The 72,089-nt window shown below is 43.6% G+C and overlaps 1 non-coding gene across 1 annotated transcript; it reads right to left on the minus strand.

The window, feature by feature from the left end:
• Positions 1-22,241: 22,241 nt before the first annotated feature.
• On the minus strand, positions 22,242-22,404 carry LOC117887837. The gene has a single exon (XR_004648219.1). It is a non-coding gene; the product is annotated as a U1 spliceosomal RNA (small nuclear RNA).
• Positions 22,405-72,089: the final 49,685 nt, after the last annotated feature.

Raw genomic sequence — 72,089 nt, forward strand, 5'->3', positions numbered from 1 at the left:
GTTCATTTATATAGGTCATCAACCCTCGACACCTTCTCAAGGACAACGAAAGAAATCAGTATTCTCCTAGGATTATTTCCTTCCACTGTGTGAGTGTAACATCACTGTGAAGTGCGGGATGCAAGCCCTCTCTTGTGGCTAATGTATGTAGAGACTCACAGCCCACTACTGCTGCCAGCTTGTAGAATTATTCTTTTAGTTCTTTGGATAGGGACCTGGGCTTTTAGATCTGAAGGTCCCAGGTTCAAACCATGTTGATGAGCCATGAGACTGGTCATTACAGGAGGACATCAATTGTCATTGTAAGGTTGCTCGTGAGTGCCAGGCTCCTTATGTTTAGGATGGGAGGAAAGCACTGAAATATTTGTTTTGAGATTCAAACACAAATAAAGGAATATAATGGTATTGCATACAAACAGTGAGATCAAAGGAAGATTAATTTGGGGCATATGAATATTGATTTGGTCCTTTTAAGATGACCAATAATATTCTCCTTCATAGCCCTAAAAATGGATGGCACGTGAAATGCATCTGAATTCATATTAATAAAATAATTATTGTATATTATTAAACTAACAATTGATTATTAAAAATACATTTAGTGAGGTTGGACCACAAAGTAATAGATACTTGCCTCTGGCATAGCTGCTAAACCTCAGTAAACAGTGATTATTAGAAACATGTTTACTGAGGCTTCATGATACCATGTGTATCAGTTACACAGGTCTTAAAACCCAGTCAGTACATTCATAATCCATATTTACTGCGGATTTATAGCACTGCAGTAGATCTACCGGTCTTCAGATATTGTTGCTGAGCCCCAAGAAATGTCATCTCAGTGCTTGTTTGATAGTGAATTACAGTATAATACGTGGGGAAAGGACTGGAACAATCAATCAAAGGCCAGAGAAAAAAAATACACCCAATTTCCTGCTCCCAAATCATGACAATAATATGGCTCCCTAACTGACCAATCACCTAACTCCTTCCATCTTTCTTTGATGGGCTGTTCCAGTGGGTTTGAACTACAGTCCATGAATCATTTGGGGGACATATCCATGTGCGGAACTACTTCAGCCACAGCAGTTCAACCACTGATGCTCAAACAGTGACACCTCCTGCTCGTAGCAACACAGTTCAGGGCTCTCTTAGGGTTTCCAGGGGCCATTTGACCGACTACATTCAAAAAGCCTCTCTCCATCCCAAGGGGGGTCTTTCCTTGTCAGGAGGGTTGTTGCAAATTGACTGTGATCACAACTGCAATGACACTAAAACTGGACGAAAACCAAATACCACCCAGAAGGACAGAACCAAACTGCAGACTGCCTGATTAGATCAGTGCAGGCCACAGCAACGAGAGGAGATTGAGGACTGGTAAATGGAATATCCTTCACCTAGGGAGAGGAAATGAACACAAGATGTAGTGCAAAATGGGAGGATAGGGCAAAGTAACTAAAGAGTTCTCTGTTGGGTCTGGAACTGGAATGTGTCTTCAATTATTATTTTCGCTAAAAGAACTTTGTCCAGATCGTCCGCTGGGGTAAAGCAGTGTAGGTCTATTGAAATCAACAGTGCTACGCTGATTTGCACCAGCTGTGGAGGAAAGGATGCTGGTTCCGTCTTTGCTTAGCATGATCTTGCCAAGATAACTGGACTTTTGAACAAGATTCCTTCCTTCTGACTATTTTTCCTTCTTTCCTGCCTGTTCTGAATATTTGAGTTCAGTGTCCATGGTGTGTACCAGACTAACAATCCCTGAGATTCACAAGCTCTCTGCATCCACAGAGCTGGTTCCTTATTCACTAATGAATGAGAATTCTTTTAGAAATGCTTAGAAGCATAGGCATTTATTCTTGGATTTGTAAAAAAGAAGATTATTATTGAGATCACAATAGTGCCTAGAGGCCCCAGCCAAGATCAGGGCTCCATTGCTCTGGGCGCTGGACAAACACGTAGTAAGTGACAGCACATGCCTTGATGTGCTCACAGCAGCAATCGACAAGGCAAAAGGGGAAGCAGATGCACAGAGAGGGGAAATGACTTCCCCACAGTCACACAGCAGATCAAAGCAGGACTAGAACTTAGGGCTTCTGTCTATTTGCCCATTGGCATCCACTACTAAACCAAGCCATCTCTCATGGAGAACAAGAGGAAGGAAACCTGCACTGATGATTGAAGAACTCCCTTAAGCCTGTCTTCTTTTGTTAAGGCTCATGTATTCCAGTACAGGTGACATTATGACTGCCGGAGCCTGATGGGTGATGCTATAAAATGCATGAAACCATACAAATTTCAACAATTGCTGCTACGTCTGACAGCTCTTTGCTGCCCAGCTAACACAAATTTTCTAAGAGGGCTTGGTAAGGAAATACACCCTACCTGGCCTGGGTGTAGGCAGTACAGCATGACCTGGATTTACCCACATAGAGTCACTAGAACAGTATCTAAAATAGCAGAGCAGAGCGTTGGTGGGTGGCTGGGACAGGTCTAGGGAGAAAGAAATTTTAAAAGCAGACCAAATTGTTCCTATTGGCTCCTGAACATGGATAGCTCTGTTCCCAGGCTGCGCCGCCATCTATCACTGAGCATGGCTGTCTTCATACAGAGCAAAAGCAGGAGCAGCGAGTGTCCTAATATGGCTGTGAGAAGAATCTAGCTCACTTGTTCTCATCACACCGGCATCCCAGGGGGTGTTGATCCTTTACACAAACTGTTGGGTGGCACAAATTGTATTTAAATCCCCCTCTACAGGCAGTGGCAGAGCCAGGTTTCGCAACTGGGGCGTGGGGGCAATGAGTCATTGGTTGTGGGGCAGAGAGCAAGCCTGCCCTACACTCATCTAGCAGTCGTGGCTCCTGTCCTGTGGGGCCAGACCCAACTCCCCATTCCAGGCATTGCCATCTGGCACATGAGGTCAAAGCACCGCTCAGGTTTGGCCAACCCACCCCTCTGTCATGACCAAGCGGCAGCCGGGCCGAATTTGAGCAAATGACATTGCAACATGGTGCATGGGGTCACAGTGCCATGCAACCCCACATGCCATGTCACAACTCTGGGAGTGGGGAGCTGGGCCCAGCTCCGCAGGACAGCAGGCACCGCTGCTGGGTGAGAGCAAGGCGGGCTCACGCTCCAGTCCCGAAAAGGCATCACACAAAGTTCGCTTGGCAGGGAGGGCTATTAGTTTCACCACTGACTATAGGGAAAGATCAAGTAACCTTCTCTCAGAAACTCTGACAGAAAGTGAATCTGAAGGAGCAGAAGAATAGCTGTCCCTTTTTCATCGTCACCATCCCCGCCTCATAAATAATAATAATAATAATTGCCCTGTATTGGGGTGGTAGTGCCACGGGGCCTCGGTCTAGGATCAAGGCTTCACTGTGCTAGAGTCTCTACAAAGATATCATACAAATATGGTTCCTGCCCCAAAACTCTTCCAACCAAGGCTGCAACCCTGGCCCGATTGAAGTCTAGGGCAAAATTCCCATGTTGAGATGACAGCCAATGGGTGGATATAACAAACAGACATGCTGAGAACACAGTAACAAGAAGAGGATTTAGAACAATGGGAACAGCGCACCAGCTGCCTAACCCATTTCTTTTGTTTTCTAAGATCTCCCACATCCCTCATGCTCTTAGACACATGCTTACCTCTGTTCACATGAGGAGTCCCATCTCACCAAGGCACTTAGATGGCACCCCTTTCCGTGGTATATGAGCAACTCAAAACCTTTAATGCATTTATCTTTGTGGCAAGTACAGTTACCATAAAATATAGATGGGGAACTGAGGCATTTGGCCAAGGTTACACAGAAGGCCCGTGGCATAGCTGGGAAATGAACCCAGGTCTCATTGTAAGATTCAGACCAGCACCAGGACTGCTGGATCATCCTTCCCTCACTGGAATTACTTACCTGTGTAATGTTAAGTGCTTGCACTGTATCAGTATCTATGTTAATGCAACACTGACCAGTGGTTTCCCTCTTCTAGTCTCTGCTTCTCCTTCCTCCAATAGTTTGGAGAGAGTGAAGTAGCCTGTACAGCAGGGCTTGAATGGGAGACATTTAATGAGGGAAGTGACTTTTGCTGCTAAACTTCTCCCCACAGGTAAGTGATCAAATGTGACATTTTACACATTGAGTTAATGTTATGTTCTCTTTGCGGTGAGCTGATCAGTACAAATGATTTAACGTGGGTGGACTGTACATATTAAGGAGAATGGAGAGGATAATGGGTAAATGAGAAGGAAACTCTTGGCCCTCCTTTTCCACAGAGCAACAACAAAGGAGTCAAACTGACTTCAAGGACCAAGGTGAGGTGTATAAGGTGGAGTCAGTTACGGGGGTGTAAGGAGACCTAAGTGATCAGCAAAGAGCCTAAGGACAGTCAGGAAGTTTAAGATGGTGTAACTTATGTGCCAATGAGCCGGAAGGAGGGGTCAGATTCATCAGCTTAGACTCCTCTCTGAATCTGAGTCTAAATTTCAACACATTAAACTGCTCAGAAGTCTAGCCTCGGGCACCCAATGTTATACAACCTCTGCCTCTGGATGCCTCTGCTAATGTACCTGCCATCGATTCTTTTTGTCACGTTCTGCCAACAGCCAGTTCTAGGTGCCAACTCAGAATGCAACGGTGTTGTTGGGATATCATCAGCAGGCAGACAGAAGAGTGTGGGAGCTGATGGATGATGAGAAGGCAGGTGGAGGAGAAAGGAACAAAAATAGGTACTAAAAACAAACCCTTAGCTCACTTGAAGGAAGAAGGGAGGGCACCAGACTAGTCAACATAACACTTTTCAGTGTTACGGAGATCAACTAGCTTTGCACTCAGATGATGAGCAAAGCATAAATGCTAGGGCTGGGATTTTCAAAACTGCCTAGGGGAGTTAGATGCCCAAGTCCCGTTAATTTTCATTTGGAACTGGGCCCCTTTTGAAATCTCAGCCTAAACAGACAGACAGACTGACAGGTGTATTCATTTCCCACAGAGGCTCAGGGATGTTTAAAGAGCAAGGTTCTCTGCATGAAATACAAACTTTCAGAACATAAGAATAGCCATACAGGCTCAGACCAATGGCCCATCTAGCCCTGTATCCTGTCTTCCGACAGTGGCCAATGCCAGAAATAAGAAATCTATTCAAAATGAGAATATAGGAAAATGGGAAAAATGATTACCTATTCCAATAAAGACCAGCCCCTGCCATTAGGGGACAAGGTCTGGAATTTAAGCTTAGTGGATCTTTAGCAGGTGCTTGCCAGCTATTACCAATAAGGATGTATAATACACTGGGCATTGTCTTATGCATACAAGCACCACTAGAGGCTACCACATACTGTACTTCATTAACTAAACAAGCCTGCAAGCCAATGAATGTATTAATTTCTAGGAGGAAGTCAGAGGTAGAACTGGAATCTGGGTCCCCGGCAGATGGCAGAGTCTCTTTTATATGTAACACACAGTGTGTTACACACTGCTCCCTAAACTCTCCCTCAACTAAATGAGCTGGGACTTGTCCTTGTGCTCCCCCACACAGGGGGTCACGAAATTAAGCAACTGACATGGCAGCAAATGGGTATTTTTTTCTGTGACTCCTGTCTTGCAGTTACGCTACTGTGTAAAACAACTATAATCATTTATTATTAATAGAAGTAGTTGAAATTTTTCACATGCGTTTTTTTAATATAAAAAGGGCCTTTTTTTCAAAACCAAACTTTTTTGCAAAAAATTGTTCACATGATCAGTTTTCTGATTCTCATGACATTTTCTGGTGTATCACATTTTTTACTAACATTTTTATTGACATATCCACCCTCCATGTTTTCAGAATCATTGATTTTTCCCCCCATTTACTGACAATGGCATTTTCTTACTGAACAAAGTTATTGATAAACAAAAAGCTTTGAAAATTTTTGTAAAATTTGTAATAAATAGTATAGTAGAAAATGTAGCAAAAACCAAAATGGGTCCATGTTGAACTCTGAAAAATGTAAAGTTTCAAAATATCTCACATAAATTTCTTTATTTTCCCCTTATCACTACCACCACTTAATTTAAAAAGTGTAGGTACAGGTACAAAAATAAATTCACAGATTTTGACAAATGTGATCAGATACCATGGAGATGTGTATGATCTTTAAAAGTTAGTTATAGAGCCTCAAAGATATTCAGACACCAAACTCCCATTGATTTCAACTAAAAGCTTTCTGTTGGTTGCCACAGGCTCTAGATCAGGCTTCTTTGCTTCAGTTTCCCATCTGCAAAACAGGGAAGAAGGTATCTCCCTCTACCTCACAGGGTGTTGTGAAGATAAATTCATTGATATATGTGGGGATCTCAGATATTACAGTGAAAAGCAGCATAAAATTATGTAAAATTTTAAAATTAACACAATATCAAGAAATAAGATTTATCCGCTCACCACAATAAAGGATATTTAAAAAAAACCACACAACCATACTGCCACCTGTCTTCCTCAAGCAAATCATTCTTGACTGAGGCAAAAGCCTGAAGAAAGAGACTGCTGCTTTCACAGGATCCCTACCTCCTTCACTCCGTTGACTGGAGGTGGGTGTTACAGGAGTGTTATATAAATGAGAGATATTGATATATATTTAGAGTTAGTTAATAGAGAAGCTTCCGGTAGATGGCACTCAAGAATATGTAGCGTAATTCCTGGTTTTGTAGGCCCAATAAACCTTGCTCTTGTGCATTTCAAATGGTTTCTTGTGTTCAGTAGAGCTGAAAACTTTTTGCACAAAATTTTTATTCTGAAAAAAGTGCAGATTTGACAACACTGAAACTTTTCACGAATGTGTGTCGATTTCACAAAATTGTGTTTCTCTAAAAACGTTTTTTTGAATTCCAAAGGCTTTGAATTGGGCAAGGTTGTCATTTTCCAAACAAAAGATTCAGAATTTTTGGTTTGAAATGACTTGTCATTTCAAAATTTCCTTTAATTTTACTTTAAAAAGTTTTTTGAAAGCTCAGAATCAAAATGAGATGTTTCAGTTTTGCCTAACTGAAACATTTCACTTAACCCAAAACAATTTATTTACCCAAGTTCTTGACTCGATAAAAATTAAAAAAAAAAAAATAAAAATCTGTTTCAGTCCAAGCTGGATCTACTCTTTGTTCGATATTTCAAAATTGACAATGAACCAAGAAAACCATTTTTCACCAAGCTCTAGTATCTCTCGCTTTACTTGAAGCATTTAACACTGGGGCTTGATTGAAACTGATATAAACTTGGGATCTGATCCAAAAGCCAGGCTCCAAATGAGGGAGACCTCCTGCAGAAAGAATAGCATGTGGTCATAAAAAGACCCCATAGTGATGCGTACGCGCAAGGAGGCAGGGTTTCGACTGCTTGAATAATCCTACTTTTGGCATGTCCTCATTTCTGAGTGTTCCAGTTTGCAACCTAAGGGATCTTTTAATGTAGTTTTTTTTTTCCTGTGGAATAGACAAAATATAAAGCTAATGATGATCATAAAAAAAAAATCAAAATCATTTACCTTTCACAGGGCAGCTCGAATAGGACTATTAAAGTGTAATTTGGTACATCATAAACTTTCCTATTAGAACAGAAAATGGAGCTGCTTGCCTGAGTTGCCAATTGGAAATAAAATAGTAGAGGGCTATGATCATTAGCATTGCTCCTTCTATTCAGATTACTTTTCATCAGTGGCATGAACAGGAAGAAGGTTTACATTTAGGTGACTGCCATGTCTCTGGAAGACAGGAGAGATGGGAATAGAAGCCTTGCCCTTTAGCACTGGCATGTGCATATTCATTAAAGGTTTGATCCTGCGCTCATTGAAATGAGCGGCAAGGTTCACACTCACTTCGGCAGTGGCAGGTCAGGGCCTGCGACCACAACTGAACCTCCAGTCCCTCAAATTTCATGCGACCAAAATGATCGGAGAGAGAGAGGTGCTAGAAATACCCGCAACGGAATCTGAACTGCTTGAAAGCTGAGCATTTTTGGCAAATCCCCAAATGATTTTTTTTTTTTAAAGGAAAACTGACTAGTTTCAGTGCAAATTGGCCCATTTTTGAGGAAAACTCAGCACTGTAAATGCCTGAAAACTTTGGCAGTTGCACGTTTGTCAGAAAGATTCCCTCTGCTGCAGTCAGACGCTGAAGGTGGTCCCGCTGCTCTGATACTTCCCTGACCCGCGAGGTATAAGTTAACTCAAAGTCACATACGCACACAATAAAACATACACTGTTATTTGTCTGACAGTAGCCCCTGGAGGCCCTAACTCAAATCAGTGCCTCACTGTGCTGGGCACTGCACAGAGAGATAGTGAGAGACAATCCCTGCTGCAAAGAGCTTACAGGCTAAGGAGACAAAGGGTGGGAGTGTAAACAGTGACAGACAGAGGGGATGTGTGTTGCCCAAGTTTGCACAACAACAGGTGAGTAGAAGAGCAAAAAGAGACATCCAGGTTTCCTGTGGCCCAAGGCAGTGCCCTATCTATGAGGCCACGCTGCCTCTGAAACCCTTACGCTCCTCAAGGCACGTGCATTCACTTCCAGTGAGTTTATGATCATGTTGTCTTTGCTCATGCTGACGCCTCCTGCTCTTTTCATCTTACCATTGGCCCGACCCAGCAAGCGCTTGCTACCAAGCATAGTGATTCTAACCATGATCAGTCACACGGACGTCAGTGAGCTCACTCATCCTAGTAAGCATTGTGCTGTCAGTAAGTGCCTGCAGGATCGGGCCAGTTGATTGTAAATCCTCTGGAGCATGGACACCATCTTTAGCACAGCTATGGCACTAAGTTATTAATCTTAATAATAGTAGCTGAGCCTCTAAACCTAAGGATAACCACAGATATGCAACGCTGAAGTATGTGCTGTGAAAACAAACCACACAAACTAACCCAGGAAAGAGGCTTTTTCCTCTTTAAAGAGAACACAAATTGCCATTTATATTCCTATACCAGCAAAAGCCCTAGTATAGACACAGTTATATCAGCATAGAAGTGCTCTTGTTGGTATAGCTTGTTTCATTTGGCAAACCAGTATAAACTGTACCAACAAAACTCTTTTATATACAAGCAAAGTGCTTTTGCTGATATAAGCTGTGTCTATACTAGGATGGTTTGCCAGGGTAGCTACAATCAGCAAACCTTTTCTAATGCAGATTAGGCCAAAAGTGTCCATGTAACCTTTTGCACCAGTTCAACCAAACGGATTTAAAATCACCCTTTAAGTTAAACTGGTGCAACTTTCTCCTGTAAACAGCAATGTAGGCTGTATCTTTGTGCTGCAGATCCAGTGGAAACAAGGCTGCCTTTGGCACTTGCAGAATTGATCATTGAAGTAGTTTCCATCTAGCTCCACTCGACCCAGACAGTTTTTCTTTTCCTAATGGAAAGTGAGTGAAACTCCTGGTCTTTGCCAAAATTTAATCTCTCTCACATGGGCATCCCTTCCAAAATTCATTCACATGCATTACGAGGAGTGGCATTCTTCAGTTGCATCCAGCAAATAGACATTGAAAGGAATCCACAGGTATGGATCACATCCAGATATGCACTCTGGGTGTCCAAAAAGCAAACGCTGCAATTGCCATAAATGTACTTTAACTTCTTGGAGATTTATTTAAAAACTTCCTTTTGGAATTATTTGGAGAATTCATTAATTGGAATTCTGCTCCCCCATATTCTGGCAGATCCAATTCTCCCTTCAGCATCTCCAGGACCCACTTTCTAGACTCCAGTGTTGGGAACATAACATTTATTTATTTCCCCACATCTGTCAATATAAGGTGACTGTTTTTGTAGGGGAGTCAGCAGTCCTTTCCATGGCTACCTAGTCCAGTCTGGGACTTACAGAAATCCACTAGGCAGCATAGGCTGTGTTTAATTACTAACTCTGATAAGATTATGATGAATGCTATACAACAACACAGATAGGGAGCTAGACAGCCAGAGAGGACTACAGGGTCCTGTCTCTCTAGTAGCCTCATCATTAGCCTTTTTATTCAATAGAGCTGGTTGGGGTTTTCCTTCAAAAATGCAGTTTTGGAAAAAAACTGAAATTTCCACTGGAGATATTTCATTTTGGATAAGTTTGACCTGAATCAAAACATTTTGGTTTGTTGAACTGAACCAAGGCATTTTGTTCTGAGTCAGTTAGATATTAAGCTGTCTCTCTCTAAGGCACTGTGGTACCTTCTGAGAGCTGTAGTTTGGATGCTTCATGCCCCTGTTCACTCTATGAGCTGGGCTCCTTGGTTGGATTACATTTCCCATGATGCACCATGGTCTCCCCTCTGACTGCGCCCCATAGTGCATCATGGGAGTCACATGGCTACAGAGCATTATGGTCCCAATTTGGGACAAAAACCAATGTCAAAACATTGGAATTTCCTGCAGGACAGAAATGTTGGTGTGAGAAGCTGACAAATAAGCCTATGAGCCTGGCATCACTAGCAGAGGAGGCTGAGGGGAAGGGGACAACACGAGAAGGGACCTTGGGCTTGGTTTTCTAGTTTGTCAAGATTGCACTTAGCAGGAAAAGAGGGGCAGTTCATAAGAGATACGGTCACAGCTCCCTGATTCTCTGCTCTCACCTGTGCAAGGGTCAAGCAACCTGGGGGCTGCATTAACTTGCACCAGCTGCCAATGATCCACAAGAGACCATATGGCAGCTGAACCTAGCTGATGTGCATTGTGCTCCAGTCATGCCTCCTCCTCCCTGTCCCTACACACCTCTACATGTCTCCTGCCCTAGGAGCTACTGGGAGAGTGGTGTAGGAGCTGTTTAAATTGGCTGTACAACCACTGACAACTCCCCAGGCTAGAGGAATTTCTAGCTAGGGGGAAGGCCAGTCCACTCTGACTGTGTGCACAACTTAATGGCAATCTCAGCAATTTTAAAGCAGATGAAGTTCCCAAATAGTTGGATACATGACAATCAGATGTGCCAAATCTGTTGCCACAAAAGATACTGAGTCACCAGACCGAGTTTGCATTGAGGTGCCAGTTTGAGGAAGCTGGGGTGTGTATTGTTTTTTTGGTATCTGTTGGAGATGGACACGAAAAGACCTGCAGAGGGGTGGAGTGTGTTACTGATAGCACTGTCAGCAAGATAAAGTCAGCAAGAATTTCAGGACATTTCCTCTAATCATCTTATTTTCATGTTGTGAAGGTTTTGGGTGGCTGGCATGGGGTGTAACCCTTGCTGTCACTAAGCAAAGGTTCTGTTTATGTTAATTTTTATTAAACTGAGTCCTGTATCTTTGTTAGCAGAAGGGGCATTATGCTGGCCCTTCCAATCCAGTCTATTCCTAACCCTCTGACTGAAAGAAGTGACCCTTATTTTCCATCTAACCCCCACTGTGACAGTATATTTTTGTTAGCAGGTAGAAGTGCTTCTAGTCAATATCAGTATCTACATGAGGCAGCTTTTAGCTGTCGTTAGTCCTCTTGTATTATAAAGACTGTTCCTTGGGCTCTTTCCCCCCTCCCCCCCCCCCCCCGTTTGACTTGGATTTGGGCCTTAATAATTAAATGGCAAGTTTTTACAGTCTGAGATTGAATTATAATTCCTGTTTAGAGTAATCAAAAATGATCAGAGTAAATGTTGCTAGCTCTCTCTCTCTATAGATTATATAAGATTTTGGTTCCAGACATTTGGATCCAATTAAATAGAGGATCAAATTAACTAGAGACTGAGCTGAGTGGAAAGCATCTCATTATCTAAAAGATGGAAACATGTGTCAGTTTATAAATGCTAAAAATAAAATAAGAATGTATTGAAATGAAAAGCAGAAGCTCTCAAAACATCAGCCAAATTCAGAATGTGTCCAGCCCGCCGTACTGGAAGCCTGTGAATAAGGTATTTGCAGTTCCATTATGGGAATCTTTGTGAAATAACGACCTTTTAAAAAAAACAGATGTTGCAAAAAAGTAGCAGCATCTTTCCCACTGTGACCCAAGGACCTCTTGAGGCTAGCTGGCAGAGGGCACAGGGGATCCCCTGAGTTCAGCAAAAGAATGTCATGTAAGGTCTCTAATGAAAGCCTGTGTCACACTGGTGATCATAATTTTTAGGCCGCGTAGTTAAAGGCATATCACTCAGGGGATGTCCATACAGCAGGTAAACACCTGCAGGTGCCCCAGCTCAGCTGACTCGGGCTGCGGGGCTGTAAAATTGTGGCATAGATGTGCAGGGGGAGGATCCCAGAGCCCCTGGTCCAGCCCAAACTTGAATGTTTACACAGCAATTTTTAGCCAACTGGGTCAGGCAGTGGCCCCCCTGCAGGTCTTTTATTCTGGTGTAGCGGTACTCTTCAAGGTAGCAGGCCTTGAGATAAACATCTTCAGAAAGGGAGTGGGAGACACTTATCACCCTGGTGGACTGCTGTGCAGTGTATGTTTGATCACCTAGCAAGCATGTCACAATTTTGTTTTATAAGCAGCCATTTATTTCCAATATGCTTACTTTCGCTCATGAATCTCTAAGTGCTGCATGTTAAGCAGAGCAATGAGCCTGAGATGAATGCTGTAAGCTGGCCTATACAATTCCTTTGGGAGTAGCATGTCAGAGTTCTGTGACTGTCCAGGGAAACAGGGACTGGGCGCTCCAAAGGGACACTCTCGGGGGCTGGTGTGTGCCTATCGCTAACCTGTACAGAGCGAGCGGGGCCTGCGGTGGCCTGGCAGGCAGTGCTTGTGTTGCCAGCAGGGCCGGCTCCAGGGTTTTGGCCGCCCCCAGCAGCAAAAAAGACGCAATCGCGATCTCCGGCGGCAATTCAGCGGGAGGTCCTTTGCTCCCAGCAGGAGTGAGGGACCGTCCGCTGAATTGCCGCCGAATACCTGGACTTGCCGCCCCTCGCCGGAGCGGCCGCCCCAAGCACCTGCTTGTCAGGCTGGTGCCTGGAGCCGGCCCTGGTTGCCAGGGGCTGGGGGAGTCAGGGAGCTGACCGCCCAGCAAGCACAGACAAGAGTGGTGAGGTGCCTCTCAACCCTGGGTACCCCAGGAAGCATCGCACCCACCTTTGCAATCAGTGAAATGGGGGGGGGATTAAATTAAAAGAACAGAAGGTTGGTTATTTTCTGGGGGTGAGTAAGAGGGTGTTTGGGACAATGTGGGATCTTGCAGAGACAAGACCATCGGCTGCTTCCAATTACTCCATTGTAAAGCCAAGTGACTCTGTTGACTTCTGGAAGTGACTGGCTCTACAAATGGGTGAGTGAGGATTTGGTGGAGCTCCAGGCCTTCAGTTCACTATCTCAAGGAGAATTCAGTCGGATCAAAGGTCTATGCTCAAGCAACAATCATGCAAAGAATCAAAAGCAGCAGCACCAATGTATCATTTTGTGCTAAGACTAAAATAGCAGGGTGCTATCCCTTAAACATGAGCTCTCTCCTCTCTTTTTCAGACAGTTTCCTCAACAACTCTGCTAACATTCAGCACTAGTCTTATCCCCCCCACCCTCACCCTCCAATGTACAAAATGAAAGTGAGATGTGAGATCTTGCAACCTGTGCTTACCTCCTGTGATGCTAACAGGATTTTCCTTCCTGCTCATCTGGACCTCACAAATTCTCTCCACTCATCTTCTTTTCTTGCCACACTATTTTGTCGAGCAAAGAGTGACAGCTTTTAGTTGACAAAGTGCTGGAAAACAGCTCCTCCCTCCACCAGAATCAAAGGCCCCATGCATAACTCTGCACAATGAATTAGGCTTTAGGCTAGCCCTTTCGAATCTAACCCCATATTTCTTCCCGGTCGTTTCTTTTCTCTCTCAAGTTTTGACAAATGCAAGTGAAAGCTTTCCAGAATAAATAACTTTATCTTTGGAAAACCCTGTGGCATCCCCTGGCAATTTGTTATTTTCCAATTCAATTTATTATTCATTGGCAGTTGACCTGGTTTAATTTTCTGCTATTTGTTTACTGAACAGGAAAACACAGAACACAAAGTCCTATAAAAGTCAGACTGAGTTAATTAAAAGTGGAACTGGGAACTCTTAACTCTGCCTCCAGAGCAGTTTTATCATCAGATCACCTTAAAAATGTCACTTTTTGCAGGAATTTGGACATTTGCAAGCCATTATTAATTTGGTGTGCAGTCCCTGCATTGCTGCCATCAAGAGGTGCTTGACACTATTATATACCATGGTTTGGGGAAAATGATAGTTCTCTAAGAGATTCAGAAAAAAAAGTTTTGAGAGTACTTTTTGCTCAGTTCCAGTGTACCGGCCCAATTTTGGCTCAGGTATCTGCATTCTGCCTCATTAATTCTTAAGTATTCCCAGCTGCTTCAATTGAATATAGTCATCTTCATTTTCTGCCTTAAAAGCACTGTGCAATGTTGCTGTGCTCTCTACTGTGTTTCACCCCAGAGGCAGCTGCATTTCCGCCATAGGGGAAGAGATCTTTGTACATCCCTTACTTATCTCATCTGTTTACAGTGAAGGAGGGAGGATTTTCTTGCAGTCAGTACACAAACACACACTGTGCTTTTAAAATGTATTAGAGTCTTAAATCCCATGCAAAATATTACACTGGTCTACAATTTTTGAGAAGTCGTCTGCTTCAGAGATAAAAATGTGCTATTTATTATGTATTTTGATGTGCTGAATTCAAATATGACAATTAAAACAACTGATTGGCTACTGTTTCTAAGATATTTACGTTTTTACATTTTATGTCTATGTATATTGTGTAGATTGTAGAGTTTTAATCATAAATTGTAAACCTAGGTCTGTTCATGTGTTTATGGTTGCTTTACATGATATTTCACCTGTCCTGTTTATGTAACACTTTAAAAATCAACAAAAGGGTTATATAAATAAAATTTATTATGAAACAAAAGGCAAAAAACTATTATGTACATAGTTTAGTCCTATTCAGTGTCTACTCGGCGCTTCTTGGCTTGTCTCTTGTATTCATTAAATGGAGCATCTCTTGTCACTGTCCAGCAGTAGTCTGCAAGCATTGATGGGCTCCATTTGCCCTGATAGTGTTTCTCCATTGTTGCAATGTCCTGATGAAATCACTCGCGTGCTCGTCACTCACTGCTCCGCAGTTCGGTGGAAAAAAAACTAGATGAGAGTGCAAAAAATATATCTTTAGTGACATGTTGCAACCAAGGTTTTTGTATGCCTTGAGGAGGTTTTCCACCAACAACCTGTAGTTGTCTGCCTTTTTGTTTCTGAGAAAATTTATTGCCACTAACTGGAAGGCTTTCCATGCCATCTTTTCCTTGCCACGCAGTGCATGGTCAAATGCATCATCTCGAAGAAGTTCACGAATCTGAGGACCAACAAAGACACCTTCCTTTATCTTAGCTTCACTTAACCTTGGAAATTTTCCACGGAGGTACTTGAAAGCTGCTTGTGTTTTGTCAATGGCCTTGACAAACTTCTTCATCAGACCCAGCTTGCTGTGTAAGGGTGGTAACAAAATCTTCCTTGATTCAACAAGTGGTGGATGCTGAACACTTTTCCTCCCAGGCTCCAATGACTGTCGGAGTGGCCAATCTTTCTTGATGGTAGTGGGAATCTCTTGCACAACTATCCCATTCGCAGAGAAAACAGTAGTACTTTGTGTATCCAGTCTGCAGACCAAGCAAGAGAGCAACAACCTTCAAATCGCCACAAAGCTGCCACCACTGATGTTGGTCAAGGTTTATGCACCTCAAAAGTTATTTCATGTTGTCATAGGTTTCCTTCAGATGGACTGCATGACCAACTGGAATTGATGGCAAAACATTGCCATTATGCAGTAAAACAGCTTTAAGACTCGTCTTCGATGAATCAGTGAACAGTCTCCACTCATCTGGATCAATGTTGAGGGCTGCCATCACACCATCGATGTTGTTGCAGGCTACAAGATCACCTTCCATGAAGAAGAATGGGACAAGATCCTTTTGACGGTCATGGAACATGGAAACCCTAACATCACCTGCCAGGAGATTCCACTGCTGTAGTCTGGAGCCCAACAGCTCTGCCTTACTCTTGAGTAGTTCCAAATCCCCGACAAGGTCATTCAGTTCACCTTGTGTTATGAGGTGTGGTTCAGAGGAGGAGGATGGGAGAAAATGTGGGTCCTGTGACATTGATGGTTCAGGACCAGAAGTTTCATCCTTTTCCTCAAGTGAGAATGATTCTGGTGCATCAGGAACCGGCAGTCCTTCTCCGTGGGGTACTGGGCGTATAGTTGATGGAATGTTTGGATAATGCATAGTCCACTTTTTCTTCTTTGACACACCTTTCCCAACTGGAGGCACCATGCAGAAGTAACAATTGCTGGTATGATCTGTTGGCTCTCTCCAAATCATTGGCACTGCAAAAGGCATAGATTTCCTTTTCCTGTTCAACCACTGGCGAAGATTTGTTGCACAAGTGTTGCAGCATATGTGTGGGGCACACCTCTTGTCCTGATCTCCAATTTTGCAGCCAAAATAAAGGTGATAGGCTTTCTTAACCATAGTGGTTATACTGCGCTTTTGTGATGCACAGGTCACTTCACCACAAACATAGCAGAAGTTATCTGCACTGTTCACACAAGTATGAGGCATCTCTGCTCACTTTGGCTAAACAGAAATGTGTCCCTTTGCAAAATCAAACACTGACAAATAAGAGAGCACGACACTGTATGATTTCTAGAGCTGATATAGGGCAATTTGTTCAGCAGAGTGATGTAAGCTTCGTTATGATTGCATCATCCATGACTTCTAGGAATAACATGATGCAATTCATATCATGTATGATGCAATACCAGCTTCAGATTGCATCATTCATTGTTTTGCCTAAAAAGCAAGTACTGTCCAAACCCAGTCATAGATTTATTCATAGATCCAGTCAAAGATGTATTTTAGTCATTTCTGGTTTAAATTGAGATCCCTTCCCTTTATAACTCACTTATCCTCTGCCATTCCCAAGTCAAGGGTCGTATATACTGACCCAATAGCATATCTTGAAAACTAGAGCCCAATCAACAATTTTAAGCATCATTTTCATTCTCAGTGACCCAGAATTAGTAAAGTTTGACTACATTTATTTCAGAAGCATTTTGGCTGTAGAGCAGTGTTATTTGCACATTAGCATTATTAATCATTAGCATTAGCCTCTAGAGCCCCCAGCTGAGATCAGTGCTTCACTGTGCTAGGAGCTGTACAAGTACATAGTTTAAAAAAAAAAATCACCCAGTCTCTTCCCCCAAAGAATTTTTGGCTCAGATTTTTCAAAGCAGGCTAGTGGATATGGATGATTAATTCCAATGCCTATGCAAACCCCTTAGCCAACACTGAAAATCTGAGCCTTCAGAGGTGGAAGTCAGACAAAGTGGGGAGAAAGGAAATATCATCCTCAATTGACATATGGGAAATAAGGCACCGAGAGCACTAGGGTACAATTTTGAATGAGACTTAGGAGCCTAAGCCACTTAGACACTGTTGAAAATTTTACCCAAGTTACTTGTCTGAGGTCACACTGGAAACTGACCCAAATTCTCCTGAGCCCCAATTTAGTGCCTTGACCACAAGATTTCTGTGCTGTACAGTGAAAATTGTGAAAAAAAACACTGGTCCAAATTCTATCCTTGGTTGCCACGGTGTGACTCTGGAGTGATTCCACTGAGTGCATATGCCGTTATTGTGGAGTTATACAGGTGTCACTCACAGCAGAATTGGATCAGGTTGCGAGGAGAGTCAGAACCAATTTTCGTTGCTGAAGTGTGATTTCAAACTATTTCTAGAACTGAGGACCATTTATGGGGAGAGGATAGTAGCTGGGAAAAGCAAGAACAACCTGGTCTGTGGTAGACCAACCAGAAATGGCTCAGGCTGCTGAACTGCTAGGAAGCAAAGAGGGATGCTTGAGAAGGAAGCACATGAATCATACGTGAGTGAAGGGTGGTGTGATGGCACGGAGGGGAGCTCTCCGTCTTCTGGAAGACTTGGGGAGCACAATGTAAACAGTTAAGTTCATAATGGGGTCTCTTCTGCATGCCAGGTTTAGAAATCCCCCAGCTCTTCCTGAACCTCCCTGCTCTCCTCCATAAAGGTTTCATTATTCATTTACCGGCATGCTTCTTTTAAGGGTTCGGAGGGAGGTGGTCTCCAAACGGGATCCAGCAGCCATTTCCAGTGCTCTTCACATAACCTCACAATCCCTCGGGCTGTGAGTAACTCTGGCACTCCAACTAACAGAGAGGGCCGATGGCCTTATGGCTAAGGCACTGGACCGATAATCAAGGACTGTTAGCCCAATTCTTGACTCTGCCACACACTCCCGATGTGACCTTGGAACAGTCACTTCAGGCGGGATCTGCAAAACAGTTCAGCGATAGCCTGAACTCTGATCCCATTGGCTTCACTTCTGAAAACCCCACCCTTAAATTCTCTCTGCCTCAGTTTCCCATCTGTCCCATGGCAGTACTACTACTTCCTTTGTCACCTCTATTTAAGTTGTACGTTCTTCAGGGCAGGGACTAGCAGTATAGGAGATAACCTGACGTCGTTGAAGCCAATGAGAGCTTTATGGATTTCACCTTGTGTTTGTACAGAGTCTAGTATATTGAGGCCTCTATCTCAATTGTTGCCTCTAGCCACTAGCATAATATAAATAATAAGAAGAAGAAGATGAACAGTGCCAGGGTCTAGCTGTCTCAGAGCAATGGAATCGGTCACCTTTCACTTCCAGGTCATAGGTTTTAATGCAGAGTAGGCTGCTATTTACCAAACGTAAATATCTGATGGCTGGTGGCAGCCAGCATGAAATGAACTTGTCTCAGTCTAGTAACTAGGGGAAAGCCAAGCACAGTTAGTATCCTTCTTGGAGGTTTCAGTAAAGAAGCCAAGGATCTGAACAGAGAATGATCTAACTTCTCAGCCAGAGCGGATTCATCTCGGTCAGAGCTGAGACATAGTCAAGGGCAGCCCGAGGGAAACTTGCATGGCTTCTGCTCATGCTGTACTGTCTTCAGGACAGCAGAGGACTTCAGACTACATCTACAGTGCCAGAAACACCCCACGATGGGAAGTCTCAGAGCCCTGGCCCACTGGCTCAGGCTATGGAGCTAAAATTAGCACATGAATCAGATGCGAGTGGCACGATGGCACTGAGGTGAGATCTCAGTCTTCTAGAAGACTTAGGTAGCACAATATCATCCATTAAGTTCATAACGGGGTTTCTTCCACATGCCAGGTTTAGAAACCTCCCAGCTCTTCCTGAACCTCCCTGCTCTCCTCCATAAAGGTTTCATTATTCAATTACAGGCATGCTTCTTTTAAGGGCTCAGAGGGAGAAGGTCTCCAAATGGGATCCAGCAGCCATTTCCACTGCTATTCACATAAACTGACAGCCGAAGGATTGTGAGGAACTCTGGCACTCCAAACTAACTGAGAGGGAGGGTGACCTTAGGGCTAAGGCACTGAGCCCAAGTCAGTTGACTCAGGTTCTGAGACTCGCTGCTGGGGGTCTTTTTTTTGTAGCGTAGCCATACCCTAAGGCGGTCGAGCCAGTACCAAGACAGAACAAGAGCTACTTTGTCCCTAAACCAAATATTCACAGGGGTCTGATCCAAGCATGCAGGTCACCCTGATCTCAGCAAGAAAGTGGCACGACCTATAGGACATTAAAGTACCACATACATGCACTGGGCGCCTGCTTGCCTGTAGTATTATCCCATGTGCTCCTGTTCCTCTGGTATCCATCACCACTCTCTTTTTCTAGATGTGGATCCCAGACTATGTGTTACAGATGTAAGCGCATGCAGCATTTCAGAGAAGGAAAGGAAAGCTATTTCTTATTAGAGGGATAATTTGCTGCGTGCCTTGAAAATAGGCGTCTGCATTTTGCATGCTACATTTTGAGCTAATAGTAAAAAGAAGAAGTGCCCCCCCAGTTGTTTCAAACAAAGCCGAGTCTTGGCAATACATGGCTACTGATGTAATGAGACAGATTTTCTCCATCAGGGAAATACTGAAAGGCAGAGAGACTCTTGCCTGGAGCTGCCAATTAAGTTATGCCAGAAGCAGGAAGAAGGTGTCCTGGATAGAACGGAGGCCGTTTGACAGCTGTGCAATTCACTAATATCTCTCTCCACCTCCTCTAATGGGTCAGCTGGCTTTTTTGTGTGCTACCCTATAACTATTTCTTAAGATCATTCCCACGTATTTCCTTTATGAGAGCTGGGAGTCTTGATGGGATCAGTGGGAAAAAACAGTTCCACATTAGAAATAAGGGAGTTTAGGGGTGAAATCCCGGCTCCATTGAAGGCAATGGATTATTGCCATTCACTTCAGTGAGGTTAGGCTTTCACTCTAGAGTTCTGAGGTGAAGCAAAGTGGATCCTCAGCTGGTGTAAATATCCATTGAAGTTAATAGAACTAGGAAAATTTACCCCAGATGAGGGTCTGTCCCACTGTGCTTTTCTGACGTAGTTTTTTTTTTTTTTTTAAATCTAATTTAGGACCCTGATCCTACAAATCCTTAGTGATGTGAGCAAGGCGTTACTCAAGCAGTAGCTTCACTGAAGTCAATGGGATCACTCCTGTGAGTAAGGGATTGCAAGCTCCAGCCTCTTAATTTAAAAAGTATTTTTCTGAGCTTGAAAATAACTTTTTCTGCTGCTCCTTATTTCTCTCCTCACACTGTTTCCCATTAGTTCAGAAATAAAGGATTATGAAATTGAGATGACCGTTATTTACACAAAAGGGAGGCCTCCCACAGCCTTTCAAAGTTTCCTGTTTGAATGATTTTTGTGTCCCCCTTATTTTGGGTCTCTGTCACACATCACACTGGGGCTGCAGCCAGAAGAGGTAAGGGCCTACGCATTGCATTGAACATCCTGAGATTTTGGTGGCAGGCCTGGGAAGGGGAAAAAAAAAATCCCCACAAAAGCCTGAGTATCAGGCCAAAAAACTAGTTTAAGCAGGTTTTCCCCAAATCCTCCAGGGGGTAAAGTCCAGGCGCTGCTGCTGCTTTGGAATCCCTTAGTGGAATATGCCCTACATAAGTATGGACTAGAGCAGCCATACCAGTAGCGACCCACACACATAGTGGCAGGATCTACTGCCTCAAGTGGCTACAGTTATACCAAGTGCCCCCGTGATAGAGTTGTCACTACCAAAGGACTCAAACTCTGTGACAACCTCATTGGACACTATCACCAGACATAGCTGCTCACTTCAAAGTGTTCTTGAAACGATTATAAAAAAAGCTTCCAACCACAACAGCCTTTTCATATATACCAGTTTCAAGCCACATTGAAGTTGCTTAAACATTTTGGCTTAGGCCTTCACCTTTTCCATTTAACTGGGGCTTTAGTAAGTGCATTCCAATAGGATGAAGTGTGCCTGCTTATCCCCAATCCTGGACTCTTTAGTTGGCTCCAACTATGCCTGATTTATGGTCTCCCTTTAAAGTCCCTCTTTGTTCACCATCTGGTGAAAGGATCCTGCAGTGGAGGATCGTTCTCTGGGGACTCCTCCTTTGCAACAAGGCAATGCACAAGCGTTAACGACACAGCCACTCCAGCCTGTCTGATCCTTTCTCTGTTAAAAGCCGTAAAGCAGCCCAGCTCATTCCATGGGAAAGTGCTGAGGGACACTGAGCGAAGCCGCATCAAGTGTCAGAGGAGTGAGTCTTGCTTTTGCAGAGCATTGCCGCATGATATCTCCTTCTCCTCTCCAAACCAACAACGAAAGACTTGCAAGGCCTTTAGCTTTTATGGAGTATCCAGTAGTTTTAGCATCTGGCAGGTAGCTCAGAACCTGTGCAATGACTAAGCCCATCTGCCCCCTACCCTGAGTTAGAGCGATAGGGAAAATTAAAATACTCAGTTCACCCACCAAGTTTGGAGGGGTGATCAGCAAGCTGTGAAAATACACCTGGATTTCAGTGGTTGGTGAGGGTCCTGTACCTCCCACGTTGCAAGCATTGTGCTTTGATGGGCAGTGCGGTAATTGCTGATGTTCTCTGACTGGAACAGAGTTGGCCTCCAACCTGCACTATATTTTGTGCCTCCCTGTCCATCGTCACAGCACCCAGCTTTTGGTGTAGCAGGGCTGATGGCAGCACCTTCTGGGGCTCACGAATGCTTCTTGCACTGGCCAGAAGGAGTCAGTAGAGAGCAATGGGAAGCACTCTCTGATGCCCATCTGGGGCTACCCACAATCTCAGCCACTGATGGCCCAGGGATGGGGAATGCTAACTGCCACCAACAGGAGACACTCCAACAGTGCTACTAGGGTTTTTTTTATTTTAGCCAGGGGAAAGCATGAATACAATCCCCCACTACCACAAATTATGCAGTCAAGTTTCTCACATTTGGGGAATCGCAGGGGTCAGCACACCTGCAGTGCAATTGATGAACCTCACCCTGGGAAAACCACCTTCGTGATCATAGTATCTCCCCTGCCAGGTAAGTTACCAGGCTACTTTCCCACCTGAATTGCTACTGTATGTTGCAACTTCGTGTTCCACCCCCTGAGATCACACAGCACTTCCAGGAAGGACTGAATCCAAAACACTAAGGCACAGCACTGAAACGCAAAAGAACTAACTCTGGATAAGGTCCAACATGCTACAAAACTAGCCTTTCCCATGGTATTTTGGCATTTCCTCTTCTAGAGGCAGCCATATCACATAGAGGAATCACCAAATTGAGAAATAACAGAAGGAGTTGGTTGGGAAATTTTCAATGAAATGATTTTTTCAACAGTAAATTCTGATTTGTTGAAACCAAAAATTTTCACAGAAACATCTCTGTTCTGATAACACTTTTGTCACTTTCTTTGGTCCTGGTCCAGGATGGAATCTCCAGCCAAAAACAGAGAGCACGAGAGACCAGCCCAAGAAGAGCCACCAGCGTAGGGCCCACTGCCCAACTTAGAGCAGGGATTTGAACCTGGATCTCCCACATTCCAGCTGAGTGCCCCAAACCACTGGACTATTCTAGCAGGAGTCTCACTTAGGTTTTAATTTCAGAAGGGCCAAATGTCATCCCAATATGAAACCTTGTGAGTTTTTCAGGAGACAGAATTCTGGTTTTCCAGTCAGCCCTACCAACCAGAGTATTTTGGTAAATTTCTGGATTTCTAGCACTTTCTGCTTCTTCTCCAACTAGAAATCTCCCCAGAAGAGCGTATATCAGCATGTCTGCTCACTGCTGGAAGCCGACAGCAAAAAAACAGGGCATCAAAATAATGCTGAGAAAACAGCACAGAAAGGAAGGATGGTTGTGTGGCTAAGGCCCTGGACCAGGCCTCAGGAAATCTTGGTCCAGCTCCCAACTCTGTCCCAGACTCCCTGTGGGAGCTAGGGCAAGACCATTAGAGTGAGTCTACACTGCAAAGAAAAACCTGCAGCAAAGCATCTCAGAGCCTGTGTCAATTGACTTGGGTTCCTGGGGATCATGCTGTAGGGCTAAAAATAGTGTAGCTAGTCAGGCTCCGGCTGGAGCCCAGGCACTGAGACCGTGGCTGGTTTTCAGAGCCAGGGCTGTAGCCTGAGCATGAAAGCCTTCAGTGCTATTTTTAGCCCTGCAACCCCAGCCTGAGTCAACTGATCCCAGCTCTGAGACTTGCTGCGGATTTTTTATTGCAGTGTAGATATACCCCTAATCTCTGTGCCTCAGTTCCACCATCTATAAAATGGCAATTATACAACTTTCATTGTTTAAAGCATGAGCACCTCATGTCCAGGACTGTCTCCTATTATGTGTTTGTACAGGGCCAGCATAACACTGACAGACCCCGGTTGTCGGTGGGCGGGATCAAACCTGGGACCTCTGGATCTTAGTGCTTGAGCCTCTACCGCATGAGCTAAAAGCCAACTGACTATTAGCTAAGGCTGTAGAGCAGACTCAAATCTCTCTCTCTCTCTCTCTAAGTGGTCTCTGTGCTACTAAATGGGACACAACACCACACCCAGAAGGTGTGTGGGTTACACCAGCACAACAGGACAATGATCTCAGTGGAAGCCCTTAAGTGGTACTGAAATAGAAATAGAGCAGCTCTTCTAAACTGCAAAGCATTATAATTCAGCTTGGATGTAGTCTACGTTTCTGGATGTGTCACATTTTCTCCTGACCTTGTTGTGCTTCCCAGCTTACGTCCACTTTTCTAGGGAGTATTACCCCTTGAAAAGGACTCTTAGATTTGGACTGACATGAAGCCTCTAATCTAAGAACAGAAGTTTGGCTTAGGAGCGGACTTGCACAAGTAGCAGACAAACCCTCAGAGCTCTCAGCCTGCAAATGTAATGTCCTTTCTTCTGGATGGATCGTAATCAGTGAGGTAACAGTTTAAACAGTTCTGGAGCAGGGTTTTGAGGTTGCGCCTCTCTCTGATGGGAACAGGAGCCAAGATCCTAGTACAGAATCAGATAATTCATCATAGCATGGATGCCTTATTAAGATTTATTAGAAACTTTGATAGCCCAGGAAAACTGCTTCCAGAAGTTGTCCAGTATAACAGAACAACAAGACAGCCCTTCAGATGAAATGACATTATCCAAATCCCTTATGCTGACTCGCAGCCAAGAAAGGGTACAGACAGACTCAGCAGCTGCCCAGATTTAATGGAGCATCCAAAACTTTTAAGGAGAGTCAGGTATTCAGCTATTCCAAGGCGCGGCTATAAAACTGATGAACTGAGAGCAATGTCTCAGAGAAAGAGGGGAAAAACAGCAGCCTTCCTTTAGCTGTTTGTTGGTGATTTATGCCATAGCCTATCTTGCATTAACTCTGCAAAGCCTTTCAGGAGAAAAATACTACACACCATAAAATGGTCTTGTATTGAAACCGTTGCAGATCCCTGCTTGAAGGACAAACTGCTGTGCAGTTTTGTAGGGCTCTGACACAATAGCAAAGAGTTGAGGGTTATGTCCCCGCTGATGAGGAGTTCTTTGGATTGAGGCAGCGATGAGGTATATAACTGCTGGATTTATTGCTCATATCTGTATAAACCAGGTATCCACACCACACTGACTAAATTCCCAAAGTCTTGTGATGGCCTGAGCTGTGTGCACTGTAAAACATGGGATGTATTCTGAGGGAAGTCTCTTTTTTGGATGGTCCAATGTCCTGGTCAAATATCTTGAATGGAGCTCCAGCCCATAGGCTCTATGGTGGTTAGCACTCTATAAATATAATAGATCAAAAATGAACATTTTTTCTGTGGAAAATTGGTTTTCCATCTAAACTAATATTTTTAAAGAAGTGCTGGCTTTCCATAGAACATTTTGATTTTTCATAAAAAACCCTAAATAACCCAACACTGAAATATTTCAGCCAAAAAACAGTAATATTTTGATTTGGATAGTCTGCCATGGTGCCTCACAGGACTTGTAGTAAAGTTTCCTCATGTCCCCATTCTCTTTTAACAGGCCAGGCTCCCCAGCTGAACTACATCTTTCATGATGCAACCAGCTTCCCTAAATGTCAGGGAAGACAATAGGGCATCATGGGAGATGTAATCCAAATCTGGAGCCAGCCTACAGAGGAAAATGGAAGCATGAGGCACATGAACTACTACTCTGATGAGGCACCATCACAGCATTTTCTAATCAATATATGTACTTAGTTCTTCAGCCAAAAATAGTTAAGTTTTCAACTTTGACAAAGTCTGAATTTTCTATGGGGAAAAAAGCCCGTTTTCCAACCAGCTCTAATAGATAGAGCCCCACAGTACATCAGAGAGACTAAATATATTTTGTTGTAGGACTAAACATGGGACAGATGAACCTCTTAAGCGGTAAGGTCTAGACACACTGCTCATCTGGGTTAGGCTGGCCAGCCTGGGAAAAGTTCCAGGGCACTACTTGCTAGTCTTATTTGTGCGCTGATGCATGACACTACCCAGCCCAATTACTTGTGGTTGAACTAAAGCACATCTTTTAGAAAGACATCCAAGTCTCAATTTAAAGATTCAGAGTGATGATGAATTTATGCCTCCCTTTGGAAAGCTGATTCGATGGTTAATTATCTCCACTGTAAGGGAGTTGTGTCTTATTTCCATTTTAAATGTTTTTAATTTTAACTTCCAACCATTGGCTCTTGTTCCATTTTTGCTAAATGTCAGAAATCTTCTCTCAGCATATGGACTTACAGACTGCGATCAGGTTGCTTCGGAACCTCTTCTTCAATAAACTAAATGGATTGAGCTCCTAAAGTCAGTTGTGCTAAGACCTTTTTTCCCCAGACCTTGACCTGCCTCATTGCAACTCAGATATCCCTTAGCACATATCCAAGAACAAAAGTGTATGTTACGTAGCTTCAGTCATTGCCTTATTTGTCATTTCATAAACATCAAGCCTGCATACTTAGCCAACCAACACAGTACGCTGCAATGCCGCCAACAGTAAAAAGCCTAAGTGTAAGAAATGTGACATGTCAGGAGAAAGGAAGCATGTGCTCCAAAGTACCTTGAAGGTTTTCATGAGTAGCCAATTGTACACGTTTCCTGATGCCAGCTGTCCATCGACTCAGGAATATTTGGCTCCCTCCATCTGCTCTGAAAACTAGGTAGTCTGTTCTCCGCCACATTTCCGTGTGATGTCCATGGGCATCGGGCATGCTGATTTAGATCATTTTGTTCATCCTTGCGAGAGTCCATCCAATGGAAGACACTTCACTAAACAAATGGCTTATTCTCCTGCTCCCCGGGGGAGGGCCAAAGAGTGGCTGTACCAATGAAGCCCTCTCTAGGCCACATTGACAGCCAGAACTTCCCAATAAAGACGTGCTGAGCGGAAAGTCCAAGGAATGCTGTTCTCTCTCATTTGAGATGACGTCCCTTTGCAACCAGACACAGTCCAAAGAAAATACATTCAAGGCAATACTCTTAGAAGTTACAAGCCCTGAAAAATAAGGTCTAACAGAGACGGGTGATCCAATGTTGTTCAAAAGGCAGCCTACCTGTCACAGCACTCACCTCCAGGTTTTCCGAGTAAAATATTACCCACTTCCTTCAGGGCCGGGTGCTGTTGTTTTTGCTAATGCAATGCACAGCAGCATGAAACGGGCTGTTCCTCCATCTTACATTTGTTCAGTCTAGACCGAGGCAAATTTATCTTCCTGCTCACATGGCAGCCCTGCGTAAAGCACATCTTGGCAGATGGTGGCCGGCTGCCTCCCAGAGCTCTGCACATCTCAGAGACTGGGCTTTGCTCTCCAGCAGCAGCCACAAATAAAGATCCCAAGGACTCAGATAAACAAGGAACCTAAAACACACAATGAAAATTTTTGAGAGTGAATTTAGGGTTCACATTATCAAGGGATTAATAATATGGCAGCCAGGAAGACACTGTAGAATAGATACTCACACAGCTCTGCCAAAGCACCTCAGCAATGAGCTGCTATATCGGTTCCGGTTTCCCGCACCATTTTAACGGTGCACCTCATTCCTGATCTGCAGCCCTCCCTGCTATTCCAGGCATGGGCTCCACCAGACCCCAGGAGCTAGGGCTTTAAGAAAATTACATAATTTCATGAGACTTGCAATAAAATAGCAAGAAATGGCACTGCTTTGATAGATATCGAGTCTTTGCCTGGTGCCAGAGGTGTTGAAATGACTGAATGGAGGTTCCATGGGTCCCCATGTTTAGCACAAGCAATGGTAGACTAACTTATTCTCTTTACAATCTCTCAACTGACCACAACAATGCAGTTACCACAACAACAGAATCTACTGTTCAGCTCACATGAATCAGCATTTTCCTGTACTGTTCTCTTGACGAGGAGATATCTGGCTTGGGCAACACATCCCTGACTAATGCAAGGTAATTGGCAATGCCTCTTACTGAGGTCCTCTAATGGAAGCTGGGTCACATTAATTACATTGCACTGACTCAACTTAGCATACTAGGAGAAAATGCAGATGTTATTAATTCTCCTTTCTGTACTAGTGTGAGCTGGGGTCTGAATGAGTTCTCCCCTGCCATCTGGGAGAAAAAGACCTCAGGAGCAGACCATATTTGCACAGACATACCTACTTTACCTAAGTGATTGGCAGACCTGCTTTGCCAAAGTGATCAGTTATGGCTGTTTTGGGTTAAAATTCACTTTAGTCTTGGACACAGGGGTTATGAAGTGCTATTGTCCCTACTGTGTGACTAAAGGGAGTTCTGTTCTGTACTGTTACGCAGAACCCCTAGATGTTGAACCCAGCCCTTGTTGCTCCCAGCACCACTTGGCAGAGGGGATACATAAGCACCAAATTCAGAAGTATGAATATAGAAAATGCTGCAAAAATAATAGAGTTTGCATTTACAGGTCACCCTTCAACCCAAAGAATCCCCTCCTCTTTTAAAAGATACCTACAAGATTCAGTTCACTCATTGCGGAATGGCAGTCAACACCTGAGCACAAAGGGAGAGAAAATCCGTTACCCAACAGAAACTGCAGAGGGGATTTCAATGGATGGGATTGAATTGCCCCAGTTGGAACGTGGCCAGAATACCAGGAATAACACCTAAGATTAAGGTTTGTAATCACCATGGGCTCTTTAATAATCCATAAAACGTTGTCTTCACCCCCACACTAGCATGGCAGCCCATAACACCTCACTGGGTCATTGGCTCAGGGGAAAGAGCACATCTACTAGCTCACTGACAAAATCTGAATGAAGATGGTTGCATGCAGATTAACAATACTCATTTCATTGATCAGCAATGGTGTTTCCAGTGTCCATAGTATATGGTACAAAAGCATTTACTACTGTATGGAATAGTACCTTAATAGCACCAAACGTGGGAGTGAGGCCAGACCTACACCACAAACATTGGTTGACACAAGTTAGGTCAGTGTAAAGAAACTGCAGTTAGTATATCACTTGTGCACGTGCATGCTTGGCTGCTTGCATCAGCGCTGCATGTACTGACCAGGAATGCTTGTGTCAATGCAGAGTGCAGTGCACCATGAGTAGGTATCCCAGTGTGCCATGCACCAACCTATGCTGCAATGCCTTCTGGGGAATTTTTGCAATGTGCTGTGGGGCACACACATCATGCAGGGGAAGCCAAGAGCAAGGGGTCAAGTTTGAAATATTTCAGTTTTGGGATGGGGTGTTTTGGGGGGGGGGGACAAAAAATAAAGTTTTCCATGGAAATATAATGTTAAGTCAAAAAACCAAGTTCCCAAAGGGGGCGGGGGGGGAGGGGGGAGAAGAGAAAGGGTGGATGAAAGTTTTCAATCAGCCTTTGAAAAAAAAAATCTAGCTCTTTGTGGCTTTTCATGTGTTTGAGGTTATTGGATGTGTTTCATAATAGCTCCAATGTGTATTAGGTTAGAGAGACCATCAAGAAGATTAGCCTCAAAATATAGGTTTAGTTAAATGATTTTACAAAAACTTAATATGAAAGAAAGTGTGATGATTATTTATATTACTGTTACAACAAGCGATTCTCTCTTTGAGGGGAAATTTAGCTTTCTCCAGAAGCAATGGAAATCCACATACTGAGTAGAAATTAAAGTGAAACTGACTGTCAACAGAAAATGAAACTGAGCAATCTAGTTTCACTGACTGTTGAATGAAGACGGTAAAGAAAAGTCATAAAAAGCAAGTAAATTAGATGTCCGAACTATGATTTTTTTTGTCTGTGTCCCTTTAAAAGCTAAACTTTACATTTTACTTCCAAATATTAAGTGAAGAATGAGTGCATTTGGAGTGACTCTCTTTTAATAAGACTGATTTTTTTGGATGAAAATATTTTGTAAGACAAAAGACAAATAAACCCAAATAGATTTGTTACCAGACAATACTGAAAAAGGAGCTCACAGCAGTTCAGTGCAGCAGGCAAAAGAAACTATTTTTATTTTAGCACTTTGGAAAAAAAGAACTCTATAAAATAATATTTGGAATACCACTGAGTGTTAGGGGGGAAAATAGCAGCTCTATGCAGGTTCTATGGAGGATCTGGGAACCTTGCTGTGAAACTGAAAACTACAGCTAATGCTTTCTCCCCAGGATTGCCCTGGGTGAGAATTGGACAGCGACTGGAAAGAAAAAACTGGTCAGAGAAAATCCAGGTTTCCTGTTTTCAATCCTTCAGCTTTTGTTTCAGAGGCTGCTGGTTTATTTAATTAATAAATTGATCTCTCCCAAGTCTGTGGTTCTGATTCCACTCTCGATTACCTTGTTCTAGTGTAAACAGAGAGGAATTCCATTGCAATCATTGAGATTAAATTGGTGTAAAACTATCCTGAGATTAGAGTCAAGGCCTGTGTTTGTGTAATGATGGAACCAAGCTGCAGAATCTGGATCAAGATTTCAAGCATTCCAAAACTTGGGGGCATGTGGATCTAGGCTATATTACAAAGATAAGGGGCCATTGCGAACTTGGGATTCAGATCTAGGTTTGGATTTCAAACTACCCAATGTTTAGGGGTGTCAGGGTGATCTACTTCAGGGAGTCCTATACATTTTAGAAGAATTTTGTACATTCAGCCTATTTATTCAATACTGAAATAGGAAGGGTACTTGCATTCTTATTTCTTTTATTTCCTGAAGAGTCAGCATAGACTACTGTAGCTTGCTGGCTGTTTATTGGAACTCCACTACTATAGGGCTCAAACCTTTCAAGGCACTGAGCACTGGAGTCCTGATGCAGTAAAGCACTTGAGCATGTGAATATCATACCCTGGTGCTCAGCATCTTCCAGGATCAAGCAGACAGTGAATTGAACAAGATTGTACTTTAGTCTTACTGAATCCCAAACATTTCAAAAACAACTAAGTGATTCGAGTGCAAGTCCCACTGGTTTTCCATGGAACTTGCGCACTTTTGAAAATGTTACCCCAAACTAATTTCAACAGAACCTAATCCATGATGATAAATAATAAACCACTTGCTTGCAACTGCCGTGAAAGTAAGTAAAAACCACAGTCCTTTACTGGAAGTATGCAAGATTAATGTCTAAACTGCTCCAGGGATTGGTTTCTTGTTCTAAACTGCCAAGTTACACCAATCAATACCAATTGAAAATTGTTACTGACTGATGGCTTATGGGGCAAGTGTGTGTGAAATGAATTTGGGAAATTGATCGAATTCCAGCTAGGCATTTGTTCACTAAAAATCAACTTTTATTGCTAGTATGGACTGGCATTCTTGTTGCTAGTCTCAGAGGCTAAAAAAAAAAAAATACATGGGTATGGAGACTCTTCCACATCTGTATGGCCACCTACCTATCGCATGTGTAAAGCGCCCACTACCACAATATAAACTTGAGAATCACATTGTTTTGGTTGCAAAGAGCCCTGCTTTCCACCCAACCAAAACACAGCCAACCTTGATTTTGGGAGGTATTGTTATTCATTTTAATCTCAGGGTTGCCACTGCTGGGATACAAAAAAAAAAAAAGGGGGGGGGGGGATGACATCTTGGATGCTCGAGCTCATAAAACTGGACAGTTGGCAATGTGTACCGAGCACTACCTCAAAGAGAAAAAAAAAAGAAAAAAAAAAAAAAGATGATCCTGGGAAAGCCTGGAAAGGTGGCAACTCTATTTAATATCCATGATACTGGGTCATCATTCATCGAGACTGGGGAAGGCTTGCAGAAAATGATGGCAATTGCAATATGCTGTGTCAGACTCATGCTATCCTGATCATTGTTGGTTAGGAGTTCCATAGCTCAAGGTTCTCTGCTGAGGACTCTGCACTTATACCCAGATGTCTCATGCCTAGGTTCCATGAACCTCAGCAGGTCTAGTTCATGCAGTTGCCTTGGTAGCTTATACATGAAGACATGGCCTTTGCAGAAGCTAAGTCAGACCGTTAAGGAGTTTAAAGAAAGATCAGGGACTCTGAAGCAGATTTTAGCAACTCATTCTCAGAATACGTTCACAGCATACATAAGGGGTGCTCCAAAGCCCCAAGGTCAAAGAGAGTCTTTCCACCAGTAGACTATGGATCATGGCCTTAAGGCAATTCAGAGCTCAATGTGGTGAGCTCTTTTGAAAATATGGCCATTAATTTAGGTACCTAAATGGGAGGGGGGGTGTGGGGGGGGGGGGGGGAAATCAGACCCCATTTGAGGGTGCTGAGCCCTTTCAAACATTCCAACCTAAATATACTTAATTCCTACTTTAGGGAATGACTTGGCAAATAGTTTTTCACAAATGATGGCAAAACTAGCTGAAAATTGAGAGAACAGGGAGAGATTTGCCACAAAACATCCCCCGGACCAGGATGATTAAGATAAATATTTGGCTCAATCTCTAAGACTCTAGGCAATAAAGAATTCCCACTGCAGACCATAAACCTGGTCTCCTCTCACAGCAGTTGTACATCAACTTTTCTGGAGTTCTTCCTGATTTGCATTAGTGTAAGCACGAGAAGAAGCAAGCCGACTGCTCAAAGAACAGATTCTGGCCCTATAGCACAAGGGATTACTTCATTTGGACAAGGCTCCATGTGGGCAAAATATTATGGGTCAATCCTTGGCCCTATTCAATTAAATGGAAGTTTTGCCATTAATTTCAGAAGGTCTGGGATTTCACCCTCTTTTCTCACCTGATCTCTTAAAGCAATTAACTGATATGTGGAAATGAATGTCCCTTTAACATACCTTTCACAGTTATTGTATAAATAATAATCCAATAAAATGAGTGTGGCACAAAGTCTCCTTTAACGTCTTGCTCACTAGATTTCTCGCCCTTGCCTTTCAGGCCTCAGGATCAGTAGTGTAAGGTTTCTTTTATCCATCAATTTATAGTTAAATAATTCATAAAACTGTCTTATTAAATGGGTGTTGAATATTTATTTGGGCACGTAAGTTGAAAGATAACCTTCATTTTCAATTCCCTTTGCGATAATCAGCTAATTGGGTATCAGCAGAGATACAGCCTTTTCAGTGTGTTGCTTGCTGGTTTTGGATCCTCTTCTAACAATACCTTCACATGGCGACAGCACAGATGCGCTCAAACCCATAAGCAGCTTTGCCCAAACTAGGCTCATCCATAAAGAGGACAAGAGAGACAGTGAAAGTGACCATGAGGCTCACTGTTAATCCTTAGTAGCGTCTTCATGTTGGTGCCAGGAATATGCTGGAAAGATCCTACTGCATCACCATGTAATAACCACTAAAAAATGGTTTCCCTTGGATTTTAAATGCACACCATGGCTACTCAGGACCCCACAAGAGCAACAGAGATAGAACTCAGCTACTCCTGCCTCAAAGGCAAAGGTTCTGACCACTTGCACTAAATAGTGTTGCCAGGTGGCCAGTTTTCAACTGGAATGCCCAGTTGAAAAGGGACCTTGACAGCTCTGGTCGGCACTACCTGGCTCCATGCGACTCCCAGGAAGCTGCCAGCATCTCCCTCTGGCTCCTAGGCGGAGGGATAGCCATAGTGGCTCTGCGCACTGCCCCCACCCCCAGCGCCAGCTCAGCTGCTCCCATTGGCCTGGAACCACAGCCAATAGAAGCTGAGGGGGCGTTGCCTGCAGGCACAGGAAGCGCGGAGAGCCACGTGGTCAAGCCTCTGCTTAAGAGCTGGAGAGAGATGCTGGCAGCTTCCCAGGAGCTGCCTGAGGTAAGTGGCACCCAGAGCTTGTATCCCCCCACCCCAACCCCCAGCCCCACCCCAGAGCCCCCACCCCCTCCTGCACCTCAACTCCCTGCCCAGAGCCCTCTCCTGCACCCCAAACCCCTCATCTCCAGCCCCACAGAGCCCATACCCACAGGTGGAGCCCTCACTGCCACTCCTCACTGCACCCCAACCCCCTGCCCGGTGAAAATGAGCAAGCGAGTGAAGGTGGAGGACATCATCACATCAGCCACACTATCAGAGGCTCGTTCACCTGCACATCTACCAATGTGATATATGCCATCATGTGCCAGCAATGCCCCTCTGCCATGTACATTGGCCAAACTGAACAGTCTCTACGCAAAAGAATAAATGGACACAAATCAGACGTCAAGAATTATAACATTCCAAAACCAGTCGGAGAACACTTCAACCTCCCTGGTCACTCAGTTACAGACCTCAAAGTCGCAATATTCCAACAAACAAACTTCAAAAACAGACTCCAACGAGAAACTGCAGAATTGGAATTAATTTGCAAACTGGACACCATTACATTAGGCTTGAATAAAGACTGAGAGTGGATGGGTCATTACACAAAGTAAAAACTATTTTCCCATGCTAATTTTTTTCCTGTACTGGTACTCACACCTTCTTGTCAACTGTTGGAAATGTGTCATCCTGATCATCACTACAAAAGTTTTTTTTCCCTCCTGCTGATAATAGCTCACCTTAATTGATCACTCTCATTATAATTAGTATGGCAACACCCATTTTTTCCCCATGTTCTCTGTGTATACAGATCTTCCTACTATATTTTCCACTGCATGCATCCGATGAAGTGGGTTTTAGCCCACGAAAGCTTATGCTCAAATACATTTGTTAGTCTCTAAGGTGCCACAAGTACTCCTCATTCTTAAGAGACTATTTGTTTGGGCCAAAAGAATCCAAAATGTAATATGGATTTTGGAAGAAGGGAAAATTGTGAGCCAACCCTGAAATGTTCCTTTTAAGAGTCAAATCCTGCATTCCTTGCATACATAAAATGCCCATTGACCTGCATTGGAGTTGCAGATGCAATTTCTCAACTAAGCAGGTGCATGTTTCTGACACGTTCCACAAGACAAGACCTGACAATTTAGCACATGGGAGAGATTTACCTATTCCTGACACTGTCAGATCTTTGGCAGCTGCTGGAAATGGCGGTGGAGTGAATGAACGGAAGCACTTTTGTGTAACACCATCTTTCAAGGTTGTCAAATTCACTTTTAATGGAGATTCATTAAAATAATATTGTATGTAAAAATGTCAATCATTTTTAAATGCTTCCTTATTGCCAAATGGGGAGAGCTGGTCAAAAAAAAAAAAAAATTGAGTGAAACGTTTCACAGTAGGAAAGCACGGTTTCATTTGAACCAGAAGGTTTCATGGACATGCCTGGTTCAATGAGGTTTCCATCAGGAAGGTTTCTCAGCTCCAGAATGGAATTTCCCAGAGGCCACCCCACAAAAGAGTCAAAAGCCCACTGAATAGGGCATCAGACACATAGGTGCAAGTCTCTACTCCAAGTTAGGGACACGCTGATCCTATATGTTAGCAAATATAAGTGCAATGCGGTTCATATACTCAGATTCTCCCATCCCTGTTCACACTGAGTAGCATTTTAAAAGTAGTTCAGTTGATTTCAGTGGGACAATTTGTGGAATAGTGTACTAATTAATGTGAATAGGGGGTACCAAGAATCTAGCCCAGAGCTGCTATTCCTGCATATTTATAAAAACTCGATATCCTTGGACAATAGACTGGGTGCTTGATGCGAATCTCCGTCATACCAGTATTACACCAATGCAGTTGCATTGACTCCAGTAGGGATACTTCTTATTTGCACCAATGTAAGTGAAAGGAAAGATCAGGCCCACTATGTGCTACTAAATCGGACCTCCAACTTTCATTTAACTATATTTGGAGGTGTCAGTTGTAACTCAATAGTTAAGGCTGACTTTCCTTTTGCACGTAAAGCAGGGATTCAAACTCTTCATGTATGAAAGTATCCTCCACAAACTTACAGCCTATGCTCTTCTTCAAGTACAGACTGGAAGTTCTGAGAATTTACAAGCAAGCCATTAGATTGAGTTAAAATGAACTAAAAACTGGGGCCTTCAAGGAATATAGCATCTGTGCCAGTTTTTTCTTTGCCCTAAATGATCTTAAAAATGAAATGACAGATTCTTCAAACTTTCCATATAATTAAAATTAATTGGAATCTTAAGCACAGGCTATATTTAAAGAAATTAGGTTGCCATTAATAAGTTAGCTCAGTGGTTGTAGTATTGTATTTAATTACAATTATATAAGCTACAAAACAGGTCTGGTCAACAGTTCAAATAACTTAAAAGGTAACAACCAAACACCAGCCTCTCTCTACAGCTAATTTCCGTACAATAATTGTATTGACTGTATGAGCAAGATTGGACATGTGTGGAGAACGCTCATTTGGCAGATTACAGAGCAGTGATGGTCTTGCCAAGTAAAGGGTCCATGCTGACAGGCTAGATTGAACATCAATGCTTGATAAACTCCCTGTGGTACTATTGCATTGGCTTCACAGATTCCAAGGCCAGAATGGACCATTGTGTGCCTCTAGTCTGACCTCTTGTAGACCACAGGCCAGACAACTCCTCCAAAATATTTCCTAGAGCAGATCTTATAGAAAGTAATCCACTTTTGATTTTAAAATTCCCAGTGATGGAGAATCCACGCAACCCTTGGCAAGTTGTTCCAATGGTTAATTACTCACTGTTAAAAATGTACCCCTTATTGCCAGTCTGAATTTGTCTAGCAACAACTTTGAGCCACTGGATCAAGTTATACCATCTCTGCTAGATTGAAGAGTCCTTTATCAAATATTTGTTTCCCATGTAGATACTTGTAGACTAATCAAGTCACCCCTTAAACTAAATAGATTGAGCTCCTTGAGTCTAAAAGAAGTCTACCACTAAGGCATATTTTTCTAATCCTTTAATCAGTCTCATGGCTCTCTCCTACTTTACATTCTCCTGTTTATGCATCCAAGGATTGCATTAGCCCTTTTTGCAACAGCATCACATTGGGGCACAGGTTCAGCTGATTAGCCACCATGACCCCCAAGTCTTTTTCAGAATCATTGTTTCCTACCAACCTATAAGCATGACCTACATTCTTTGTTTTAGCCATATTAAAATGCATATTGTTTGCTTGCACCCAGCTTACAGAATGATCTGATCACTGGATTATCCAGTTTATCCTTTAAATATTGGCACAACACTAGCTTTCTGGAACTTCCCCAGTGTTCCCAGATATACTGAAAATCAACACTAATGGTCCAGCAATTTCCTCAGACAGCTCTTTTAAAACTCTTGGATGCAAGTTATCTGGACCTGCTGATTTAAGAATGTCTAATTTTAGGAGCTGCTGTTTAACATTCTCCTAAAATACTAATGGAATGGACAGAGTTATACATGACATGATTACATCTTTCTTCTCCCCCCCAATACAGAATATTAATTGAACAGTCTGTCTTTTCTGCATTATTGATAATGCTACCATTTCTATCTAATAATGGAGGTATGCATATGTATAATTAAAAACACTCAAACAACCTTAACTCTGCCCTGTAGTGACACCATGAGGAGTGAAAAACTATGTACCTTAAAAAAAAAAAAAAAGTTAAAATTTATCTGGAACCACTAACAATAAAATGCCTTAGTCATGACCATAAAGGTATTGCAGGGTATCAATACAGGACAGAGGTAAGGTTGTTCATTCCCACATGTGGATTGTTTAGAAATTAAACCCCTTCATTTCACTAACAGCAATAGATACTCTCTCATGCCCTTTCTAAATATTTGGGCTCACAAAACATATGAATCAACTTCATCAGTATCTGCAGAAGAGGTCATCTTGTTTCTACCAAAGCCATGTGCAGATGGGCAACCAAAATGCTCTTACGCTACATGTTTGATTTTGTAACAAATCACTGACCACAGAATGCCACCCTTAATTAGAAACTTGAATATTCCCTCACATGAATTTTACATCAGTATCATCTCATGTCCTTCCAGAGTCACTTATAACTTTCAGCAGTGAAAATGAAAGAATATCGAAAGCATCCAAGCCAGCTGCATGAGTTAACTCTTCAGTGCCACAACTAGAACGCCACACTATACCTATACCTCATATTCCACATGAGGATGGACTACAAGCTGTCAGGAACAGTATCCCTGATGAGGCCACAGCAAGCCTGGTGGCTGAGCTTTGTGACTTTGTCCTCACCCACAACCACTTCAGATTTGGGGACAACTTATACCTTCAAGTCAGTGGCACTGCTATGGGTACCCGCATGGCCCCACAGTATGCCAACATTTTTATGGCTGACTTAGAACAACGCTTCCTCAGCTCTCGTCCCCTAGTGCCCCTCCTCTACTTGCGCTACATTGATGACATCTTCATCATATGGACCCACGGAAAGGAGGCCCTTGAAGAATTCCACCTGGACTTCAACAATTTCCACCCCACCATCAACCTCAGCCTGGACCAGTCCACACAAGAGATCCACTTCCTGGACACTACAGTACAAATAAGTGATGGTCACATAAACACCACCCTATACCGGAAACCTACTGACCGCTATACGTACCTACATGCCTCCAGCTTCCATCCAAGACACATCATACGATCCATTGTCTACAGCCAAGCCCTAAGATACAACCGAATTTGCTCCAACCCCTCAGACAGAGACAAACACCTACAAGATCTTTATCAAGCATTCGTAAAACTACAATACCCACCTGGGGAAGTGAGGAAACAGACTGACAGAGCAAGACGGGTACCCAGAAATCACCTACTACAGGACAGGCCCAACAAGGACAATAACAGAACACCACTGGCCATCACATACAGCCCCCAGCTAAAACCTCTCCAGCGCATTATCCACGATCTACAACCTATCCTGGAAAATGATCCCTCACTCTCACAGACCTTGGGAGGCAGGCCAGTCCTCGCTTACAGACAACCCCCCAACCTGAAGCAAATACTCACCAGCAACTACACACCACACCACAGAAACACCAACTCAGGAACCTATCCCTGTAGCAAACCTCGTTGCCTACTCTGTCCCCATATCTACTCTGGCAACAGCATCAGAGGACCCAACCACATCAGCCACACCATCAGGGGCTCATTCACCTGCACATCCACTAATGTCATATATGCCATCATGTGCCAGCAATGCCCCTCTGCCATGTACATTGGCCAAACCGGACAGTCCCTCCGCAAAAGAATAAATGGACACAAATCGGACATCAGGAATGGTAACATACACAAGCCAGTAAGTGAACACTTCAATCTCCCTGGTCATTCTATCACAGATTTAAAAGTCACTGTCATTGAACAAAAAAACTTCAGAAACAGACTTCAAAGAGAAACAGCAGAACTAAAATTCATTTGCAAATTCAACACCATTAATCTGGGCTTGAATAGGGATTGGGAGTGGCTGGCTCACTACAGAAGCAGCTTTTCCTCTCCTGGAATTGACACCTCCTCATCTATTATTGGGAGTGGACTACATCCACCCTGATTGAATTGGCCTTGTCAACACTGGTTCTCCACTTGTGAAGTAACTCCCTGCTCTCCGTGTGTCAGTATATAATGCCTGCATCTGTAGCTTTCACTCTATGCATCCGAAGAAGTGAGGTTTTTACTCACGAAAGCTTATGCCCAAATAAATCTGTTAGTCTTTAAGGTGCCACCAGACTCTTTGTTGTTTTTGTAGATACAGACTAACACGGCTACCCCCTGATACTTGACACTATACCTAGCAAATTGCTTAGGGTATATTCTAAAAGTTCAGGGGGTTAACCTTTTTGACCAGTAAGCTATTGCCAGTACCAATGATATCCCCATTCCAGGTACAGGAAATACCTGCTCAAACTAGGTAGCAGCGGGACCCTCAGAGAACATTAAGTTGATACCTATACTTGCTCTGTACACTATCACCTAAATCTGAGTCAAACCAGAGCCAGCAGGAAGAGCATCTCAGCCCTGCCCTGTGATGTCACCCTCTCAGCACACAGCCCAGCACTGGGAGGTGAGTGCTGTGCTGCATGAGAGAAGAAGCCCTAGCACCATCCTAGTCTTCAGTGGTCACATTAGGAGCAGAGCAGCTGGGTACAGTCTCATGGCCACTTGGGCCCATAGGGGAAAAGTGAAAGAGGAGACCAAAAAAAAAAAAAAAAGGAATCAAGAGGCAGCATGGGCAGAAAAGGAGAGGAATCCAGATCAGAACCTATGAACAGGTACAGCATGTGCCCATTCCCGGGCTGATATGCAATAACTGACATGGGATTCTCAGTGAAGGACAAAGATATCTGTTGGTACATAAACAAGGGAACTAGGTTAGGGAAATTCTTAAGTCAGCAAAGTCATGAAGATTCATCCCACTGTTGAGTTCCATGGACCTAGTAATGGGATCCATTCAGAGACAAGGAATGATGAGCTCAGAGATGACTGCTAGGATACAACAACTCACAACTCCCAGATCTTAACACCATTGACCTCCAAAAATTACAGAGCAAACAACCTCCCTCAAAACAGAATATACTAAACAGGCATAAAAGCATAGGCAATGACTCACTGGAGCACCCACGAGGAGGGGGGGGGGGGGGCAAAATAGTGGGTGCTCAGCATTCACTGGCCACCTGCCAATCAGCTGTTTGGTGGCACGCAGGAAGTGCTGGGGGAAGAGGTACAGCAGGGACTGGAAGAGTTGGAGTGAGTTTGGGAGAGGGAGCAGAGCACCCACCCGTAAAAATGAAAGTTGGCACCTGTGCATAAAAAGGACAACAAACCAACCCCCAGGAAACAGACTCAGCAGTGAAGGCCCACCAAATCACTACAGGTCCTTAGTCAAAACTTTCTTGTTACCAGAACTCCTGCAAACAGTGAGCTCTGGAAAAAAGTAGAACCATACAGTATCTAGAATCAGTGATCACAGTCTAGAAGGAGGAGACAAACTACCATGGAAACCTAGATGTGAATGATTGTGCTGCTAAGGCAACAGAGGAGATACAGAAAACTAAAGAGACATTTTCTGCTCCCTTCTGCAAGATACCCGAGATTGTGGAAGTGACTTCCTCACAGCTGTTAACAAAACGATTTCCAGCAAAAAGTGAGGCCATATTTTACTCCTTATCTCTTGGAGAAAGAAAAGGGAAGAGTAGGGATAGCTGCATTCACATACAGAACCTCCCACAAGGAGCTTACAATCTAATTACACAAGACAGAAAACAGGTTGGAGAAAGGAGATATTACCACCATTGAATGGATAGGGAACTGAAGCAGTGAGCAATTAAGTGACTTACCCAAGGTCACAAAAGAAATCCGTGAGGCTGAACCCAGAGTCCCAGGCCTGTGTCTCAGCAACAAATTCAGCCATTCCATCTATATGAGGAAGAGTTCCATTCCAGATTTCAGTGACACAACCCTTACAGGTGCCTTAAATTATAAATGTTAATAACCCAACTTCTGCTTTGCTGTCTCAGGCTTATAATTGGCAAATGCCTCATGTCAATCCCAATTTCAGATGTGTCCAGCCATCTGTTAATGGTTTTCCTGAGGTTACCTGTACAGATAGATCTTTTGAAAGTAATCTAAAGCACATGTGGTTTTAAGCAAGATGTTAATTAGAAACATTTATAGTGCCAAATGTATGATTAATGCACAGGGTTTAATTGAAATGAACCAGCATTCTTGAAATCTGCTTTCCTTTCCTGATGGAAGAGTTTGGGGAGTGGTAAAGATTTTAAAAACAAATAAATAAATAAATAAAAAGAAGCCAGATACACATCAAATGTAAGTCAACAGAGACAATTTACACTAGCTTAAGATCAGGTCCAAAGGCTGTGGGCTATAATAAAAAAATACCACAACATTGACCTACCGTGTTTCCTTATTAACAAACATAGCTGCAAGGGATTTTGAAAAGATGATTAAGGGTGCTCAGAATTGTTGTTATTACAATGTCTTATTTGTAATGCCATTTTAATTTGCCTAGCAGTAATTCGCTGAGAAAACTCATTGGCTCTCAGTTCACTCCACTATTATCTCCCCCTCCCCCATTATAATAGAGAACTTGGCGTGTGTTTTTAACCCTTGGGAGATTGCCACCCGTCCCATAAATTGGGACAGGTGCCAAAAATGGAATGTGATCACTGCAAAACATATAGAACCAAAGAAATATTGGGGGAGGAGGAGAGGGGAGTCATCATCTTGACTTTTAGATACCTTTGCTTTTATTAGGATCTTTACATCTTTCATCGTAAAACTGCTCCTGAGATCTATATCCAGGATTTTTCCCAAAAACAACTAAGAAAATTCTTCAGGTCAGTGCTGGGGACAGATTTGTCTTGACAATGAATGGTGGGAATCCACATCTTGGAGGTGCAGATCAAATATGTTTTGAGTTTTGCTGTACATGGAGCTTGTTTCATTTCTGATGAAGTGTCCCAAGACATAGTCTTGTCAGTGATCTATGGAGTGTTTCTCAGGAGCAGTATATACATCCACCAGCACATCCTTTGTCCAGGCTGTTCTTGTTTTAACCCTTTAGAGCCCAAGAATATATTGCAACTGGGCTTTGTGGGAAACGTAGAATGTGATAATGTAATTAAAGGCTGGATCATAATGCATACACACATCAGGATTGAATTAAAGTTGCACAGGAAACCTTAATCCTAACATTTTCAGTACTTCCCTAGCAGCCTTCATAGTCTTTGGGTAGTTTTTTTTTTTTTTAAATATGTAAAATGTAATTATAGGTGGGGCTGGTAGCACCTCCTACTGTTAAGGTTGCTCAACACTTCTCATGATAAGACCCTGTTCTCAGCCACTGACAACTGTCAGACTGTCATCATTTGGGCTGAAGTTTTACATGCCGGATGTCTGCCTTAGGAGGAGGTTTTTTGTTCGAAGATTTCAGTCAAAATAGTTCAGCCGTTTCGGAGAATGAGGGTAGAGGAAAAACTAGGTTGTTTTGCCCATGTTAAAAGATTTCTAGAGACCTTTTCTTTGAGAAGCTCTAGTGCTCCCATGCTTTGGAGCAGGGACTTAAAATATGGCAGGTGGCCTTTGTCAGGCTGCTGTTCTGTGCTCTCAGTGAGGCAAGGGTCCTATAGAAGTTACAGTATGTGAACACAAGTACAGATTGCATCATAATGCACATGCATAAGAGAGCAGAATTAAGACTGCACAGGCAATTTGAAGTCTGGCCTTGCTTAACATTTTGAGTGCTTGATTTTACAACCTTAACAGTGTTAACAGATTGCGTAACAGGTGGTGGTAAGCTGTACCACTCCAGGAGGAGCCCTGGAAAGAGATTATGATTTAGACCAGTGGTTCCCAACCAGGGGTACATGTATCCCTGCATGTACACAGAGGTCTTCCATGGGGTACATCAACTCATCTAGATATTTGCCTAGTTTTACAACAGGCTACATAAAAAGCACTAGCTAAGTCAGAACAAAAAATTCATACAGACAAAATGAGAAAGCAAGCAATTTTTCAGTAACAGGGTACTGTGACACTTGCCTTTTTATGTTTCATTTTGTAAGAAAGTGAAGTGAAACTTGGGGGTACATAAGACAAATCCAACTCCTGAAAGAGGTACAGTAGTCGGGAAAAGTCAAGAACCACTGATTTAGAGAGTCTCAATTCCTCCTCTGCTTCCCAACTTATGCCTGGGAGAAAAAGTATGCAGGGCCGGCTCCAGGCACCAGCTTGGCAAGCAGGTGCTTGGGGCGGCCACTCCGGAGAGGGGCGGCAGGTCCAGCTATTCGGCGGCAATTCGGTGGACGGTCCCTCACTCCCGCTCTGAGCAAAGGACACTCTGCTGAATTGCCGCTGCAGATCGCAATTGCGGATTTTTTTTTATTTTTTTTTGGGCTGCTCGGGGCGGCCAAAACCCTGGAGCCGGCCCTACAAGTATGGTACTCCTCACTGTAACATTATTGGTGCTTCCCACTCATGAGGCAAGGAAGCATTATTGCTATTTTACCTAGGTGAGAACTGAGGCAAGGGGAGGCCTAGGGCTTGATTTAGGGAAGCACTGAGCACCCACAACTCCCAGCTGCTCAATGGGCATTGCAAATGTTTGGCACCTCTGCACACAGGTCTAGCTCACTCATCCCAGTCCACACAGGAGGTCGGTAGCAGTCAAGTCTCCAAAGTCTCTTTCTTGTCTGTTTGCCACAAAGTCATCTTTCTTCCTCCTTTCAAGGAGACTTACACTGAGCTCCCTGTCACAATCCCAGGTTTCCTATGCCCCAGGGCTCAGGAAACTGCTCCACCACCAGGCTTTATACTTGGAAATTTTACCTCATCATCACACCCCTCCGGGGCTTCCTTATTCCAAGGGCTGTCCCCAGGAGCTCCCTGATAAATACCGTAGGTGCTCTTCAAAGGCCTCAGTGGGAAAACCCACTCACCACAGCTCCACTCCAGACTTGTAATTCATAAAGTAAAAGTTTGTTAACCATGTAGGAACTAATTTAGATTCTATCCTAGCACCTTCTGCAGCATCCCAGAACAACCCACGTCCAGCCAGCCTGCCTCAACTCTCCCCTCCAACAGTCCTCACCCAACTGCTGGCATTTGAACAGATATTCCATGGTGGCTCCTACTAACCAAATGGGCCTTTATAGAGCCCTCCAATGTTGAGACAGGGATTTATGTCCCACCACAAGTTTTACTGCCCACAACCCCATATGTAAAGCAACATTAACTCAACACATTATTTAACATTCTCTGCAAACCAAACAGCCTTCCCAGGGTTTGACTTTCAGTCTCTACCAGCCTGGTTTAGAACCACAGACCTAAGTATTCTTCACATTCTCAGTCTCCTGGACATGTAGTCACTAGGGCTGGCAAGCTTTTACTATTATGAACCTGTAGAAAAGAGTGACTCCCCCTCATGGTTGGGAATCACATAGCTGGCTCTTCTTCTCAGGTGCCCCCTGCCAACAACAGCTGGTCCAGCCTTGCAGCAAGCCATTTCTTCTCATGATGCGGCCCTCCAGCCAGGTCACATTCATCACACACCTTCTAGGATAAGAGAGAGTCCCACAGAACAATAGTTCAATGACCTTACTCCAGATCTTCAGCCCAGCTCAGGGCTCAATGGTCACTACACCCCTTACATCAGAGGGCTTTTAAGCCACCATCCTCAGTGGCAAGTAGGGAAACCCAGGCTCTCTCTCTACTCTCAGTTTCAGTCCAGGAACCCTCTAACAAACAGCTATAGTCTGCTTCCTCAGACTCCTTATTGCCTCCTTAGACCACTTCCTACCACAGCTTCTCTCTCACCCCTTTTCCCAGCCCCTTTCTGGGCTCACTCCCCTCCGACTCTCCACCACTTCCCAGGCTCTGCAAAGTTCTTTCCAACACCTATACCAAGGTAACACCTCTCAGGGCTTTCCTCCTCTCTGCCTCTTCCAGGGCTCTCTTTGTTTCCTCCTATAACTTGGCCCTTGGGCTGCCTCTATGGGGCCTAGTCTTTTTGTCCAGGCTTACCACAGGAGCTCACTCCACCCCCTAGCTTCCCAGTATCTCTCTCCGCTCCCTTTACTAGCACTACCTGCTATAGAGAGGATACTAACACCTACTCTAAGCTTCCCTTCATTAGTCACTTGGCTCCCCCCCCAGCTGGGCCTAATCCTAAATTGGGCCTGGCTCCGCTTCCAGGTACAACTGGGTGTGCTAATTGCTCTCTGGCTCCAGTTAACTCTGCCAGTGTAGGGTGAACACTGCTGAAAAGAACCATTGAATCTTTTTATCATCCCAAACTTTTTCGGCTCTCTAGTAATAAAGTGGCTATGTTTATATTGTTCTCCCCCTTACTAGAAAAAGGCCATAATTTCCAAGTGACAAGTACCTGTGCACATTGTAGGATGGGGGTGATTGGTAATTATCCAATTTCTGTTGTAGGTCACCACTTCAGGTGTGGCCATACTAGGGAGAAACCATAAGTCATTACTATTGTGCACTATTCAGTGGCTTGTATGAAATGAGTAAGTGGTCTCAATCCTCCTATACCACAAATACCCATGTCATTGACACCAACTAACACCCTTGTTTGCAGACTCAGCAGAGAGAACAAAGTCTGAATAGGGCATTTTTGACATCTCCAGAGAGAACAAGTGGTCTCATGAAATTCCCCACAGCCAGGGCTGCTAGTCCCTTTTCAAGTTATTTAAACCTTTCAGAATCTCAAAAAGACATTCATTCCAGAGTTTGTTTCTAAAAATTGGCAACATTTGGGGGCATTCTTTTTCCTCTGAACAAGTTTGTCTATCCAAATTGTGCCTCTCCTTTGGAGGCAAAAAGATACATTAAAGGCTTCTCATGGAATTTTAGACTTGTGGGAAAAAAGGGCAGGTGACAGTAGCTAATAGGTAAGGCCCTACCAAATTCACAGCTGGGCAGATGGAGAGTGGCAGCTGTTGACTGAGGGCCCATCTCTTCAGGCAGCAGTGCAGAAGTAAGGGAGCAATACCATTCCATCCATACTTCTGCGCTGCTGCTGGCGACGACACTGCCTTCGGAGCTGGGCTCCCGGCCAGCAGCTGCCACTCTCCAGCTGCCCAGCTCTGAAGCACCACCGCTAGCAGCAGCGCAGAAGTAAGGGTAACAGTACCACAACCCTCACTACAATAACCTTATGACCCCTCCCCCCACACACACACACATACAACTCCTTTTTGGGTCAGGACCCCTACAATTACAACACCATAAAATTTCAAATTTAAATAGCTGAAATTATGAAATTTACTATTTTAAAAATCCTATGACCGTGAAATTGACCAAAATGGACCGTGAATTTAGTAGGGCCTACTAGTAGGCTTCCCTGTTTAAAAGGAAAGCTTCTTCTAGGTTGCTAGTCAAGGAACTGAATTTTTTTTTCTCTTAGCCCCTCTCCTTGTCCTTTCATCTCTCCCTCCTTTCTTCAACACAAAGATCTTGATCACAATGCTGATAATTTAAGTCATTCTAATTTGTGGTCATCTGGGAAGCTCAGAAGTGTCTTTGTCTCTGGCCTGTCCCTCTTCTCACAAGGAAGAATAAATATAAAAATACATGAAAAGCACATGGTTTCAAGCAGCATTTTAATTTAAAATAAATATGGTGTCAAGTTCATGATTAATATTTTTTTTCACTGAAATGAAGATGAAGCTTGGTTTTATTGGGGAGGTGGTTTTTTTGTCTCTCTCCATTTATAATGACCCAAACTTTCACTGATATGATTGATGAAGGTGATGATGATGGGAGGTGATTAAAACAGCTGAATGAATCAGTTTGGATTTTCTCCAGATTCTACTGTTCTGGCCTGAAATATGAGTTACGTTTACATGCTAGACTCCTGATTCCCCTCCTATAATTGGCTGTAGTTGTTCAACCAATGATGTTGTTTTGCATCACTCTGTGAGGCCAAATAATCTGTAGAGCTAAAGGCATCAGGTTACAGTTCTGTATGCAGTGTTACACATGCACCTCCAAGCAGCAGCACACCAAGAGGTGGACTGAATGGATTATAGGCTGGAATGTCATGCTGCAAGCACCAGCCACAACTCACATGCCTCCTTCTCTCAACAGCCAGAACCCACCTTATGTGCTGGTCGGATGGGTGCTGTTGTTGAGACTCAGGGAGAGTTGGTGAGTTAAATGTCCCTTAAATCAGGTCCGAATTGCAGTCAGTGAGGTGAGGAAAGGCAGGATGGGAATTAGAATGATGTGATTATAAGGTCCAATGTCTTGTGAATGTCTAGAGTTGTGGTGGGTGCACTATTCTAAACTCTAGTGTAATCACAGTATGAAACAATATAACAAAATAAATATGAGAGTTTGTGATACAATGAGAGCATCACTTGGGGCGGGGGAGAGAGTCTAGCCTCAGTGTGGAACCTGCTCTGCTCCATGTTTGTGCCTGGGGCAAGTCCCGCATGGAGATACCCCATGTGGTGTGGGAGGCAGCTCCACTTAGCATGGCAGACCCAGCTGCTCAGAGCAAGGACAGGCCCTGCGAGGAGCCCAGCACCCACCCCTGTGTTGCTGCTGGCTGGTGAGCAGGACATGCCCCAGCCCACCGCTCCCTCTGGCAGATTTTGCCCTCTGGGCCTCTACAGCAGCACGCAACACTGACATCATCGCAGTGACGTGGTTGGGAGTTGGCACCACCATGATGTGAGGTCCGGGCTGGGGTGGCCATTCATACATTCTGGTTCTTCTGGGAATGGTGTGGGCTCACCCTGCCAGCATGGCGCACTCTACAAAATGGCATCCCCTGTCCACTACCAGACAAAGCCATGTCCAGTTTTGTCTCAGTACCAGATGGGGGACAAACGAGAGAGAGCAGGACTATCCAGTTTAAAACCGGACAAATGGTCTGCCTAGCCTGGCCCATGGAACTGGACGTGGTTTCTCATGCAAAGGAACAATTGCAGCTCCCCATCTCTCCCCACGCCCTCATAGGGTATTTTTGCACCCTTCGTTTCATGATTTCTGTGGGTGGACTCACGAACTCCCACTAAAGATGTTCCTGGACTAGAGTTAGGAAAAATTGGTCTGTGCCACTGGGAGGTGGGATTGCTGGCTTTCCAGTGATGTGCAGAATTAGTTTCTAGGTGGTTCCTGAGAGATCATGAATTCAAATGGCTGCCAGTCTTTCAGACCAGACGTGCCATTTATCATATAGGCCAATATGTTTTCATCATTCCAAACACCCTGGGCCAGTTCCCCCACACAGAGTGCTGGTGGCTTCTAGTCCTCATAGCATCTAGTAGATGAGATAGGTTTGGCAGCAACTTTGGTGCTTGAAAACCTTCAAACTAATAAGGAGAGAGCAGAATCTCTTTTAGGTGAGCACACAAATCTGGAAAGGGAATAATCTGGAATGTAGCTCAGATTAGGTTATAGTTGGCCAAAGGTATCGTCAGACAAATAGGCAGTGGACTTCCTTACCTGACAAAGTTTGGTCACTTGGAATAAGGGATTAGAGTCGAGACACAGTATGATCCAGTGCATAGGCAGTGGATGGGGACTTCTGGCTTCTACTCCTGGCTCTAGCAATGACCTATTGTCATATGGCCCTCGCCAAGTCATTCCACATCTCTATGCCTCAGTTCCCCATCTGTAAAATGGCAATAATAATACTTTTGTTCTCCCACCTCTTGGCTATTTAGATTGTAAACTTCTCAGGGTAAGAACTATTTCTTATGATGTGTATGATCAGCCCCTAGCAAAATGTGGCCCAGTCTCTGTTGGGGGCTCTAGGTGCTACTGAAATATAAATAATCAGAAGAAAGTGGTGGATCAAAGTGGCCTCCAAGCCCCATGGATTTCCTTCTATTGTAAGAAGAAAGGGGACTATTTATTGGATATCAGAAGTGTACAAATACACTGGGGAAATGCAATAAGGAATGAAAAGGTTTACATTCACCTCTTGTGTAGTCATTGATCTACAGAAAGCTTTCAACAGTCCTTGGATTTGGCCTATAGAAAGTAGGCTGCCGTTCAGAGCGGGCGACTGGAATTCAGTAGTTTGAGATTCTCTAATGGACTACTTCAGGGTGAAATCCCTAATCTCCATGCAAAGCCTCAGTATAGAGGGGCATTATGCATGCGTTCTGCACATGTCTCAAAGGGATGGAACCCTTGGAAAACACCCTCACTGACTCACCTCCATTGACTTCATTGGAGCAATGCCCATTTAATACCTACCAAAAGTCAGTGAAAATTAAACATTCATGCCTGGGAACCTGAAGTGTAAGGAACAATTGTGTCCCGGACCGGGGTGAAGGGCAAGGTGACCTATCTTAGGGGTCTTTTCTATTTCTGATTGTTTTGATCCTCTGATTCCCCCAACTGCCACACTGTGAAATTCATTTGAGACATCAAAGTGAGATTGTGCATTAAAGTAGAATATACTCTTTTTTACTTACGGTCCAACAAAAGACCTCCCTGCTTTTCCGCCTTAGCCACCTCGCTGCCTTTCAGCTCAGCATCCCACGTATTTTCCTAAAAGCTTCCTTGGAATAAAGCATGATGGGTTCACTGGAAAATCCAGATTGATGCACTTTAGTGTTTTTTTATGCAAATGATTTTATACATATAAATAAAAAAACAATAATCTGTCATTTAAACCCTGTTCTCGCAATTAGTTCTCCACACAGCCCCGCTTTAATGCAATCGCCTTTCATTGTTTGTGCCTATTTATACCACTCTTTAAAGTTCATTAAAATCGCTGCCGCTATCTCTCACAAAACAACTGTTCAAGACATCAGTGTCAGACACTCAGGAAATTTATGCTTTGAAGTTCCCCTTTTTATTCATTTTGATCAGGATTTTTTTAAATGGCTAAACCAGGTTTATGCTTTTCACAGTTATTCAGAAATCTGTTCCTCCTGACACAGAGCCGAGACATCATTCCTTGCACATTACCCGTTTTCTCTTTTTCATCATTTCTCTCTCTGCTTGCTTTGGCTCTCTGCTAAGTCCATCACAGCTTTGTTTTTATATTCTCCTCGCTGTATTTTATAGCCCAGTAAAACCTAGAAAGCTGCTTCAGAAAACACACATGCCAGTCCTTTGATGTTTGTATTTGTGTGGCAGCTCACTGGAATTTGTCAGCACTCACACAGAGACAAAGACTTTTGAACTTGCCTGCTGCTAGAATCAACTGCTGCCAGACAGAAGAATGAAGGCAGCCAGTGACATACCAAGGGCAAGAATAATAAAAAGGGACAGGTGAACACTTTCCTCTCCAGGCCCAACCCATTCTTGATTGAGAAAAATATCACAGCTGTGTTTTCCAAAGGGCCTAGGACTCCCATTGGGTCCAGTGGAGATCGGCTGATCAGAGTGGATGGATTAGGCCCAGAGAATGCAGTGGTTCTAATATGGTGGCACCAGAGTTTGTATCTGCCTTCTCCAGTATTAGAGCAGCATGACAAAATCTAGCCTATATGTGAACAGTCTCCTGACTCCCAGACCAGTGCTCTAGCTACTAACTACACTGCCTCTTTTTGGCGCATCTGCAGAACCCCTGTACCAAGCCCTCGTGTACAGAGGTTTTGCACAGACAGTAGGGATTTGACCCTGAATCAGTTAGAGTGGTTACCGGTTGGTCCCATAAAAGATATTACCTCACCCACCTTGTCTCTCTGCATGACTATGTCCCTGCCCTGAGGAACTGTGTGTCATTATATGTATGTACAGCACTGTAGTGCTTCCTCGCTGTCCAGTCCAGATGGAGGCCACTCTGCCTCGTTGTGTTCGGGTTCAGTCCACAGGCTCGGGTCGCATCGGGCCGTAAACAGTCTAGAGCTCTGGGCCCATCTGACAGAGGCAAGCAGACAACAGTCTGGGGCTCTTGCCCCTGGACAGGGCAGCGCCCAGCTCAGTCTCTAGCTCATAGCCCCTCAATGAGGCTGACTGAGGCTAATGCCTGCCCCGCCCAAAGGGCTAGAGCTTATTGACTCGATGTATTTGTTGGCTGCCTGGGCCGGGAGGAGTCAGCCTGCCTCTTCAGTATAGATTCCCACAGCAGCAGTGATTTTCAGCGACAATTGTCAACTTTTATAATAATGTCAACTCAGGAAAAAAGAAATCTTTAAAACAGTAGTGACAACATCTCCATTCTTGTTCCACTGGTTAATTCTCATCTAGCAAAACGTAAAACGTTGGGCTGAGGCTAAGTGCCAGGATCCTTCTAACTCCTTCAATGCCCTATGAACAGACCAGGTCAGAGCCACAGCTGGTGTAAATCTCCTAAAGTCTATGGCCTTTCACCAGCCGAGGTTCTGCCCCATAATAGCATCCGTCAACCATGTTCTCATGTAACGCATCTTCCTTAGAGACACCAAGGAGGGGATAAATTCTAAGGGCTAAACTGTGACGTGAGCTACATGTCTCCACAAGGTAGCAAGGGAGGAACCTCCTACACAGGCTTGTCAGATCTTGGGTCCGGGTAAACAGGGGCTACACAGCTTTTTACTCCACCCCTACCAGAGAGGACTTGGGTCCTTGGCGCCATGCACCCATTCATTAATCAGTGCAGCAGAGCCAGTGTGGTGATGCTGGAAATTGTTGCTTATACAGGCCAGCAGCAAATTGCTCTAGTCCCCAGAGCAAGGAAGAAGTAGGTGAGGCAGTGTGAGTAAATGTGTCTCTGAGGCACAGCACCTCATAGGGCTACTTGTGGGGTTGTGCAGCTTAGATAGCAGCCCTTGGACCCAAGAGCACCTTCTAGCCTGAAACACTCCGTGGACCTGCCTGGCGACATGCTAGGCACAGAGCTTGCCCTGGAGGGTGGCACTCCAGTGGTTAGGTGCAGTTTGCTGTACTAAAGGCGCTTTCCGTTTAGTATCGTTAATGGTTTTTCTCTCCCAGAGGGTCTCGCACATATGAAGGTGGGGGTGGGGAGAGCAACGTTTTATGGGGCTAAGTGACGTGCTGTGATCCTGCAGCAGCTCTCTAACAACCCTTGGGAGAAAGCCGACTGATGCGATGAAATGCCTAAACCAGGCCTGACCTGCAAGGGGATGGAAAGGTTTCTGCTCTGGTTATTGTCAGCCCAGTTTGGATCCTAAATGTTTACATCTCGTATTTGGAACCTGTGGTACAGATTCCCTCATGATGCACATGTTGATGGACAGGTGGAGAATTTCCAGATTCTTTGGGCAGGAACCCAGAATGAAACAGAGCCACTCTCTGATGTACAGAATTGTACAATGCACAGAGAAAACTGTACAGCTCCCTCCCTTGCTGCTCTCTCTGTCACCTCATGCTAACCTACTCACATGTGAGGTCTGTCCCAGATGTACTGTCGCTGATAGGCAGCATTAGCCCCGCTAGAGCCTTGCAACCCAACCTTAACCTGACGGGATCCAACTACAAGTGTCGGGTTCAGGTTGGGTCTGAAAACAACCTGACCCTCTCGGGCTGAGGCTGGGTCGTCTCTGATCACCTTCTCTTGCTCCTGGGGTTGGCACAGCGGTGGTTGCATGCCCCACTCCTGCCAGTCACCACCATCTTGCTGCCCTGTGTGCGCAACGCAGTGAGTGTGCCCATGAATTCCATCACCTCTTGCAGCCCACACAAGCGCAGCAAGGGGCAGGAGGCTGCTAGAGACAGATGGCGGACATGGAGAGCAGGAAGCCCCCACCAGGCCAAGCCCCAAGGATGAGGCGGTGGTACTGACACAGGTTTGGGGGGAAATATCAGGCCAGATCTGTAAGTGACTTGACACTCTCAAGTCAGGTTCAGGTCAGCTGTGCTCGGATCGTGTTTGAGTCCAGGTTGGGCTATAAAATTAGGCCTGAGTGGACCCCTTAGCCCCCACACCATCACCACCACCACATGAGGTCACTGATAACTAATGCTAACTTGAATTCCTTTCCCCTTCCCTTATCCCACTAACCCACTGCAATGTAAGGTCTTCTCTCCGATAGATCTATCGTGTTTACCTTAATGCTTATCCTATCACCTCCTATGCTAAATGATCACAATCTGAGGTCTTTCCTAACTCCAGTAGATAGTGCTAACCTTACCCCCCACCCTATGCTAACCCATTGCAGTGAGAGGTCTTTCCCACTCTGATAGCTAGGGCAGCTCCTAGTATAGAAGAATCAGTGTGGGAGAGTCTCAAAAGAGCCACAGGGAGCACAAGTCCAACGGAAAATCAATATTCCTATGAGATCAGTTCTCAGAGTCCCACCCTCAGGGCCAGGAGACGTGGCTACCCCCAGAAAGAATGCTGCCAAAACCAACCCTTAAAGGTGTAGGGTTCAATTCAATTACTCAGCTCAATCCATTAAAGTCAGCGGACTTGCATCCACTGACATCAGGGCTGAAGTTGGTCCCTCATCCCTACCCCTGGGTTGGAGAACAGGTAACTGGAGCTTCCTTGGGGAGCCAACCCTGTGATAATATCTCAGAGTAAGTCACCCTCTGATCTTCTATCACCCTGTCTGTAAAGACAAAGCAGGCAGGCATCCAGGGAAAGCTGCAAGAATGAGCAGGTGAGGCCCCTCGCAGACAGAAACGGGACATAAAACAGAGCTGAATAAATTCTATGGCTATGCACTGGCCTGAACCATAGAGTCTCTTTCCCCTGTGTTGGGGATTAACAGGCACTAACATGTCTCATCATGACTCCGAGTTTTGCTTCCAAACATTTATTCTGCTGTAATGTCCTGGAACTGTTAAGCTTTGCAGAATGTTCTGTTATTCCATGGCAAGGGTCACAGGCAAGTGTGTGTATCAAGGCTACAGGAGCCTTTTCTCCCCTTGCTCCATGTGTGTAAATCCCATTGTTGTTAATGGAAGTGACTCAAGGACAACTGATGAATGTTTGGACGCATCAGGTGCAGCGATTATTGCCAGCATTCTTTGAACTGAAGTCAATGGGACTTTTCAGAGAGCACTGGATGCAGGATCAGACTGTAAGCATAAACCTCCACAGCAGGCCAAATTAAGGTTACACAGGCAACCTGACTTCTGGCATTTCTTAGCCTCTGAGTGGTTGACTTTGCACCTTTCATATTCTTTTAACATTGGGGGCAGGGTTGGCGCTTGTCTATGTGTTATTTTTTTTCCTGGTGCTTGTTTCCAAAGTTCAGGTCATTCCTAGTGCACAAAGTGCTGGATTGGGACTTGGAAAACGTGGGTTCTATTCCTGGCTCTGCTACTACCCTGCTGGGTGACCTTGGGCAAGTCACTTCCCTTTTCTGTGCCTCAATTTCCCCATCTCTAACGTGGGGGTAATGATACGGACCTCCTTTGTAAAGCAATGTGACAGCTGCTGCTGAAAAACACTAAATAAGAGCTAGGAATTATTATTCCCCCCCCAAAAAAACGTCAATGACCCTCTTAAAAACAAAACAGCAGCCTAGCACCAACAAGCAACCCTACAATAACAAATCTGTATGTGCACTCCAACAACCATGAGCCACTTTGCAGTAATAAACCAGAGTGTGTGCCTGAAGGGAGAAAGAAAAGAAAGAAAGAAAGATTTCTGTTTCAAGCTTCTTATTCACATAAATAGCCTCCTGGCCATGCCCTCAGTCATGTTATTAACAGTTTCCTTTGCCTCTGATCCCTCTTCTGGTAGATGTGGCCATCACTTTTTCATATGAAGTCTGTTCCACATGGTTCATGCTGCCCTTTACTAACTTACATGAAATGACAGGAACAAGTACGCCATATAGGGGGAATGGATTCCAGCAGTCAAAATGCACATTTTCCCTAAGAGCAAGTATCTTGACTTTTTAATGGCAGTCCTGAGTATAGGAGGCTCCAAATGCTACTCAAGAAGGGTTATGAAGAGCCAGCTTCCGGCCTTATTTCTCCCTTTCCTTTTTTATGTTCCAAATGGTAAATGAAGCACTTGGGTGGGATTCAGGAATGCCAAAACAGGATGCTGGTAGCATAGAGCACTATGTTACTTGCAGGGTGTGTAAGGCCAGCAACAGGCAGATAGATTCAGGTTGGGTCTGGGTCTCCTCCATACTCTCAAAAGTGCCACCAGGACCCTCCTGTAACAGGGTCCTGGGCCTATGGGGACAATTTTAAACTCCATGCTCATCTCACACATAAATCAGCGTCGTGATCTCTGCACTTGGGGCTACCTCAGGTATCTCAATCTACGTCCCAGGCATAAGCAACTACTTTAAATCATCCCCATGTGATTTCCAGTACAAGGTTTTTGACTTTTGAAGACCACCCTCCGTTGAGCTACTGATTATGACTGGGCCCTCTGATGGTCATGCAATTTCACTGCCCATCATGTCCAGGATTTTCATGCGGAAGGGCTTCTCACTCACTCTGCGATCAAGACAAGTCAGGGGGCAGGAGACACTGCAAAAACAACACTGAGGCCTCCTGCCCCGTGACTGGCTAGTGGGGAGGTTCCTGGTTTAACTGAGCTACTCATGTGATGCGTTCAGCCTACCATTCTAATGTATGGGGAGAGGGCTGGTTGCTCTTTCCCACAGGGACTGAGCTGAGAACCAAAATTCCAACGCTACCATTTTTATTGTTGTATTTGGATTTCAGATTGTCTAATTTATGATGCATTTTAATCAGCTTGAGGATTTGTCCCCTGGATATCCGGAGGCTTCCTGAAACAGGAACAGTGACCTTCTGAGGATCATCCATCACTATCTAAATTACCTTTGTACTGAATGGAATAATTTCTCCTCCACAGTACTTTAGGGCTAAAGGCGACTGACTTAGAGGTGATTATCTTTTGCTAATAGCCTGCATTAGTGAACAAGAGCTCACAATTACCTTGGTAATCCTTCCCTATACTTTAATGTTGCTATTATTATTAATATTGCTCTTTAAAACATATTCCTTTCCTGTCACATAGAGGCACTGACTGCAGCTTCTAACAAAATTAGTGAGAAAACTGCATAAAGAACCCTGTATATTACTCTATTTAAAAAAACAAAGCTGAAGGATGTTTGAGTCAGGCCAGAAGGAATAAGAGGTATTTGTTTAAATCAGTGCAGGCTGACTATAATCACACTTAGCTTGATCTATACTTTACCTCAGTAAATATCCTTCTCCACAAATTTTGGACCAGTCCGAACCATTCAGTAGCCTGGATTTTTCTGAGTATTGACTGAAAATTATTAAGACCCAAAGTGGCCGTGAATGTGATTTTCAAAAAAAACACACATACATAGTGGCTGAGATTGCCAATGCTGCCTAAGGGATTTAGATGCCTGATACCCATTAATTTTAATGAGTCTCTAAATACCCTAGTTGGCCTTGGAGATCTTAGTTTTTGCTTCCTTTCTATGTTCCGCTCTGTGTAAGGGATTTAATCGGGCGTTTACGGCCTTCTTGGATTCTGACTTTGTTGTTTCCTGGATCCACCAATTCGACTGAGCTACCACTTGGAGTCAGCCAGCTCACAGCCTTCATTGCTCCTCCACTAGAAGATGGAAGAACTTCATTCAGGTTTGTCCAGTCTTGCTATCCCACACCTGCCTTCCACACTGTGCTCAGGCAGGACAAGGAGGGTGGCAGAGAGTGGAAATTTTTGAAGTTCACAACATAGTGGGGAGGGAAAATGGGACAAAGTTGAACATTTTATTCCATTTTCAAACCAGCTTGCACTGAAGCCATGGACTTCTATTCTGCTGATGAAAGAGACATTTCCTGCCTTATATAATAGCTTCCACAACCAACCAGTCCATACAGTTAACAGGAAAGGTCCACTTACCTAGAAGTAAAGAAGCATTTTTCTACCCTATCTGCCTCTTGTGTTTATATTGGCCTTTTTGTATGCCAATTTTAAGGGAAATTAACTCAATAAACCTCAGGTTTGTAAGGATTTTGTTTTAACACAGTTAATATTTCCTGTTATATAATAAATGTTACCTTTGAGCTTATAACTTGAAATTTTTCCTGGAGTGTTTCAGTTAATAAAAGCAAACGGTCATGAATATGGTGTGTTATTATTAACTATTAAACTTCCACCACTAAATAAAAATAACCCAAACCTTTTCCTTCCTGAGCATTAATTGCAGGTTGCATAAGCAATTACATACATATATCACAAACAAAATAAAGTGTATCAAAAGAATATCAAGGTTGTAAAGTTAAGCACTCAAGAGTTAGGAAATGACAGATTTAAGGTTGTCTGTCTAATAAAAAAAGAGGGAATCATCTGACTGTCTAATAAACATTCCAGCCAATAGGATTATGAGGTGAATAACTACATGGTTCAGTGCTACTTACATTTACCATCAGAAAGTCTGTGACTTTTTCTAGACTTTTAGAGATGGGCCTGTACAAAAACCCAACATCCAAATGACTTTGAACTTTGGAAGCATCTGGAGTCCAAATCTGGATCCAGTTTGGAAAGTCATATCTGAGCACAATAACTGTAATGGTCCAAACCCGACCCCTGAATCCAAATACCTTCAAACTTGGCAATGTTTGAAATCTTGTTCTGAATTTTATACCTTGGGGCATGTTTCACTATTTTGACTGCTGTCACATGTTTTGCAAAAAGTTTCCAGAGGCTTCAGATAAGCATATCAGGAAGGAAAATCCGCAAGCCGTAAAAGAATGAGTTCTGGGTGTGTAAACAGAGGAAGGTTATGAATATGGCAGCATTGTGTTACAAGAAACGGAAAGATTTTTGGAGAGTAATCCATGTTGTCAGTGAAGTCTCAGCTTTAGGGAATGGATAGTCACACTTCCTCGGGTGCTGGAGGCATCTTACCATGCACGAGGAGGTGTGGGCTATTTATCACCCTGTCATCTGTTACTCTTTATTTACGGCTTTAGAAACCTGCATGTAATTGGATCTTTTTGACTGGCTGCTAATGACATCATGTCTATAATGTCCAGCAAATGCCCATGGCTGTATGCCTTATTTTTATGTATAAATTCCATTTCATAATAGCAGCCAGACGCCCCATGCCGAGCATTTCAGGTTAATCATTGCACTTGTCAGATGGTTAAAGCCACTCAGCCTTTGGCCTCATGTCTTGCATTGTAACACCCAAACCACACTGTAATCACCCAGGCATGCATACTGTGTCATGCCTTATTGCTCAGCTGAAGGTGGGCTCTTCAGATGAAGTGCTAGCATATAGCAAAGGAAGGGAATGATTTTTAAAACCAGCTTCTAATTTGGTGCCCACATTTTTGTCATTTCAATTAGTCACAAATGCAAAATCAGAAGCTGGTTTATCAAGTCCAAAATATAGAGCCAGGCTCAAAACCATGGAATGCAATGTCCCACTTCTCATAACTGGTTTGCAAATATTGCTAAGCAAATGAAGGGAAAGGGTATGAGCAGGCAAAATGAGGAACTCACAGGAATGGAGAAGGATAAGGCCTGAATATAGAAAAGAGTGATTGAGAAAAGACCCCGACTCTGAGAAGCAAGTTTGCTGTCGAGGCTAGAGTCGGTTGGAAAACATTACTCCCCTGCTCCTCCCCTCCCCATGGAAAATGTTTACTTTTCAAAGAAAAACTGAAAACGCAGAAACTGAAATTTTTCATCTGAACCAAAATTATTTAGTCCAAAACTGCACAAAACCTGAGAAGTTTCATCTGAAATTTTTCAAAAACGGCAGACACTTTCCATGAAAATTTTAGTTTAGTTGAAAATCCAGTTTTCCACCCCACTCCATTCCATCCCCCTGAAAAAGTTTTGATGGAAAATTTTCAGTTAGACCTGACTGAGACGTTAACAAATGGGATTTTCAACTCCGTGGTAATGTATCTCCACTCCCATTGACATCAGTCCTTTGACTTCAATGGAAGCAGAGTTAGGTCAATGCTGAGTATGTCTGAAAATCCCACCTTTAGAAACCATCTAGTGTAACCAAGTATCTCTGTGGTTCACTAGCAAATACTCACAGAGAAGTACATGAGCCAATCTTTCAAGCATAAAAAGAAAGTGATCAAGGTCTTGTTGCCTAAACCTACCATTAGTGATGGGGAAAGCCCAGAACATCCAGCAGTTCAGCTCAGCATCAAAAATTTAGTAACTTCTCTGAAATTCTTGAGTCTGAAAAACTGGGTGGAAAATATCACAAAGTCAGGCTCTTGGGGAATATCCTATATGTCCTTCTTCTGGGCATGTTGAAAATACCATAAGAATATCCTCTCAAGATATTTCAGCACTTCCACTCCTAACTAGACCATTGCAGAGACTCATGGCAATGAAAAATACCTGGGGAAATGTTAATGGAGACATTTAAGTCTTTCTAAAAGGTTCCGTTTGGATTTGGATCATGTTTAGGATGAAGGCTGGTTAAGGGGATGAGGAGGGTTTGGGGCAAGTGAAGAAGTTAAGGGAGTTGAGAAGGCAATTTCTTAATTTATCAGAAAAATTCAGCCATCTTATATTTGAATATGGCTAAGAAGTACTGGAGTTGGACTAAATATTGTCCCTCAGCAGCAGTGATAGGCCTGAACTGAAATACCATCTCCAACTGCCCACCCAAACACTGGCAAAGTTTGGATCTCGATGAAGATCCAAATACAGGTCTCCTGACTCATGCCTTCAATGGGCATTAGGTACCTAAATACCTTTGTGGATCTAGGCCTTAGACACCATAGTGATAAGCAAAAGATAGATATAACAAGTACTTCAGACCACAACAGCTAGAAGTTGACTATCATCCCAAGCCACTAGGCCATGCTCACTTGGGGCCATGAAGAGCCAGTAGGTGGATTATTCAGACATCCTTCCAGGTGCACAATTGCGGGATGGGAAAGAGACACCCTGTACCACCTTTTTCCTAGCTTAACCCTCCTATACCACCTAGAACAGGGCTGGGCCCTTAGACTGAGATTTTCAGAGCCATTTAAAGGACTGGGATGCTTAATTCCCATTAAAAATTAACTGGATCATTAAATCCCTTAGTCAGCTTTGAGAGACTCACTGTACAATAAGTAACATTTCTCCTGTGATGGCAGCTGGAGGGTTTGAAAGCATTTAGGAAAGGGCAATTCTGCAGCTGAATTTCCAGGTAAAGAGCCGTGTTAGCCCTGGCGTGTGTTTAATCAGCAGGAGGCTGGCTTTGGGCTGAGCCGTGGATGGTGGAGGCTGTGGTGAATGAGCAAGCGATGAATGTTTTGATTCAACTACTTGAGCTGTGGTGAGAATATATTTGTAAGTTTGAGAGGAAGCAGCCTGACAGAGAGGGTTTCCTTCCTCGGCTGCTGCCAGCTGGCAAAACCATTGTGTAAGTTGCTTCACACAACATGTTTCAGGCTGTGAAGGAGGAAAAGTCCTAGCTGCATGGAGAACGGCCTTCGCTTTGCAGGGCTTGGAGGCTACTTTCACAGCTGAACCATGGACTTCGAGGGGCCTCCCCAACCTGACGCAGGCCTCAGGATCATTGGCTGCCCAGGGCAAGTGCAATTTGGGATCTACTAGGAAACCTGTGTTTGAAACATGTGCAAGAAGAATAGGGAAAGATGAAGGACACACCCTGCTAACCAGCTGTCACAATAGCAACACAATCACAGTAGGGCCAGATCCCTAGTTGGTGTAAATCAACATAGCTCCATTCCTTTCAGGGACAATATCAGTTTACGCCACTTGCAGATCTGCCACAATTCTTCTATAAGGAGGACTGGAGGAAATCAAAGCCCTGTTCATAACTCACTGTCAAATGCTGATGAGGTCTGTTTGAGCTAAGACAAGATAGAATTCCTTGAGCAATGATACACTCTCACCCCATCCCCACCTTCTCTGGAAGGTCAGAGGATCCAGGAGCCATAATCAAACGAAGTTCTTTTTTTAAATCCGATGCGGATTTCAGCTCATTAGCCATAAAACAAAACAAAACACCACTAACCCTCAGAGAACCTGTCTGGAAAGGAGGAGAATGGAGCCTTGTGCTTCCTGGGCAAAGGAGTGCCAAATTATGCATGCAAAGAAGCCATGCTATGCTGTCTCCAGCTAACTTTATTATCTGACAGACGCACGGCACACATATTAACTTCTGCTGTTTATTTTTCCCCTCTGACTGTAACAGCAGCTCTAGCCACCATTCCTCACACAGCCCCAGCAGAAACTACACACCCCAAAGCAAATTCACTCTCATTGGGCAGGCCTGAGAGAGCCTTTCATTCTCATGCAAAGAGGAGGTCAAGCTTAAAGTGGCTGAAATATTGGAGGGAGCATCCAGAGAGAAAAATCAATAGGAAAATCATTCTGCTATCTATAGGCTTGGCAGAATTCTATTTTTTTTTACAATTTTGACAGAATACTGATGCTTATCTTTCAGCATTTTTTAATCAATTTAAATTTTCACAGTTCTAGGAAATTGTTAGGGGAGGGTCAGACAATAATTATTTATAGACTATAAATGTTGAGATTCAAGAAGTTAAAGCTTTATAACCATTAAAACAGAAATTGTCAATATCACGTGTCAGAATAATAAGTACATATCCTTAAATCAAACTCTAGTAAGTTCTCAAGCAGTAGTTTCCTAACCTTGCCTATCTGTAAATTGTTATGATTATTGATGGAAATATTTATCGTCACTTCACACATGTACTGTGAAATCAACATTTACCGATAAAAATCTCATCCTTCCAAGCCTAATTATATACATACAACTTTAAAATATCCAAGTCCCCCAGACACCCAGTGGGGTGGGAAAAGCAGAGATGTCCATCTATATAACTGTAGTGAGCACAGGGTACAATACCCTGAGTAACAAACACTGGGCTGGATCCAGAGGCAATATCCGAGGGGTGTCAATTAGAGGTATGAAATTGGCTCTTGGTGCATATAAGGGAGTCTAACCTGATTCTCATGTAGACAAAGCCTCAGGCAGAAAGATTTTTTGGGGTGTAAGCTAAGGTGTGAATTTAAACTGGTGGGGTTATAATGTTATTAACATGCACACATGTACGTGTGGATACTCTTGTTCTGGTATGAGAGTGGCTTTTTATTTTTGGTGTAGCTTATATTGCTTGGCAAGGGGTTTAAGCTAAACTGAAGAAGGGGTTTAAGCTAAGCCACCCTTATACCAGAATAAAAGTGTCCATGTGGGGGGTGCAGGGGAGAATACCATTATAACTAGACCCACATAACCCATTTGTAACACTTTCCCATGCAGACAAGGCTATACATGAAAATGACGGCTGTACATGGGAAAGTGTTACCAGTCATACGGCTCTAGTTATACTGATATCACCCCCCCTCCCCATGGAGACACTTTTATTCTGGTATAAAGCTGGCTTTATGTAGTTTAGATTAAACTCCTTACCAAGCAACATAAGATAAACTACAGAAGGTCCCTCTTATATGGGAAGGGGAGCATCCACTGGGGGGTTATACCAGCATCACTAGGTTGGTTAAAATTCACATCTTGGGAATGTTGTTTATAACCTATAACCTATGTGGACAAGGCCTTTCTGGCAGCATAAAGTAGCCTGAGAATAGATGGAACCCACTTTAAGGCCACTTTGCAATGTCAGAGTGGTGTGAAATGGCCGTAATGTAAATACGTGAGAAGTTGGTGTGGGTTGCTGGCTGAGGGGCTGGGATAAAGTGCATGTGACACCAGCTTGTAGACTTCTTGAAGCCACCTTACACAGCCTCTGAATCTGACCCATTCTCTGAGTCTAAGGCACTTGAGAGAGAAAGCTCATCTCTGTGGGAGGCAAGGAAAGTTTTTATCGGGCTCCACCTCAATCACATTGCTGCAAGTCATGTTTGAGACTGTGAGTGGGCCCTGGAGCATGGATTCACACTGTCCCCTGCCCCTCCTACCCACAGCCATCGAAACTGCCCATCCTAATCCCCTGGCCTGACCAACACAATGCAGATCTTCCCACAGCAGCTCCTCCTTTCTCTGCTCACTCCTATGGGAGTTGGGTGTCAGACCTACCTCCACCATTCCTTTACAGCTGTTGGGCAGACAGCATTAAAAACTGTGTGCACCTGCCATCTGGAATGCCATTAGCACCAGGGGATCAGACTGGAAAGAGAGTTCATCCTGTATACAAGACAAAGCTCATCTGAGATGGTGACAGACCATGTGATAGGGTCATGTGTTTCACTACCTTGTACTGCGGCATCTCACATGCACAAAAATCCATCCAGGACATTATCTGCCCTCTAGACTCAGGGGCCCAAGCTCCATGTGGGCACTGGGGGATGTTATGTAATGGTTATACATGGGGCTGCTACATTGCGACAACATGTCCATATATCTAAGATCCCACAGAGTGTTGTAGTTAGACAAGAAGGACGGTCTTGTGATTAAGGAACTGAACTGGAACCAAGAAAATCTAGGTTCCATTCTCAGTTTAAGTCTTGTTGGCCATAAGCTTCCTCTGTGCACTTGGGCAAGTCAAGTAATCTCTTTGCATCATCTCTAAAAAGGAGACGATACTCCATTTGTCTGTCAGGCCTGTTTTGATTGTAAGCTCTTCAGGGCACGCACTTTCTTACCATGTGTCTGTACAGCACCCAGCACAATGGGACCCTGACCCTGGTTGAGCTTCTAGGCCCCACTGTAATATGAGCAACACTAATCAGGATCAAGTCCTCACATTCCAAAAATACTGTTTCTAATTCCAAGATTTCAGTCTTCCCTGAGACAGGATGTGGCAGAGGGTCAAAGGAATTCAAAGTTGTCCATTGCTCTAAACCTCATCATCCATTGTGAAGGAGAATTCACTTCCTCCTACTTCCATGCTTATAGGAGCTCCCCTCCCCCTAACCTCACACTTGGCAATCTGAGCTCGTTCTGCGGGTCATCCATTCAGTTTCCCTATGAATTGAAGTCTTTACTACCTCTCAGATGGAATCACATTGGGCCCATTAATCATCGTATATCTCGGTTTTCCGCTCAGCCTCCTGCAGTCTTGAACCAAAGCATTCCAACTGCCACTCCTCCGCAACACTTGTAGGCTGAGGAGTCACATTCAGCCTCTTGCTAGCCTCCTCTGACTTCATCTCAGTATGCACATCTGACACCATTTCCTATGCCATGATACCCTGGGCCTCACAGCATCTCTTTTCCTATTTGGATACACTTATATGAACCCTCTGGATGAGATTATAAATGCTGGGAAACTGTTTTTTGCCTACACTGGGAACCAAATTTGCAGCATTATTGGGAAACTGGGACATATTCAAACACCACAGATGTCTGACATTTGTTAATTTAACCATTACCTTACCTCCCAAGTTAAAACAGTAAGAGGTTCTTCTGCCAGCTATCACATTGAAATGGCCCATTAGGCTGCATGTGCCAGCATCTTTGAATGAAAGAAAAGTTTTGGAAAGTCTAGATAACAGAGTGACTTCATTAGCTGAACATTCCAGTAAATCAGATTTGTACCATCATTCAGATTGTTTGAAACAAAGGAGAGACGTGTTTTTCCAGCTTGAGACTGAAATATTGACTGTTCTAATGCCTTTGGTTTGTGAATGGACACCATATAGCTTCTCTGCCTTTCCCACAGTCCTTCAAAACTGTGCCCATGAAGTTAGAGGTGATACTGAGCCAAACAGAGCAGATATGAGAAAGTGCAATACAAGAGCTAGTTGCAAAATTTTATTTCTTTCCTGTGGAAAATTTGCACTTCTCATTGAAAAACTGAAAACTGAAAAATGTGACTAAAAATACCAAAAACTCTCAGCTGAAAACTGACAAAAACAAAACTGGGTTATGGTTGAAAACTCTTGGTTTTGGGTCTTTGATTTTCTGATGAAAAATCAAATGTTTTAGAAGAACACTTTCTGTAAAAAATTGTGTTAACTGAAAATCCTATCTTCTGTCCAAAAAAAGTTTCTCTGGAGAGATTTTCAATCAGCCCTATGCAACACATATTTGCGAGCACTAGAGGGAGCTTAGGTGAAGAAAGTGGGGGATGGGGGAGGTAAAAACAAAGCCAGATAGTGGAACTCATTTATTTTGTGAGTTGACTTGAATGAAGAATGTAGTTTAATGCTGTTGATTGCTTTGCTTAGGTCAAAATGCTACACATACCCAAATGCACTTCGTTACTACAGAACCCCATGACAGCTGGTTGAAACACTGAATTTCTTTCCCTGGACAATTTTGACATTTCTAAATTTGTTTTTGTTCTAAATCAGGAAAAAAACACCAAAATTAGAATTTTTCCACAAAATGAACTTTAAAAAAAAATTCATTTCTGGTCAATTGAAGTGTTCTGTTTCAATAAAATCTAAACTTTCATTCTGATTTTGACTTTTTCAATTATTATGTGATATTACAATTTATATTATATTATTTCTATAGAAGATTTTATATCGTTTATAATATAACATTTCTAACTGGAAATTTATTTGGAAACAAAAACTTAAAACATTATTTTCTGGTAAGGCTGAAATTGAACACTTCAACCTAATCAAAAGGTTTTTCATTTTTTTTTTTAAATATCAAAATTAACAGGTTCCCATAGAAAGTCTTAATTTTGACAAAACACCATTTTCTGACAGAAAAATGTTCCACTGGAAATATTTTCCCACCTCTACCCACAATATCAGTATAGATAAAATTTACCTAGTAGTCTGGATGCTTCAAGTGTCCTTCCATGGTTTCAACAGAAATAATATCATAATAATGTACCTGTGAGCATAGGCGCCAACTCCGTGGGTGATCTGGGGCCAGGGCACCCATGGAAAAAAAAATAATGGGTGCTCAGCACCCACCAGCAGCCCCAGAGATCAGTACCACCTCCTCCCCCACCAGCACCTCCTGCCTGTCGCAGTCAGCTGTTCAGCGGCATGCAGGAGGCGCTGGGGGGAGGAGTAGGAGCGGGGGCAGGAAGAGGCAGGGTAGGGTTGGGGGCTTGGAGGAAGCAGTGGAGTGGGGATGGGGCCTGGGGTGGAGCAGAGCGGAGGTCGATCACCCCCCAGGATCTGAGTAAGTCGGCACCTATGCAGGTAAAGGACCCAATTTTCATTACGCTAAGACCACTTTATGCCATTCTAGCAGTGCAAGGGGTCTTAAAGTGGGTGTCAATATAATTTATTCCCATTTAAGGCCCATTTACATTGCTCTAGCATGTAAAGTTGCCTCAGTGTAAATGTCAGAGTTAGGCCCTTTAATGCCAGAATTCTAATTTGAGTTATGATAACCGAATACAGATACGCAATTCATCTCATCTGCATACATGCTATGTCTTGAAAAACAGGTTAGGTAAAATAATAACCCTTATCCATAATTTGAACTGACCTAGAAGTTCTGTATGATATAAGGAAAGTTTGGTCCATTTTTTGGTTGTTTGTGTTGGATTTCCATGGCCTTCCGGGTTCTGGCTTGGAGGAGGAGTGGGCTCTTTCTCCACATTTCCAACCCAGTTAGAATCAGAAACCACACACTAGCCTCATCCTGCAAGATTTAAATCCAAGATTCCAGAACAAAGTAGTTTGGGCGGAATGAGCACCTGGATGTTCAAAAATCGACATTATAATATCCCAGGATTGACACACAGAGTGACATTCTGAAGCCTAGAATGTCTGTTGAGCCAAAGGGAAGTGTTTGAAACAGCTACAAGCATGGTGGAGAGCTCTCTTTGTTTAGAACATCACCCAGTTGAATTATCACTAGGGTTCACAGTCTGTTACTTCCAATGTCTACAGTAAAGCACATATCTATGAGTCTTGGACCTTTAAAATGTCAGAAGTAGCTCAACCAATCACCACGTTTACTCTACAGCTAATTCATACAACCAATAAAATTATTGCATGTGGGAGACTGCACAGACGGTGAATTACGTGGCCCAACAGCCACATTTCTTCAAAACAACCCAACCAGCACACTCAATAATCCCAAACACACATAGCCCCTCACAGCTACACACACCCCTCATTTGCCACCCCCATAGATCTACACAAATCTCCCTGCACAAATCAAACATACACATTCATCCACCCTCATTCATTCTTACCATAAAACCATAGCCACGGGTCATCAGAAGTAGAATCACAAAATGAGTCTCCTAAATCCACAGTTGGGCACCTAAGCCCTACGCACCCAGCAGCTTTCATTGCAGTTAAAAGAAGATGCAGATTTTCAGTGACAGAGACTGGCAATATCCTGAACAAACCTTATGCAATTCAGATAGACTTTACTGAAGTAAGTTAAATCTTCTTGAATTGGGGTAATACCTTTGGGGTACATTTGAATTAAAAAGTGCAATTGTGTTATTATGGCATCATATGTACCTTCTCTAGTAGGGAAGGGGGTGCTAGTGGAGTGCCTCTGGCATCCTTTTGAATCCCCACTCCCACCCCAAAGAGGTGCCCCTATACTAGCTCAAACTGGATTCTCCAGAGACCAACGGACAAAGAAAGGATTTTTGGATAACTAGCCTGGTTTTAAATAGCTCCCACCCCCTTCTGACCCAGCAAATGGACAGAACCCCTGGTCCACAGAGGACCCCAATCCTTAGGGAAGGGTTGGAAGGACTTGACCCATTGAGGCCCCATAAGACTGGGCATTTGTTCTGAGCTGAAGCTGTGATGAACTTGTAACCACAAGGAATCCCCTTGTGTGAGGTGCTAAAGGACTGCCCCTGCCAGAGCCCATGTCAGGGTTGGATGATCTCTGGTAAGCTTATCGGCATGTATGGAGGTTCTTGGATTGTTTTAATATGTTTTCTTGGTAATGCTTTTTTACCTTCAGAATAAAATAGGCTTACCTAGGAAGTGCTGTGTGGTACCTTATAACTGTAGCAATTACACCTATTAATCTATGAAGAGCAAGCAAGCAGGTGTCATTGGCAACCTGTCTGGGCTGGGAATAAAACAGTGAAGGCGGGGAACTGCACAGCCTGGAAATACCCTGGTCAGAAGGGAGAGAGACACGGGTCTCCACCCTGAAGGGCTGGAGAGTTGGAACCCTAGCTAGCCCACTAAAAGGAAATACAGGTGCAGTTGCCCTGCACTGTGACATGCAGCACCTTGGAAGATCAGGCCACTTTTAATTAGATACCTAAATATAGATTTAGGAGCCTAACTTTACCAACCCAGCTGTGAAAATTTTGGTCCAAACCTTCAATCGATTGGAGGTTCACCCGTTACTCTAGATAAAGCATGTGTTGAAGTGATAGCAAGTTTATGATCTCTCTCTCTCACACACACCCACACATACCCACACACACGACTGGTAAACAGATCTAGAATGCAGGATCTTCTCCAAAAATACAAGCCCTGCCCAGTTCAGGATAATCTCGCTTGGATGAATTATTAGTGGAGCTTCTTTAGGACAGCCTTTAGAGAGGGACAGATTCACAAACCCAGGAGCAGGTCTAATATTCTGTTCTATAGGGGGCCGTGGTGCAAATTCCAATACACATTCTAGCACCATTGTACAGGTGTCTTGAAAGAAGTGGGATTGATTGAGAAATTCACCTGGCTAAGGGCTGGGTGATCTAAAACTATTTTAGAAATAAATTTCTAAAGCAAAAGAAAATGGAGCAAAATCCATCCTCAAGGTATAAAGGGCCAAATTCCACTGTGTCTTTCACACACACACACACACACACACACACACACACACACACACACACACACACACACACACNCACACACACACACACACACACACACACACACACACACACACACACACACACACACACACACACACACACCACTTACTTCACTTCAGTTATACCCATGCAGCTCAAGATTGGATTTCCCCCAAGGATGGCAAATATCACAAAGAAACACTTAATTCCAGCTAGATACAATCTACAGTTTGGATTCTGTGATGATTTACATGGAGGATCCATGGTGTTTTCTGTCAGTGCCTTTGGCATCTGTTCCTACAGAGGGATCTCTAATAGTTTCCTGACTGCTCCATTTCCTGTGCTGGAGCAATTGGATATAACAGAAAGAAGAGGGTGCTGAGGCCTGCCAGGGGGGGAAAGGAAATCGGATATTTTATTAAATTAAATATAACACTCATGTCTCAGTGGGGTTAGAGGGAGGGAAAGGGCTTGGGAAGCATTAGGAATATTTTGTCTTCAGAAAAAGATTTGCAATAAGGACTGTCCCACTCAGTTGTAGCCCAGGACGGTGTAATTGCTGATGTTGGTTACATTTGAATATGGGCTGCAATTCAACTAGAAAAAAAGAATCTCAAGCCTTCTAAAATGAGTCATGGTGGATTTATTATGCATACTAGGCCAGATCGGCAATCCGCCTCTCTCCATGAAAGCTATGCTGGTCTATACCTCTCTGAAAGACAGAATGTAGCAGATTTTCTTACCAGAAAGTGTCTAATGCACCTGAAATCTCTCCAGATTGAAGGAAAAAAAACATTAAATCACTAGGATAAAAAAGAGGCGTGGGAGGATAGATTTCTAGAGTCCATGCACAAGCCTTCAGCTTAGGGGAAGTCAATCACATTTCCAACAAAGAGCACATGTACAGTCAGTCGACGAACTACAGGACAAAATACACTGAAGTGCTGTCCCATTTATCACTGCCATACAATGATAAAACTCCAGGAAATGCCTATAATAAATAGAGTGAGGGCCTGATTCAAAGCCCACAGAAGTCAATGAGTACACTACCATCAACTTTCACAAGGTTTGGATCAGGCCCTTAACAATTATGGATTTTCAAAAGCCCCTAAACAATGTAGGGGTACAATTCCTATTGACTTTCAACAGGGCTTGTGCTCCTAGGTCACCCAGGTGCATTTGAAAAAATCACAGCCCTCCTAGCCCCCCTAATCAGTGTCCTTAAGTGCTTTGCTGAATCGGGGCCTAAATACTCGCATTAGAGAAAGGAGACCTCAACAAATACATGCTTCCCCAGGCACACACACAAAATCACTATTTAGTACTGTGTTTTCCGAGGAGTCCCAAAATTGTCCTTTATACCCCACTTCTGCAGCTTGACATGGCCCTTACTCAGGCAAATCCACCAATGAAGCTAATGGGGCTTTTGCTTGAGTCCCAGAGTGGTGCTTTTCCTATGGAGTCAGGATTGAGAAACATAGTACCAGAGCTACATAGAGGTTTTGGAGGGCCTGGGGCAAAATCTGAAACCAAGGCCCCCTACCCTTTCAAAAGAATTCTGCTGATATCCCAGTGGCGCTGCAGAGTGAGACTGCCCCACACTCATCCCATGATGCCGTTCCCTGTCTGATATAATGATTCGTGGGGGCTGCAGGCAGCCAGTACAAACCAAAGCAACCTTCAGGCTGCTCTAATTTATGCAAGAATCCAGTCCAGGATTGAGTGCAAAGGACCTCCGGTACGTACTCCCCACTCCAACCTGCATGGAGCGCTCTCCTGGGACACACAGCAGGATGATGGTCCAGTGTTTTCTGCACACAACCTTACCGATGAAGAGGAAAGAGGAACTCTAGAACACCAGCAGAATTCTTCCCCTAGGTATGCTAACTGCTCTTTATGGGGCCCTGCCATAGCAAAATTCTTTATGTCAATGGGATTTCACTTCAGTTGGGGTTTAAAGAGATTACTCACATGAGCAAGGTTTACTTTGCAGAGTATTTTTTTCAGGGTAAGGTCCTGACAGTTCAATTTCATTCCTTTCCCGTCTTCCCCCGCTCCCCCAACCTTGCTTCCCCAGCTAAAGAATTCTTGTGAATAATCTGTATTCAATATTAAAAAGTATTGAAAGTGGTCTAGGGATATGATTCTCACTTCTAGTGCAAGAGGGCCCAGGTTCAAATCCCAAAGGAGCAGTTGCAAAGGCTGGGATTATTCCTGCCCCTTTAAAATTTGGCTAGAAGCTGTAGCTAGAGAAAGTCAAATAGAAATAAGGCATGATTTAAAAAAAAAAAAAAAAGTGAGTGCAATTAACCATTGGAACAATGTACCAAGGGTCGTGGTGGATTCTCCACCACAGGGAATTTTCAGATCAAGATTGATTTAAAAAAAAAATTTTGCTCTAGCTGAAAAGGAATTACTCCGGGGAAGTAAGTGGAGATCAGACTAGAGGATCACAATGGCCCTGTCTAGCCTTGAAATCTAGGAATCTATGTGCGACAAGAGACTGTTTTAGTCTTTCTAATAAAGAGAATGTAAAGGAATTCCTCAAGTGTCCTTTAAAAGAAAGCAAACCCCCAATATTCATGCTGTATTATTACCACCATCTGTAACCATCTTCAGACTTGGAAAACCCATTTGCTCTGCAGATTTGCATTGCCCCTCCAACCATTTTTCCTCTATTAAAAAAGTCTCTAGTGAAAATGGTATTTGGAGCCTAAGAATTTACCTCTTCCACCTTTTGTCTTGCCAGTTTTTCTTGGCTACAGCTTTCAATCTCCCTAAGACTCCATAGGTATGACGTTGGCTGGTGCCATAAAAATCCCCAATCAGGGAAATAGCAAATGCAACAATAGCAAAAGGAGAAGCTTGAAATATTGCAGGGCTTATTCTTTTAACCTGTGCGACATTCTTAATGATCTGTCTCATGAGTCAGCATTTCCAATGCCAGTAATTAACACTCCTAAGCACCAGGCCTGCGAGGTACAGCGATAAATTTTGAGCTAAAGAGGAGTGAAATCCTATAATTAGAAACACTGAAGAGACATATTTTTGTGTCCATGAAAAATGAAGAGGAGAGAACTCATTGACTCCAATGGCCTGACTGCTCAGCACCCCTGAAAATCAGGTCACTGACGTATACCCTTCGAAAGGGCTCTATGGGATACAGAATAGATCATCTTTAAGAACTATCTGGGGTCTAGATTGAAGGACCATAGAGTAAAGACCTCTGTGGGGTCTAGGATAACATAGAACTATGGAATCTAAAAGTAAGAACCTCAGAACTCTATGGGGACAAGAATTAAGAACTGTTCTGAATCTGTGAGGACTGTGTGTAAATCAGAATTACTGCTTATGAAACAAACCTGGCTGTTCTCTCCTGTTGATTTTAGTACACATTGGGTGAAGAACTGGTGTTGGGATCTGGATTAGGTTTGGATTCCAAACTAAAGCAGGGCTCAGGTTTGGGTTCAGATTCACAGATTTTCAGAAGTGAT

Source organism: Trachemys scripta, chromosome 14, assembly GCF_013100865.1.
Source record: "Trachemys scripta elegans isolate TJP31775 chromosome 14, CAS_Tse_1.0, whole genome shotgun sequence".
In the NCBI taxonomy this organism is placed as follows: domain Eukaryota; kingdom Metazoa; phylum Chordata; order Testudines; family Emydidae; genus Trachemys; species Trachemys scripta.